Source organism: Lycium ferocissimum, chromosome 10 (assembly GCF_029784015.1).
Source record: "Lycium ferocissimum isolate CSIRO_LF1 chromosome 10, AGI_CSIRO_Lferr_CH_V1, whole genome shotgun sequence".
Taxonomy (NCBI): Eukaryota; Viridiplantae; Streptophyta; class Magnoliopsida; order Solanales; family Solanaceae; genus Lycium; species Lycium ferocissimum.
Genome location: NC_081351.1, coordinates 56,029,715 through 56,094,281, shown reverse-complemented (window position 1 = coordinate 56,094,281; position 64,567 = coordinate 56,029,715). Strand labels below are relative to the sequence as shown.

The window sequence follows — 64,567 nt, the reverse complement described above, 5'->3', positions numbered from 1 at the left end:
TGATAAATTTGGAATAATAATGGGGGTTTAAAGGGGTCTAAGCCCTGGGGGTGTTGGTCTTGTGTTCCGATAGGAAGTGATTACTTGTCATTGATAAAGAGGGCTAGCCCGTAGTTTAGCGTAATTATTCCCATGTATATTTAATTCCTGCATTAATTGTCAAGTAAATTTGCAATATTCATACGGCTGTTCATTCTTGTCAATAAAGAGGGTTTGGATTGGGTGAGTTGAAGCGAAGGCATAATAGTACTATGCCTATCAAGGGCATATTTCATGACATTGAATTCATTCATTAGCATCGTTGCATATATTTGCGCATGATTATGGGATAATGCATGAAACGGGAAGTCGGTAAAGTATCGGTTTTTGCTTTGGTTTTATGTTTGAGTTGGGTTAATCTGGCCTTATTTGACGGCCCGATCCTTGGTAGTGATGTGAAAATAGAACTATATACATATATGAGGCACATTTGACCGGGGGTGAGGATGTGGCCTAGTTGTGAGCTCGTGGTTTGAGGTTCATTCCGGAACGAGGGTACATAGACACCGTGGGTCCTCTGCAGGTCATGACTACTGGGCAATGACACCAGTTAGCATGTATATACAGTATGGGTTTAGTCATTGCACCGCATTGCATTGTATTGCATTTCATATCCTCATGTTTGCCTGTTGTCATGCTATCACATTTGCATTGTGCATCTCCTATAATTGTGTTATACTGTCTGAGGGGTTCTGATCATTCAAGGAGGTGTTGGCGTAAAAATGAATTATTAAGTTTCAGAGTTCTACACTTAGTCTGGTGGATTTTAAGGGTTCCAGTGTTTGGTGGAAGTATGATGAGTATGTTCCGTGGATGCATCATATCTTAGCGAGTGAACCGGATAAAAAGCTCTAAGGCTAATAATTAGAAAGTAGACGTTAGGGTAATTGACGAAATGAGACTTAATTAATTGGCCCTAAAGGAAATACGAAATAAGACCACTTTTGACTGGTCGGATAGCTGGTAATACTATGGAAATAAGAGAATCGAAACAATTAGGAGATAGATAGGTGAGTTCGTATCAATGTAACTATCTATATTGGGAGTCTTAAGGGCGTACGTTGACTTATCTGTTTATCTTATTAATTTTATATTGTGTTGCGTGAACTAATCTTGGTCAACTTATGATGCTTACCAGTACGTGTGGTGTACTGATACTACTCTTGCTGCATCCTTTTGGGGTGTAGATGTGTTGCAGGCTATTACTTGAAGTCTCTCTTAGTGGATTACCTGACATCTTCCTACAGCCTTGCTCATCTCATTCCAGGTAGAGGTTGTGTTGATGATTTTGTTTTATCCTTGTGTAATAGAAGCTCTTGTACCTGTCTAGACTAGATCCCGGGAATTTTTCAGTTTACTTATAACGATAACCGATTTCTTATGAAATTTAATTATTAATTATGTTTACTAATTGTATTACTGGTAAAAACAATGCGTTGGATATTGGGTTAGTTGGTAAGGATTCACCTACTAAGTAGTAATATGGTAGGTGCCCGCACGGCCCGTAGGTTAGGTCGTAACAGTTGGTATCAGAGCCTAGGTTACCGGTCGCACGAGTACAAGAGCAAATGTCCAAGTAGAGTCTTGTGGAATGGTACGCTGACGTCCGTACCCATCCGCAAGAGGCTATAGGACATCTAGAAGTTTCCCTTCGTTCATTCTATCATGTTACTCCTATGCATCATCTCCTAGTTGAATCCAATTAGTATCTGGGCGATTCCAATTGGCATCTTGACGGGCTAATTGGTATCTGTCAATTCTAATTGGTATTTTGTTATAATGACCCAAGGAAGACCTTCTATGAGTAGTATGGGTGTTAAGTATGTGAACAAATGGAAATCTATTGCCAGTATCAAGTGTTTTAATTTGTGTATTTTTTTTGGGAAGGTTAGTAAGTTGAAAGTGCGTTCGTACTCATTGGAGCAAACGAACGAGCCCCTGCATGACTTGAGTTGGCAGGCACCAAAAATTCGTAATCGGCACTATAGCTTTCTTTGCAACGGTGTGGGGAACCGGCTGCCCGAAGTGCAGGCTCCCAAGCGGGTCATCGTCCGCTACAGCGGACCTAACATTTTCCCTAGTATCGCTATAGCGGGACCGGCCCAAAATTTCCGCCATACCGGCTGCCGACGTAAATGTCAAGTGACCGCAATGGGCTCCACGACACGAGTTGCCTTTCTCGCTCCATGTTTTTCTCAACCTGTTCATCTATGAACGAAATTCAAGGAAAAGCTAATTTTCAGCAAAACACCCGTACAAACATCCTGTTTGAGCCCCGACTAGGGGCATTGTCTTACGAGTGCCTGTCCCGGGGCACCCGCACCAAAAACAACAAAGAAATTATCCGAACATCCCAAACAAACGAAAATAGTAAATTGTCTTAACAACAAGCCCTACAAAGGCATAAGATAACCAAGCTAATATAAAATGGAGGTGGGGGGTGGGGGTGGGAGAATCTCTAAGACACTCCTTTGTTAGTCGCCTCATCACCTCCGATACCAACCCGATTCTTCTTCTTCTTCTCCTGGTCCAAGTTCTCCCAAAGGTCCACGTGGGACTGGGCCAAAGATTCAAAGGCATCCTGCAAGGCATCCACAGCATCCCCCATTTTGGACTGAGCGTCCAGATAGCCCTTCATCTCATCAGGGGTGAAATAACCCACACTAACAGCAACACTAGACAACCCGGCCTCCATGGAAGGCTATGCAAACCCCATCATGGCCGCCTTCACCGCCTCTATATCCACCTCTATGCTCTGTAAGGTACACGGGCCGCGAATGACCCCCTAGTGCCTCCCTCGCCTCGGCCCGGCGCCATCACTATCCGAGCAGGTCCTCCTTCTTGCCCTCGCTGCGCGGACCCCTTCACCTTCAAAGGGTTGAAAGGCACATCACACTCAATATATCGGTCGCCAGGCTCCACAAGCACACCCGCCCTCTGGCATAAGTAGGTATTCAGGGAGGGAAACATCAAGCTCAGGCCAGCCTTGGCCATGAAACTCTGCCATTGTTCAATCACCTGCATCTCCACATTTACTGGCACGCTATTCAAAATGCAAGCAACCACAAAGGCCCCGAGGTAGGTGACATTAGTAGTGTTACTCAAAAGGGGAACCCTTCGAGCAATGAGATTTAGCCACCTCCAAGCCTCTAGGGTAAGTGACACCTCTTGATAGCGGATCGGGTAACACCCCAAGTTGTCTTCCTCCTCTTGGACTCTTGTACCAGCGTCCTCACTGCCAAGGCCCACTACCCTCGTGGTATTTGGCCCTCAACTCAGCCTGCGAAGTGTTGGGCGAACCGTGAACAACATTGATCTCCTCCGCACCTACCTTTATATTGACTTCTCTAATGGTGATCTCAGTGTCTGGAACAGTCCAATCAATAGTAGAGAGCATGGGATAGAACTGCGAGCGATTCTGAGTTAACCTCCCCAAGAACTTCGGCCGACAGTGGACCCTAACCCATGTGATGTAGGAGTAGATAAATATCTGGGGCCAGCTCCTCCACACGATCCATGACAAAGGTCCTCTTGCATGAATGCGAAGGAAACCTACATAAGCGGGGACAGCGGGTGCTTCTTGTTGTTGTTATTGTTGTTGTTGTTGTGGTTGTTGTTGTGGATTTACCACAGCAAAATGAGATAGTTAGCCTTTAAAGGGAATATTGAGTTAGAATAATGTGACACCAGGATTAGACAGTGGCAAAACATGCATGATTAAGTTTTGGGGACTCTACCTCAGGCAACTTCGCTACGGAGGTAGAATGACCGCTGCGGCGAAGCCGCTATAGCTGTAGAAGGACCGCCACAGCGGATAAGGTTCCGCCATGGCGTTGCTTTCATTGCTGTAGCGGGCTCGCTATAGCGAGCAGGTGTTCGCTAGAGCGGACATTTTCCAAAGTCGGTTGTCCGCGCCAAGCGACACTCCTAGCATTGTAGCGGCACCGCTATAGCGAAAGGGGATCCGCTCTAGCGATCACCCTCAGACCCAACATTTCATCATAGTTTCCACATTTTTGGAAAAGATCGAGTATTATGTTAGCATGCATGATTTTTATAACCTATAACATCCTGTTTCAACTACAATGAGCACCAAAATTTTGAGCAATATCATCAAAAAATTACACCTCTACCAAACACCCCCACCCCAACATGAACAACCCCTTTCCAAAACAGATATTTAGTAGTAAGTGATGCTAGGACAGTATGAACGACGAAATAACCTTCCAACACCCAAGAAGTTCCTACCCCAAGAAATCAAAAACCCTTGCTTTGAAGGACAAAATTTTTGCTCAATCTAGCAACTTAGGCATAGAACTTCGAAATAAAGGCCATAATCAAGTTGTAGGACAATGAGAGGGAGTACATATCTTGAAATAGTTAGAGATCTGCAAGCTTTTGCTACAAAAATGAACTTTGGGGCTACATAGAAATTCTTCCTTTTCCTTAGTATTTGGATATTATAATGAGTAATGGAGAGGGTAGGGTGTTTAAAAGGGAAGTGGGGAGGGAGATGAGAGGTTTAAGGAGATGAATGGGGAGAGAAATTTTCGTGGGGAGTGGGAGAGTTTCGGTTATAGAGAGTATGGGAAGTGAGGGGTGAACTGAATCACCCCACTTTTAAGTCAGCCCGTGTAATGCTACAGCAATAGTGTGACCGCTGCGGCGGTACCGCTATAGCAGTCCACTGACCGCAGTAGCGAGTCGCGTACTTTCCACCGGCGTTGTAATTTTCCCTTTTCGTGACGATGACCCGGAATCCTACCTCCTAGGTGTAGGGGCTAGGAGCGTGACCTTTACCCTATCCCACGTCGTTTAGGGACGAATGGTGGTTTAATTGGTATTGGGTGCAATGACCCGCCAGGACATTATTTAATACTTCGCGAACTCGTGCCCAATCTAGGCCTACGATCTTAAACGGTAAGCCTCATGGGGTGTTTAAATGATTAATAGTGGAAAAATAAATTTCGGAGAGAGTAAAAAAAATGTGGGCCCGGGCAGAAGTTGGTCCGCTATAGCGGCCAGGGTACCGCCGCAGCGGTCCCGCTGTAGCGAGCCTGACGTCTGCCGCAGAGGGAGTCATGGACCAGAATGCACGTTTTTCCATACTTAGTTTTATATTTCACCCTCCTTTTTAATAAAAGACCCTCCAAGGCTGCTATTAGGTTTTACATGAAGAAAAACCCTCGACACCAAGAAAAAAGGCTTCTCCAACATTCTTCACATCTTTCCCTTCAATTATCATCTCTCGTGGTTTCCAGATAAAGGCTAGGAGGGTGGATACTTCATCGAAGTTCGAAGAGCTGCTCGTCATTGTGGTAGGTTACGATTTACTTGAGTTAGACTTGATTAGTGAGTCGTATATACGTATAGAATTGACGGGAGAAAGCATGATTAGGTTTTCGGACACAAAGTTCGGATGGATATATTCATAACATAACGGAAGTTTATGCATGGATAGTGATTGGAATAATAATGAGGGTTTAAATAGGTACTAAATCCTAAGAGATGTTGATGTATGTGTGTTACCGATAGGAAGTGATTACTTGTCATTGATAAAAAGGGCTAGCCCGTAGTTTGGCGTAATTATTCCCATGTATATGTAATTCTCGCATTTATTGTCAAGTAAATTTGCAATATTCATACAGCTGTTCATTCTTGAAAATAAAGAGGGTTGCATTGGGTGAGTTGAAGCGAAGGCATAACAGTGCTACGCCCTTCAAGGGCATATTTCATGACATTGGATTCATTCATTAGCATCGTTGCATATATTTGCATGTGGTTATAGGATAATGCATGAAGCGGAAAGTCTGAGTAAGTATCAATTGTGCTACCCGATTTTATGGCCGAGTTGGGTTGAATATGAGGTACTATTTGACAGCCGATCCTTGTCAGTGATGTGAAAATAGAAATATACACATATATGAACAGGCACATTTGACCGGGGGTGAGGATGTGGCCTAGTTGTGAGCTCGTAGTCAGAGGTTCGTTCCGGAACGAGGGTACATGGACACCATGAGTCCCCTACAGATCATGACTATTGGGCAATGACACCAGTTAGCATATATGTACAGTGTGGGTTTGGTCATTGCATTGCATTGCATATCCTTATGTTTTCCTGTTGCCATGCTATCACATTTGAATTGTTCATCTCCTATAATTGTGTTATACTGTCTGAGGGGTTCTAACCATTCAGGGAGGTGTTGGTGTAAGAATGAATTATTAAGTTTTAGAGTTCTACACTTAGTCTGGTGGATTTTGAAGGTTCCAATGTTTGGTGGAAGTATGATGAGTATGTTCCGTGGATGCATCATATCTTAGCGAGTGAACCGGTTAGAAAGCTCTAAGGCTAATAATTACGAAGTAGACGTTAGGGTAATTGAGGCGACGAGACTTAATTAATTGGCCATAAAGGAAATACGAAATAAGACCACTCTTGACTGGTTGGATAGCTTGTAATACTGTGGAAATAAGAGAACTGAAACTATTAGGAGATAGAGTGGTGAGTTCGTATCAGTTGTAACTATCTATATTGGAGTCTTGAGGGCGTACTTTGACTTATCTATTTATCTTATTGATTTTATATTGTGTTGCGTGAACTAATCTTGGTCGACCTATGATGCTTACCAGTACGTATGGTGTACTGATACTTCTCTTGCTACATCCTTTTGGGGTGTAGATGTATTGTAGGTTATTACTTGAAGTTTCTCTAAGTGGATTACCGGACATCTTCCTATAGCCTTGCTCATCTTATTCCAGGCAGAGGATGTGTCGATTATTTTATTTTATCTTTGTGTAATAGAAGTTCTTGTACCTGTCTAGACTAGATCTCGGGGATTTTTCAGTTTACTTGTAAAGATAACCGATTTCTTACGAAGTTTTATTGTTAATTATGTTCACTAATTTTACAGGTAAAAACAATGCGTTGGATATTGGGTTGGTTGGTAAGGGTTCGCCTACTAAGTAGTAATATGGTAGGCGCCCGCACGGCCCGTAGGTTGGGTCATGACACTCCTTCTTCAACTGAGCAAAGAAATTAAGCAAAGTCGAATATTGCACCTACAAAGCCGATTGGCGTAACTATTTAATTAGTTCCAAATGAATAGAGGAGTGAACCAAATGATCCAGCAAATGCTATTGGTATATAAATGAGGGAATGAGAAGTAGAGCATCAAGCAAAAATCACGAAAATATTGCTCTCATCTCTCTGCTAGAGCCTAAAAAGGTTGATGAAGCACTCAAGGATGAACATTGGGTCAAGGCTATGCAAGAAGAACTGGATCAATTTGACAAAAACAAATTATGGAAATTGGTTCTCAAACCTGAAAATGTCTCAGTCATTGGGACCAAGTGTGTGTTTAGAAACAAACTGAATGAATCAGGTGAAGTGGTAAGAAACAAAGCTCGACTAATTTCTCAAGGCTATTCTCAACAAGAAAGAGTCGACTATGATGAAACCTTCGCACCTGTTGCTCGGTTAGAATCGATTCGAATTTTACTTGCCTATGCTGCTTGAAAACCCTAAGCACTCTTATCATGTGTTCAAATTATCTAAGGCCTTATATGGCCTTAAACAAGCTCCTAGAGCCTGGTAGGACCGCTTAAGATCTTTTTTAATTGAACATGAACTTATTAGAGGAAAAATTGATACTACTCTCCTTATTAAAAGAAAATCCTTTGGTAATCCGATTATTCAAGTCTATGTAGATGATATTATTTTTGGAAGTTCTAACCCATCTTTGTGCAAGGAATTTTCTGATCTTATGCAAAGCGAATTTGAAATGAGTATGATGGGCGAATTAACATTCTTCTTGGGACTACAAATACATCAATCCGACAAAGGAATTTTTATTTGTCAAAGCAAGTATTGACACCTATTTTTTGACCTCCTGTAATTTATTTTAATCACTCAGAGTCCTTGGACAATAAATAACATGAGCTATGCACCTTAAAGGGTTTAAATGATTTTTATATATAAATTGTTCAAGTCAATATTTTACTCCTTTAAATTGGTAAAAAGGTTTTTATGAAATCACAAATTATTTAGAAATTAATTGGTACCTTTTATGACATTTATGAGATACTTGTTAGATTTCATCAAAGAAAAGGCATTTTTTGTTTATATATATATATATGTATGTATATCAAAATTAGCAAATACTTTATTCCCTTCAATTCAAGGAGTTTGAGTAATTAAAATAATTAACCATTTAACACCTTAATCTTCAATTTTTGTATACTTATATAATTTGTCCAAAGTATTTATAATTGTCCATAAATGTTTTAATCAGGCTAATTAACCGATTAGATGGTCATTGTTGCAAATTGACTTTTAAATATTTAATTAATTTTTGTTATGGCCACAATTAAATTAACCGATTCATGATTTAAGGAAATTGGGGTCATTTTTGTAAAATTAGTCTCTTAATGGCATAGATTGAAATAACCAAATTCATTGGCTCAAATTAATTAAGGTCATTAGTGCGATTTAATTTTAAATTTGGCTAATTAGGGCAAATATGGCCATAATTGAGATAATCGATCGATTAAAATCAATTAAGGCCATATTTGCATTAAGCCCATTTACACAGTTGACCACTTTTAAATTATTTAAATGGGTTAATTATGACCTAATTTGTTTATAATTGAAATATTATGACCAATAATCAATATTTTAGTTTTTGTCCTTTTATTAAATTACCTACTTTACTCTATATATACGTGTATACATTAGGTATACATTATATACATAAAAGGGCCAGCCTTATTTTTATTTTTACGACTTGGACCGAGTCCAGCCCAAACCGGGGCCAAGACCCAGCCTAGTCCCGCGTACAGATAAAGGAGTAATATCTCCTTTTCATTTTCATTTACACCAAACGACCCCTATACCCCCCTCTTCTCTTTTTTTTCCCTTTCTTCGCAAACCCTAGGAGCCGCCGCCTGTCTCTCTTTCTCTCTCGTCCCAAATATGGTAAGGTCACAGAGTTAATGTAAGGTACGTAGCTTTTTGCAGAATCATTTACAAGAAATAATTAATTTCAAGGTTTGTTTTCACCCAAACGCGGTAGTAGACTTTTTCTTTTGCTTTTCTTTTGAAATCATTCAGTTAAAAGTTGATTATTGCTATCTTATTTGTTGTACTGTGTTCATTTTTACTCTATTTTCATTGGTTGGGGACGAATGGGTTGGATCGAGTCCAGCGAGGCTCAGATCTGACCATTCATTTGTTATTGCAATCGTTTTAAGCCATAGATGTTGTTTTACAAGGTTAATTTTTAGAAGAAACTAGTTGTCCCACATCGGTATTTTAAGGGTTTTGAACAATTTTGGGGTTCTATAAATAGAATCCCACCCTCACCACGAAAAGAGGTCGGAAAAAGTTGGAAAAAAATTAAAGAGGCTAGAAACTTCGAGTTCAAGCTTCTCGGTATAAATTTTTTAAACTTTGACTTAAGTTGGCATTTTCTTAGTTCTAAAAATTTGTTTTCTTGCTTGTTTTGTTTCTGGTGTGGCTGAGTATGGGATTTGGAAGCACAAAAAGGCCTTTAAATTCAATCTTGTCCACGACTGCGCCTCAAAAAGGTAACATTTTAATCTTGCTATTTATTTTTGCTACTTTTCAGTATCTTTGTTATGTGATAATGCTTTGTTTCTTTGTTAGATTGTCTTGGGTTTAACTAGTGGTAATGTCTTTGCCCTAAGTGATGCTTAAGATTTATTAGGAGCTTTCAATAGAGATCACTTTCTTGTCTTCATAAATGACATGCTTAGCCTTAATAGTGGTTCTTAATATGAACTAAATGCGCGTGCCTAGATAATTTTATTGATGTTTCTCCATTGATAGAGATGTACAGACTATTGTATGCTTTATTAGATGATAAAGTTCCTGCTTGGCTGTTCATCCTTTAAGCATGATAAACTATGGTTATATGATTAATAATAGTAACTTTAGTAACCTTCTAGACTAATATTACTCCTGTTTGAATGTGTGAGACTGTTAAAGAACTATGATGATCCATCTTGAGTAATTTAAGGTAGTTGCTAGTTTCTTGATGAGATTGTATTATCTTGGAATCTCCAATTTGCTTTACTGAGTCCCTATACGATTTTTTATGTCATAATTAGTATTACAAGCCACGATTAGGATAAGTGAAGGATTATGATTGGACTAAAACAAGGCTTAAAGTGTCTAGGCATACTTATGTGAGTGTTATAATGTGGTCAAGGCACTAGAACAAGATTGAATGAGGTCTAATTGCATTTGAATAGGCCTAAGCATACCTAAGTCTGTTTAAATATGCCTAAGCATACCTAAGTCTGTTTAAATATGCCTAAGTATACCTAAGTCTGTTTAAATATGTCTGGATTGGCCTAAAATGACCTTGAATAGTTGTATCTTATATACTGAAGATAGGTATAAAACAAACAGCCCTCTAGAACATGATATAGAAGTCCTAAAAGAAAGATTGAGACTAAGGTCTATTTATTTGGTACAATATGCTCCCAATTGGTTCACTAGAGGCTGATATATGCTTATGAAACTGTAAAATCATCTAAGATGAGTCAGGACACTTAGATACCCCTAGGATAATTATGTGACATGATTGTTTGAATAGAACCTAGTCTTGATTTTTATGTCACCAGATCCTCCCCCTTCTATATCTGGTTTATGCTTGAGTCTTCAAAGGGCTCTAATAACACTAAAAAGGGTGACTGGATCCTAATATGCTCTTTGATTGTTAAAAATGGTTAAACAATAAATGAAAGAGAACTACTTGAGTCTAAGGATTGGTGTTCAGTCTAAACTTAAGTTTATAATGATCACGATGTCAAGTTTATTTTCCAAAAAAGTAATGTCAAAAAGGAATTCAAAACATCTTTTCATAGTTAAGACCCGAGGCTGAGTTAATTGAAACTGCCAACTTGTGTGGTCAACTGGGTGTTTAGCTGGTGTTTGGCTTGAAGGCATTGTTAAACTAAGTCTTAACCACAAGGTCTTGGTGGTTTTCACTAGGCATGAGGATGAGGTAAGGAGTTGAGTTGCCTTAAGAGAGTAAAAGGTTAGCTTAGGTATGAACTGGAGGTAATGACCAGTGGGGCCTTTGTTCCCTTTTCTTTTTCTTTTTTACTTAAGTGGCAACTCACATGAATCTTGCTAATATTCATGCTCCTATTATTGTTAGTGACTAAAATAGAGGCTCATCTCTATGTGTTCTCTGGAAATTTAAATCTGCTCATGTTTCAGTTCATTAATGTTGTCTCAATTCGTTACTTCTTAGTGTCCCAACCCCTCTTTGTGCTCATAAGTTGCAATGTGTTTGATTCTTTTTTACCTGCATCTCTCTCTCTTGTGCTTTGTTATTGCATTAATTAGTTCTCACACTTGTTGCTATGAGGACTGCTGATATGTGAAGCTAGTGTGAATCATCTACCTGACCTGTATGAGAATTAAGTTGAACTTCAACTACCTTTAGTCTTAAATTTGAGCATTGGTCTAAGAAATAGGGACTAACCAGATAAATAAGATGATCATGAGTCTAAGGTTTAAACACAAAGAGTGTAAATATACATAGAATATGCACAGGTTAGTGAAAAGGCAGAGGTATATATATATATAGTATACACTTGATATCATAGTATACTATGTGTACATGTGTTAAAAAGTGAGCAATTCGAGCTTAAATCATAAAGGGAGTATATAAATGAGTAAAGGGAATAGAGGCCTCACTTAAGCCTTAAATTTTCAATTGAATCTCCCTTTAGAAGACAGTTTGAGCTTGGCCTAATCCAGACTTAATTAAAAATGGGCTAGATTTGATTAAGCCCCAAAGATAAAAGAAAAAGAGGATGATTTTGTTTGTATCATTTATTGATTAAATGTCTTGAAGTTGCTATGTTATTTTCAAATCATCACATTGCAATATCTATTTTAGTCCTCCCTTATCATGACTTTGAGTTTGTTTTCAATATTGTGTGCAATCAAAGTATCTCAATATGTAGTGATACTTGTGCATGATTATGGGACTCTGATTTTATTCTATGGCAATCGTCTTTTTGGTTTGGGGAGTTGAAGTAATTTGGGGGGGACAGGTCTTAGCCATTTCCCGATGTCCGTCCCCATGCCTAGGGTTCATGAAACCCCTTGAAACTTGTGCGGTGTCGGAAATACGAGGGGTGACAACCTTTTCCCTTACATGGTATAAGTCCCAATCAGTGAGGCTAATAGTATACAATCGAGTGTCTTAATTGTGTAACTTGTAAAAATTATATATATATATACACACACACACACACACACACACACATGATAGGTTCAGTAAATATAAACTAAACGGGTCCCTTTTTCTTTTCCTCCTCTCACTGCATGGTCATTTGGACCGAGGTCCAGCCACCCAAAGGCCCAATAGGAAAATTCTTTCAAAGATTTATTGGGTTCAAGAGAAAAGAAAGTGAAAAGCGGAAGGTATATATATATATATATATATATATATAGTATAGACTTGATATCATAGTATATATATATAATATATATGAAGGCATATATAAATACGTGAAAATAGAATAAAGGGCTAACCATGGGTGAGAATGGTTAACTAGGGATTTCATACACCCCTAGTCTATCCCTCCTCCATTATTTATGTTAAGCCAGCATTGTTAAAATGTTGTATTGTATTTGTACTTGTAAAAAACTCACATTATTATTTGAATCGGTTATGGCTTGAACTAGACATGTTAGGCAAACGGTACCTATGCCGTTTAGTTCGACTTTGGGTCCCTACACGATTTTCAAAACTCAGGCTTAGTATAAACAAATTTTTTGAAAAAGATAAAGATGGCTAAGTAGGTAAATCAGCAAAAAGGACAAAAAGATTTATATCGTTATGGGATACCATTACCATCTTTCTAATGAAGAAAACCCCAATTGATGTTTTCTAAACCAAAAGAACTTTACTTTTCCTTAAAACTCAGTTTTTTCCTAAAAGATTTCTCTTAAGCCTAGTCGGAAAAAACGAGTTCAATTCATGTATATACACAGTGTATTCATACGCCAAATATAAGTCTTCTTCTAGATTAGGCCCAGTCGGAAAAAATGGAATTTTTTAAGGGTTAAGGCCCAATTTAAAACCGCATTTTAAGCCCCACTTAACAAAAAAATTCAGAAAAAGGTGGAAAGAATGTTTGGGCTAAGCCCAGTAACAAATGAAAATGAGATTTTGGGCTAAGGCCCAACAAATTTAGACACTGAATTGATTTTTTCAGAAAGAGCATAAAATTTAGGCCAAAGCCCACGTAAAAATGTTATCTTTTATTTACAAATATTGGGCCTTAAATTTTCTCCTCTTTTGGTCATACGCAGATATGCCATGATTGAGCACTGAAATAGTGGCCCACATATTACCCATCAAGGAGGGGTTTGCCCCAGTCAAGCAAAAGACGAGAAAATTTAAGCTAGACATGAGTATCAGGATAAAGGACGAAGTAGAGAAACAGATCAAGTCTGGAATAGCGGAGGTGACGTCGTACCCCAATTGGGTGGTCAACATAGTGCCAGTACCCAAAAAGGACGGAAAGATTCGTATCTGTGCGGACTACCGAGATCTCAACCGGGCCAGTCAGAAAGATAACTTTCCTCTCCCAGACATCCACATTCTAATAGATAACTGCGCCAAGCACGAGCTGCAGTCATTCGTGGATTGTTTTGCCGGGTACCATCAAATACTCATGAGCGAAGAAGATGCAGAAAAAACAGCCTTCATCACCCCTTGAGGGGTCTACCATTACAGAGTGATGTTGTTCGGCCTCAAAAACGCCAGCGCTACATATATGAGAGCTATGACTAACCTGTTCCACGATATGATGCATCGAGAAATTAAAGTCTATGTAGATGATGTCATCATAAAATCAAGGGAAAGCTCAGAACGTACTGCGCACTTGTGCAAGTTCTTCGACAGACTTCGCAAGTTCAATCTAAGACTAAACCCTGCGAAGTGCGTATTTGGAGTGCCTGCAGGTAAATTGCTAGGATTCATAGTCAACCGCAGTGGTATTGAACTGGATCCTACCAAAATCAAAGCAATCCAGGAGTTGCCGCCTCCCAAAATCAAGAAAGAAGTCATGAGCTTCTTGGGAAGGTTAAACTACATTGGACGGTTCATCGTCCAATCGACTGTGATTATGGAGTCAATCCTTAAATTGCTCAAGAAAAATGCTCCCACAACTTGGACGGAAGAATGCCAAGAGGCATTTGAAAAAATCAAGAGATATCTTTCCAATCCTCCCGTCTTGGTGCCACCCAGGCAAGAGAACCATCTGTTACGGTACCTGTCGGTATTAGAAAATGCTTTCGGGTGCATGCTCGCCCAGCATGATAAAGAGGGAAAAAAGGAACATGCCATCTACTATTTGAGCAAGAAGTTCACATCCTGCGAGGCGCGGTATACGCTCATATAAAAACCTGTTGTGCTTTGACCTAGATTGCTCAAAAGCTGAGGCACTACCAATTGGTGTTCACCACTCACCTCATATCTAGAATGGATCCATTAAGATACATTTTCCTGCAACTGATGCCCGTAGGAAAATTGGCTAAATGGAAGATGCTACTGAGCGAATTCGACATCATATACGTAGCACAGAAGGTAATCAAAGGACAAGCCCTAGCTGACCTGCTGGCAGAAAGTCCCGTTGATGACGAACTTGAATCATTACGGACTTTCTTCCCAGATGAAGAAGTGATGGCGATGGAAGAACAGGTGGCAAAATCATACTCAGGCTGGAGATTGTTCTTCAATGGAGCAGTCAATTACAAAGGATCAGGCATCGGAGCGGTGTTAATATCAAAAACAGGACAGAACTATCTGATGGCCGCAAAACTCAGCTTCAGATGCACCAACAACATGGCAGAATATAAAGCGTGTTTCCTCGGCCTCAGGATAGCATTGGACATGAACATACAAGAGTTATTGGTAATCGGGGACTCTGATTTGCTCATAAATCAAATGAAAGGAAATTGGACAACCAGAAATGATAAGATACTCCCATGTGTGAATCTGGTACAAAGGTTGTGCGGAAGATTCAAGAGTATTGATTCCAGGCATACTCCGAGGGCTCAAAATGAGTTTGCTGACGCATTGGCTACGATAGCCTCCATGATCCAGCACCCCGAGAGTACTCACATTGATCCACTAGAGATCACACTGAGAGAAGAACAGGCTCACTGCGCCCATGTCGAGGCCAGCCGGATGACCAACCATGGTATGCCGACATCAAGGCCTACGGAAAAAAAAAAGAGTATCCCCAGAGAGTTCGTTAAATCAAAAGAAGACCATTAGAAGGTTGGCTAATGGGTTCTTCTTGAACAAAGAAGTATTGTACAAAAGAATCCCTGACTCGGGTTGCTCAGGTGCGTAGACGCTGAAGGGCCTACAAAATTGCTAAAAGAGGTGCATACAGGGGCATGCGGACCCCACATGAATGGATTTATCCTTGCTAAGAAAATCATGAGGATAGGATATTACTGGATGACCATAGAGCACGACTCCTGTAAATTTGTGCAAAAGTGCCATCAGTGTCAGATACACGGAGATCTGATCAAGGTTCCCCCACATAGAATTACATGCGATGAGCTCGCCTTGGCCATTCGTGGCATGGGGAATGGACGTCATAGGACCCATCAAGCCGCCAGCCACCAATGGACATTGTTCCATCTTATCACCATCGACTACTTCACTAAATGGGTGGAAGCAACTTCACACAAATCAGTGACCAAGAAAGTCGTGACTGACTTCAAAAAAAACAATCTGATATGTCATTTCGGTTTACCGGAATCCATCATCACAGGAAATGGTGCCAATCTGAACAGCCATTTGATGAAGGACATTTGTGAACAATTCAAGATTACCCACAGAAACTCTATCGCTTACCGGCCACAGATGAACGAAGTCATAGAGGCTGCCAACAAGAACATCAAAACAATATTGATAAAGATGATCGACAATTACAAGAATTGGCATAAGCAGTTGTCTTATGCTTTGTTGGGATACAGAACGACAACTCGAACTTCCACCGGAGCAACCCCATATTCCCTTGTCTATAGTACCGAAGTGGTCATACCCGTAGAAGTGAAAATCCCTTCACTCAGGATCATCCAAGAGGCAGAGCTAAATGATACAGAATGGGTCAGAAACCTCTACGAACAATTGGCCATGATAGAAGAAAAGAGAATGGTGGCGGTATGCCATGGACAGCTGTACAGACAAAGGATGTCTCGTGCTTTCAACAAGCAAGTCAGAGCCCGACTCTTCCAAATTAGGCAACTAGTGCTCAAGCGAGTCTTTCCCCACCAAGAAGAATACAAAGGAAAATTCGCGCCAAACTTGTAAGGGCTATACATGGTCAGGAAAGTACTCTCGGAAGGAATCGTAGTCCTAGCCAAGATGGACGGACAAGAGTGGCCCAAAGCTATCAATACAGACGCACTCGAGAGATACTATGTTTAGGATTCTATTTGCTTGTAATTTCATCATCATTTCCTTGAAATCGTACCTTTTGCGTGTAATCGTACTTTTGTAATAGAATAGGGAAAAAACAATCATCCATGTAATGAACTACGCAATGACCTGACTTCCCCACAGTGGGATACGTAGGCAGTCCATATCGGACCCGGTCACATTATTAGTAGAAACCAAAACTCAGTTATTTTATTTCGAACTACATTCGACCTGAATTCCTGCTGCGACAAGATACGTAGGCGCTTTCGAGCTCGGTCGTCATAAAAGAAAAACCCGAAAAACCCTTAGGAGACCTTAGAGACAAAAGACAACGAGATCAGAACACAAGGATCGGCACGAGAGATGGCTAAACGTCAACCCTACACAGGGGCCGAATTTTTGAGGGAATCTCAAAAATTCCTATCGAAAACAGTCAACGAGGAAAGCGACAAAGTAAAGCAATACATCGCGGGGCAGATTTTTTGAAGGAACCTCAAAAATTCTTGCATAACAAGACAAAGCAAGGGTCGCTCAGAGCGAATCCTAAAACTGGGGCAGAATTTTTGAGAAAGGTCTCAAAAGTTCTATTAGTGCAGAAGTCAGCAATCACACCTCCCGGGAGAGCCAGAAGACCTTATTCGAAGAAAACACATGTCATGACACATAAAAACGAAACAAACATTTCTTTCAAGGAAAAACAACGTGTGTTTGGGTGTAGCTGTTTTCCCTTTGAAAGGGAGTAAAACCGAATTAGAAAAATTGAAACCGAACAGAACCGAACCGAATTAATTCGGTGCGGTGTTCGGTATTCACTTTTAAAAAATCAAAACCAAATAATCGAACCGAAGTTTGAAAAAATCGAACCAAACGCCCACGCCTAGATGACAGGAACCTTCGACTCCATGAAAGCTGTCATGATTAACAACATAGCATACTTTCTTCGTCCTTTTGCCCAACAGCAGTAGGAGAAGTAGCAGAAGCAGCAGCAGGAGGAGCAGGCGCAGGAAGAAGATCGAGACTCTTAAGCTGTCTTAAAATGTTTTACATGTATTTGATTGTGCACCATCTGTTTTGGGTGCATCTTTTGGACAATGCGTTTTGTGGGCTCTAGTCCACTTGGTTTGTTTGTTTTGTGGCTGGCTAACCAGTATGAATTTGTTTGAAACTATTTATGTTTTATGTTTATGTTTTTACTTGTTCAGTTATATTTTTGCCTAATGCCAAAAGGGGGAGAACAGTTTATAGTCAACGGGAGAAAACTGCTCAGGGGGGAGTCAACTATACAGAAGAATCTACTATGCAGGGAAGTTGACTAAATGTTTTGAGTATTGTTTGTCATCACCAAAAAAAAGGAGATTGTTAGTGCTAAGATTTTAACGATGACATGGTTGCAATGTAGGTACAATACTCAAAGAAGTGGACAGGCCCAATATAGCAGTTTACAACTGTGGTGAAGCCCAATCAGCTACACAAGAGAAGATACACTACCCAAATGCAGACAGGCCCAATGCAATAAAGCCCAGTTTGCCGCACAAGTGAAGGTCAAATAAGTGAGATAGGCGCGAATGCTTATTTATGGAAGCAAAGCAATAATGGAAGATCCAGGTCAAAAGAAATCTGCATCAAGTACCACACGAGATACTCATGTGTATCAAAAGAAAGATGATAAATCAGCGAAGGGAGATTTCAATCAAGAGATATTCAGGATCAATCAAGTCTGCATCAACAAGGAAAGCAAGTACCAAGACAAGTCATCACGAGGAAACTAAGAAAGAAAATTATGCTGGCAAATTAGCTCTGCGCTTATTCTTTGAAAATAGGATCTCATACTCCTCTTTCCAAGGGGTCAACACTCTTGGGTTGCCATATCTGTCAAGTGCCTACACTGACTTCAATAAGTATGTAAGAGGCTCCATTGTAGACGAAGAAAAATATACTTTCGTCTCATCCTCTCAAGTTCTCTGCTTTACTTTTCATAAACATTGTATTTCTGAGTGAACTATAGTGTAAACAAAAAAGAAAGGAGAGATATAGTATAGTTGGTGGGCATTGTATCAAAATATTACGAGTATTTGAGTGTAGACGTAGGAGCTCCATTCAAACAACCATTGTAACAAACCTTTCATTTCAAGAGCTGTAGAGATCACCCTTACAACCCAGGGGATTGGACGTAGAATTCACATTAAATTCGAATCAGTATAAATATCGTGTGTCAATTACTTTCTGCTATTTAGTTTCTGCACTTATTCTGTCTAATAGTAGACTACTGATCCTAGGAAGTAAATTGTAAAATGGTGTCATTCTTTTTTAAACTGACTAAAAAGAATAGTGATGGGAGTAAATTTTTACTCTCTCCGTCTCATATTAGTTATCCACATTACTATAAATATCTCTCTCAAAATATTTTTTCATTTACGAAATCAAGATAGAATTAGTTGATTTTTTTCTGCTTTACCCTTAACATTAATTGATTTTTTAAGTAATCAATATTGATTAAAGTGCAATTAATTAGGGAGATATAAGAGTAATGTAATAAAAATACATTTTTATTTATGAATTCTTAAAAGGCGTGTAAAAGAGAAAGTGGACAAATAATATGAAATGGAGGAAGTATAATAAAATGATACATTTAACATATCAATACAAATTAATCTTATTTAATTTTCGGAAAATCAGAAGAGATAATTCAAGCAGTATTCGGTTGCTTGTTTTCCTCCTAACATTCTTGCGCGTAAACCGCTACAGTGACTTTACACAAACACGCTCTATAAAACAATTAACGAGTACTTCATTCAATACGCCAAGTGCTCATCAGATACATCAAAATCTTGAACCACTCAAAATGGATAAAATACATTCATTGAATATATTATCTTAAAACGTTGCTTGATTTATGTTATCAAAATTCATAATCCTACAATTTTCACATGAGTTAATAACTAAAAGAAAAAATAACGCTTAAATTAAATAAAAATTAAAAGAACTTAGAAATCAAATCCACCAACATCACCAAATCCACCATCATAACCACCACCATCTGATATTGCATCTCCGATGAGCATTCCACCAAGTGCTCCACCAAGCAATCCCGCCCCCAACCCTAACCCAAAATTATTATTCTTCTTTGGCGGCCTTTGTACCGGAGGATACCCATATCCATATCCTCCACCTTGCTGTGGAGGATATGTATATTGGGGTGGTGGAGGATATCCGCCTTGCTGTGGCGTATATCCATATCCTCCAGCTGCCATAGGTTGTGGATATCCCGCAACGTGTGCTGGTGGAGTAGGTCCAACTCCATAAGCACATGCTGGAGGCGGTGGGTATGTCCCACTTGGACCTTGCGGCGGTGGGTACACAGAACTGGATCCACTTGTATTTACAGCCGGGTAAGCAGTAACCGGATGGTCAATATTAGCATCGACAGTATTATTACCACCTTGTGGTGGCGGGTACACAGAACTGGATCCACTTGTATATACAGCCGGATAAGCAGTAACTGGGTGGTCTATCTTAGCATCGACAGCGTTGTGGTTACCGGTGATCTTATCACTAAACTGGTAAGCAAAAGTGAGTTGACCTTTAGGTTTACCGGAAGGTTTTCTGATTTGATAACTTACAAATTGTTTACTTCCAGTACTGTTTGGAGATTCAAGAAGCTCTTTGATTGGAACATCAACTTCCCCAATATCTTTATCTCCAAGAGCACGTTGACACTTGATCTTGAAAACAAGATGCAAACGGTTTTGAACAGCAGCGTTATTATCTATGGTGAATTTGATAGGGAAATTCCACGTGGGGTTGTTGTCACCATCGTGATCTACGTGTGTTTTGATTTTCTGGCTGGATCTGTCGTCGAGGCCGGAGATTGAAACGACAACATATACGTCCATTTTTGTGATGAGATTGACCTTGTTGAGATCTTTACCGGACATAACATTTATTTCTAACGTGCGATATTCCATGGTTGTGAATTTGAGAGAGATTGAAGTGTAATTTGAGATGGAGAAGAAATAAAGATGGAAGGAAATTAAAGAATGGGTTATGAAATGGGAGATAAATAGGGAGCTGTGGTCAACTTGTTTGCGAGTTGGTAGCGTTACTTGGCTGGCGACTTCTTCAAGGAAGATGATCACAAGTAACCATGGTTCTAAGTGCTTTCATAATATTAACCATGGTTAAAGAGTCACTGTCACCCCACGTGGGATATGACTGCATTTTCATTTTTTATTTTTTTCTACCTAAATTAGGCCAAAAGATAATTTATTCGTTAAAATTGTAATAAATCGTGTTTTCTTAAAATAAGAAGGGGGTAAAAAAATAAAAATAAAAATAAAAAGGGGAGTTCCATCCTTTGTTCATTAAATTCCAGTTGAAACAAAGTTTTCTAAAGTGAAATAAGTAGAGTTAATTTTAGACTTTTTCTGTTTGAACTTGGAGTATATAGTTTCACAAGTTTCCAAATAGATTAACTAATAATCAAATATAAGAGTTAGATGTGATGTTTTTGCTCACCGTTTAACCATAATTCCAGTAATACCTTCTACTATTATCCTTATTACGACTCATAACTAGGACTAGGAAAAATCAGTGTTTTAAAAGGCGTTTCGGGGCGAGCCCCGGGGCGGGGCGTACCAAAAATGCCCCGGGGCAATGGGTCGGGGCGAAAGTCCCCAAAGGCGTACGTCCAGCAATTCGGGGCGAGTTTTTTTTGTTGGGGCGTGTTGGGGCGTAAGCCCAGAAAACTTCTTCAAACTAAAACGAAATTTGTTAAATAAGTCCTTAATATAATGCCCAAATTCTCAAAAGTCAACATGTAATTACTCAAATGTTTTAAAAAGGAACTGAAGCATTAAATTTAAAAGTCAAGACCTTTTTTATTGTTTAGAATGCATAATATATATTCTTTTCCAATAATTTATCTTGTCTTCTACTATCTCAAAAAAGTAACGAGCAATCACTTGTACTTGTAAGTAGCGTATAATAGATTGTTCTAATTAGTTTTTTTGTGAGGGTGGAGCATATATATATATATATATATATATATATATATATATATATATATATATATATATCTCCATTTTATATATATATATATATATATATATATATATATATATATATATATATATATATATATATAGTTTTCTTCAATTTTTTAGGCTATTTCACCTATTTAAAAGTATTTATTATAATTATATCATTTTATAAAATCTAAAAATTAAAACCCCATGGGGCTTACGCCCCGTGTCTCGGAACATGCCTCGGCTTTCCTGAAAGTGACGTAAAATCGCCTCTTACGCCCCTCGCCTTTTAAAACATTGGGAAAAATATCCAATGGTCAAATTAATTAAACTTTTAATTCATACTTAGTTAAATAGAGTCGTATAAAACTAAAACGAATGGAATGTAATTTAATGCATCTTATTCGCACGCACAAGTACACAAATGTTTTTTTGTTGTAGATTGAAAAGATATTTAAGAATAACCACAGTCCTCAAGTCACTTAAAAAAAAAAAATGAAAATAGAAATTAGAAGCATAACAGCAAGTTTTAGTCAACAAAAATCACGGAACACCTAATAAAAAAAATCTAGGCAAGAGCCCACTTGCAGAAGACCAGTGTCTATGGACAATTTTGGCATATGACACTAGGAATCTTCTATGATCCCAACAGTTCATGTTTCATGTTTGAATACTTCTTCTTGCTTATTAAGAAACAAAAAACAAAAAAGAATACTGCTTTTAGGGGTCGTTTGGTACACAGTATTAGCTGAGATATTTCTGCATTAACTATGGAACTAATTTTATATCATATTTAGTAGAAGGTATAAATTTATTTTGGGATAAATTATATTTTGTATCAAACAAAGTATAAAGTGCATCCCAAACTTAAAGATGGGATATCCCATCTTATCCCATTAATCCTGGGATTATTTTATCCTATCTCCTAGAGGGGATAAATTAGTCCCAAGAGATGGATAAATTAGTCCCAGAATTATAATCGTGGGATAATTTTGTCTACACGTAGACAAAATCTATCTACGGATTATACTTTATTTGATATAAATTTATCCAAAGATTAATTATGGGATTAATTTTATACTTTATTTGATATAAGGTATAAATTTATTCCAGAATAAATTTATACCTTTTACAAAATATGGTATAAAATTAATCCCGCAATTAATGCTAAAATATCTCAGTTAATACCGTGTTTCAAACGAGCCCTTACAGTATGGGCGTCTGAAACTAATTGGCGACTAAGAAAAGTCTAGATGATACTTGTAGTGCACTTTGACCAAGCCAACGAAAAAAAAAAAACGTAGAAGGAGAGTGGTATATTCTAGAAAAGTTGATAAGGATACCTAACCTAATGCAAGGAACTTCCATTTTCTTCAATTTACCTACGATGACTAGGGTATTTAGCACGGGTTCAATAGTTGAATTGAAAAAACAATATTAAAAATTGTATATTTGATCTTCTCCCCTTAAAATTAATATAAATATATAAACACTGCTACTCCCTTTGTCTCAATTTATCTAATATAATTTCTTCTTTAGTTTGTCTAAAAAAAAAGATACATTTTCTTATTTAGGAATAATTTAACTTTAAATTTTATATTTTACGCTTATCGAGATGATCTATAATCACATAAATATCTTTAGCTTGTTTTAAATTACAAAATTTAAAAGTCTTTTTTTTTAAAAAAAAAATCGTATCTAGTTAAATTATATCACATAAATTGAGATAGAAGAATATTAATTTATTCTGTAACTTTTAATCCTACAACAATTAAAATACTCATAGAAGCTTCCAAATTATATTCTTTCAAAAAATACGTCAATGTCATCATCAAAGCTGTGTTGAAACATTCAATAAATACATTCTTCCAAAAAATACGTCAATGCCAGCTTCTGTATTTGCTTCGTGTTCTATCTTCTTTCCCTGTGCAAAAATAAAATCACCGATTTGAGTTCCTAATACAGAATGCATATGAATTTTCACCTGGATTCCTCTAGATGCTCCATCTATATTACATTTAAACAAATCGGTATGAGGCAACTCCTACAGAACTCTAGTTACCTTCAAAGTAAGAGTATAGTTTACCAGTAACTTGAGTATATCAAGCCATCTATGAGGGGTAAATATCTCAAAAGGTCATTGAACTTTGAGAAATTATATAATAAAGTTATTAAATTTTACTACATATTAATAAAATTACTCAATTTTGGCCTATTATCTCATAAAATCACTCAACTACATATGTCATCAAAAAAATCTGACATGACAATATTAATTAATTATTTTATGCCATGTAGATATGAACTCCACAATAAAATAAAATAAATTCATATCTTTAAACCCACACCGACTCACCCCACCCACAAGGGTTTTATCTAAAAACCCTTTTCCCTATTCTCTCTCCACTTTTCTTCTCTTTGTTTCTTTCCCCAAATGTTCTCACCAAAAAGGAGTTAAAAAGTGAGAAAGAGATTGAGTACGCACTATTGAAGAGATTAAATCTTTTTGTTTTGTAAGAATTGTACAAGTATTTAATAATTGAGATGATTATAATTTCCTTAATCAGTATTATTAGAAAAATGTTATTAATTTTGATACTTTAACATTGCAACATTTATTTTCTCTTTCTGGAGTTGAAAACTTTTTAACTTCTTTAATTGTACAACTAGTGAACATTTATTCTAAGTAATTATTTTGATCCAACCTACTTTTAAGGAAACAGTGAGAAGAAGGTATAGATAAGGGAAAAATGAGTTTTGGATGAAGGGTTGGTGAGTGAGTGAGTATAAAAATATGAATTTATTTTATTGTGGGGCCCCTGTCTACATGACATAAAATAATTAATTAATATTGTCATGTCAGATTTTTTTGATGACATGTGTAGTTGAGTGATTTTATGAGATAATAGGCTAAAGTTAAGTGATTTTATTGATATATAACAAAGTTAAATGATTTTATTACATAATTTCTCAAAGTTCAATGACTTTTTGAGATATTTACCCATCTATGAGGCACTCTGTTGATCCCTGAATTCTTGATTTTCACCAACATTTGATGGGGCTTGATACTTGATATATAGTCCTGCTTGTGCTCACTGTATCTCCATGTACGTTGGAATTTCTCTTCTTTCAAAGTTTCCAGATAATAATGGTTAGGATTGCCCAGAAAATAGCTTGTAGACTGGGTACTACTCGTGCTTTCCACCACTTTCATATGACCTGATGAAGTAATCCTCCAATGGATAACCCTGCAAAAGAAGAAAAGTAGGACCAAGTCTAGCAGTAGGTGTTTACAGGAATACATGAGCTATGGTTTTCTCCTTCGGATCATTGTCACAACAGTCAGGGTCGGATCTACGTATAGCCCAGAGTGTTCATCCGAACCTCCTCAGTCAGAAAATTACACTATTTATATAACGTCAAATTTTTATTTTATGTGTATATAGTTAATACTGAACCTCCTCAACACAAATGAAAGGCGTAGCTCAGGGCTGCAGGGGGTTCAGATTCGCACAAGGAGCGCCGCACACGGGTTCGAACCCTGCTTACAACATTTGCTCAACATTTTATTTCAGACGTTTCATTAAACAAAACGACGTAGTTTAGTAACGTTTCATTTACTTACAATAAATGAACAAAACGGCGTAGTTTAGTAAGGGGACATAGATAATTGGATTCAAATCCGTAATCTCAAAGTCAAATACTAAAAAAAGCCCCACTGTGTTTTCTTTCTCTCTTCCGCCACTGTCCTCGCCTTTTTTTTTTTTTTTTTGCTTAGTTCTGTCCATTGATTTAGCCAATCCATTGCCGGCCGTCGACCTCTACTTATCGCCGGTCGTCTCTCTGGTCTCGGTTCATGGCTTCCTTGGTAAGTTCTTAGTTCCCTTCTTTTTCTATATTTTTTCTTTTCTAAAATTCTATATATTTGCTTACACTCCCAGTCGATGATTGGAGCTTAATGCAGTTTCTTGAAGAAGCAGATTCTAAGTTGGAATATTCCGTGCTTTGTACGTTGGAATATTCTAAGTTGGTTGCGACGAGTTATGGACAAGGCAATTTTTCCGACTTTGTTTTAAGACATAAGTTGCTTATGAATTTTGTTGGATGGAAATATTAAGGAATTTGGGGTTAAAAGTGAATTATGGAAGGTTAGACATTTCATGAAAATTTGGGGCCAAAAGTGAAGTTTTGGAAACTTGAAATTCAAAAAAAAAAAAAAAAAAAAAAAAAGAGAGGGAGGTGGCCGGCCACATGGAGGTGTGGGCCATGGCCACATGTGCTAAATATATAAGCATGTATAAGATGATAATTAAATCATCTTCATCATTTGCACACCTAGAAAGTTCAAGAAAAATGGAGAAAAAAAATTAGGAAGGCCATTCGGCCACCCCCAAACCGAAGAGAAACAAGGAGATATTGAACAAGGAAAATTATGTTCTCCTAGATTTCTTACTAATTGAAAGGCCCTCGTTAACGTGGAGTAGTTGTTGGGACAAGAAAACCGCTCGTTGTTGCCATGTAGAACTCTAGCCGAGAAAGAAGTGGGATGGAAGAGGTAAGACTTAATCCTTATTTTTATATGCTATGCATGGTTTGTGCATGTTGTGGAATGTGGAAGTGAATGAAACTCATGAAATTGTGTATGTGGAAGTTGAGCCGTGAAGTGTGGTCTTGGCCGAGTGTGTGTGCTTGATGTAGGAATGAAGAACTAAATTTATTTAGTATGTTTGGATTGTTGTGTTGTGGATTCTATGGTGCTAATGGAAGTTTAATGATTCAAAGCGAAGTTATAGTTGTTTGCGGCTTGTTATGGAATTTTATATAGTTTATTGAATTTATGGAAGTAATGGATTATTAATGTAGTTTATGAATTTGGAAGGAAGAAAATGTATTTTTGTTGTTCTTATGGAAATTTGAGGTTTCGGGTGGAGTAGAGCATTAATTGGATTGTTTGAAATATTGTGCGGATTGTTGGAAATGTTCTTGAATTGTGTTTGAATGGTTTTGGATTGGTATTTGAATATGCGATCGTTGATATTAGTTTAAATGTATGAAGTTGAATTGAATATGCATGAATGTCGTCGAATTATGTAGAAAGGAGTTATTAATGTTAGAATGCGTTTGGAATTGCTTATTGATATTGTTGATGTGGTTGTTGGTATTGTTGTTGGCTATTTGGCCAAGTTGAATTCTCGGGGTCGTTGAATTTACGGGGGAAGATCGCCCAAATTTCTGTGGAATTAAGTGTTAGTGTGGAATTGGATTCCTAAGTGTTTACGGCTAATGGTTAATGCTTAATGACGTTGTTGTAGATTGTTGGAAGCCCGAGACCTAAGCTTGACTAGCGTAGGAAGCAAACGAGGTATGTAAAGCTACTCTTTCTCTCTTTGGCATGTCCTAGAGTAAATAAGCTATGACACGATTCTCGAGGTAATTCTACTCTGGTGATCCGAGCATGTCCATGATTCTTATTTTTCTCTTGATATTCGCATTCTTAATGTGATCGAGTTATGGTCCCTATGTCTTTTGTATGACTAAATTTTAAAAGTGGCATAAAAGTTTTGTTTTCAAAAGAGTTTTGGTCCCTAAACGATTCCGAAACTACGAACGTCCGTAACTTTCACAAACGGGCTCGGATCGCTCCGAAACGCTCATAGGAGGTTTCATAATGTATAACATCCCCGACTTTCATAGGCGGGCTCGGATTTGGTTTGATACCTATCCGTGGCCCCCGAGACTTTTCCATGCTTAGACCTAACGATTTTCCGAAAAAGACTTAGTGTGATTATTGTTCTAACCCCGAGTATGGTTACTTACTTTTCAACGAGTACGAAATGAGAATTTTATGTATATGATTCCGATACGAAGTTATGACCTTTAAGGTTCGGTTTGATACTTCCGAGTGGCATTCGGAAGAAACGTGATTGGGCTATTGTCCTAATTTGTAAATAATGATTTGTTTTGATTAATTTATTAAGTCTTTGTAGATGTTTGCATTGCATATGGTTTTACATTGCATATGGTTATAAATATTTTGAATTGCATATAGATCCCACGATTCTGCTCGTGCACACTGTTATTACTTCCTTCGCCGAGTCCCGGGCCGGTTGTTATCGTGCGCACAATTCGAAGTATGATGAGCTTCCGAAGTATGATGAGCGTCTGATATGATATGATATGTTTTCGAAGTATGATGTGTCCGGTACGTCGAGCCCCTCTTGGCCGGGTACCGTGTATATATGATATAATGTTATGATGTGTGACGGAAATACGGAGATATGAAACTTCCGAAGTATGATGAGTTGTGGCGCCTGAGGCAGGAGGGGCGACCACGTTCTGTCCGCCGGGTCCTATTACGGGCCGCATAGGGTATGTGATATGACAATATGATGATATGATGACATGATAATTTGGTAATGTGATAATCTGATGACATGATAATCTGATGATATGATAATTTGATGATATGATAATCTGATGATATGATAATCTGATAAGATGATAATATGATGACATGGTATGATATGATGATTCTGTTCACCGCGTCCCTCGTCAGAGGGCCGGGGCACGTTACATGAACATGTATATGATGATTTTATCTACCGAGTCCTCACTGAGGGGCGGGACACGCTATATGTATATATGATGATTATATGATTTTGATATGCATGATAAATCTTTTCGAAGGCAAGTCTTATGATTTTTCTCGTACTCTTTACTTGGTATGATCCCGCTTATTGTATTTCATGCTTTACATACTCGGTACATATTCCGTACAGACCCCACTTTCTTCGGGGTCGCGTTTCATGCCGCGCGGGTACACCCGGATGAGCGGAAGATATTAGTAGAAGATGTTCCGGCGGGATTGGCGAGCTCCATTTTCTCACGGAGTCTTTGCCGAGTCGGGGCATCATGTTATGGTATACGGAGTTACGTTAGAGATTTTGCGAGAGAACGTTTGTGTCGTGGGTATAAGACGTCAGTTATGTAATCGGCTATGTAAGCCGATATATTACTATGCATTGTATTATAAGTTTCATATGTTACAGATTTTATTTGATTCGAGAAAGGTAAAAAGCACATTATTCTTTGAAAAAATTTCGTTATGTATTTGTGTCACGATTTGAAAGCCAGCGTGATTATGAGAATTATGTGAGTCAGCGGGTTCGCTCGGCCCTAAATGAGGGTCGGGTGCCCATCACCCCCTAACAGAAATTAGGGTGTGACAAATGCGTCGTTTTAATTCTGAATGGTTTGATGATGTATATCATGATTGGTTGGAGTATAGTGTGAGCAAAGATGCAGTCTATGGTTTATATTGTTATCTATTTAAAGGCCATAACACTAATCAAGGTGGAGGTGAAGTATTTTCAACTATTGGGTTTAATAGTTGGCAGAAAAAGAAGAATGTTGGAAAACATATTGGTCTACAGAACAGCCCACATAACCAGTCAAAAAAGAAATGTCAAGGTTTATTGCGGGTAGAACATTCTATTCATTTTGCACTTGAGATGCAATTTAATCAATTTAAGCATGCGTATTGGGTCCGCTTAAGTGCTTCAGTTGACATAGTAAGACTTCTTATAACTCAAGGATTGGCATTTTGAGGTCATGATAAATCTAAATCATCACTTAGTAGGGGTAATTTTCTTCAAATTCTCTCATGGTATGCGAAAAAGTGTGATCAAATTCGTGATCATGTACTGGAACATGCTCCTCAAGATGATCAAATAACTTCTCCAATGATTCAGAAAGATATTGTGAGTGCTTGTAAGATAGAAACAATTAAAGTTATTCTTGAGGAATTAAATGGTGACTACTTTTCCTTTCTAGTTGATGATTCTTTTGATGTGTCATGCAAGGAGCAAATGGTTATTGTCTTACGATATATTAATAGAAATGGATTTGAGATGGAGCGACTTCTTGATACTGTTCATGTTCAAGATACTATGTTTTATCTCTAAAGAAGGCAATTGTTAATTTACTTGCTCAACGTTCCTTAAGTCTATCATATGTGCGTGGACAATATTAAGATGGGGCAAGCAATATGCAAGGTGAAATCAATGGCCTTAAAATGTTGATTAAGCAAGAAAGTAGATCGGCTAATTCCATTCGTTGTTTTGCTCATCAACTTCAACTAACTCTTGTTGCGGTCTCAAAAAAATGTATTGAAGTAGGAACACTTGTAGTATTAGTTTCAAATATTTTGAATGTATTGGGATCTTCTTTTAAGCATATGGATGAATTTCGAGATTCTCAAAAAGAAAGAATTCAAGAGGCATTAGATTTGGGTGAGCTTACAACCGGTAGGGGCTTAAATCAAGAACTTGGTCTTTCAAGAGCTTGTGATACTCGTTGGGGATCTCATTTTAAATCTTTCAACGATTTTATTCTTATGTTTGGCTTATTCTTAATGTTCTTGAATCACTTGTTCTTGATGCAAGATTATTGGATGACAGAGCCAAGGCAATGGGATATCTCGAAGCTTGTCGAACATATGAGGTTGCGTTCATGTTGCATTTGATGAGTGATTTTTAGCAATCACAAATGAGCTTAATAAATGCTTACAAAAAAAGGAGCAAGACTTGGCAAATGCCATGCTACTTGTTGAAGTAGCAAAAATAAGGTTGCAAAAGTATAGGGATGAAGAATGGGATTCTCTTATTGCTAAGGTATCTTTGTTTTGTATCAGGCATGAGATTTTGGTACCTAACTTTGAGGAGCCATATGTTAGCTCTTTAAGATCACGAAGGAGACTTGGTGACAATAAAGTCTCACATCATTATCGTGTTGAAGTATTTTGCAATATTATTGATTGGCAACTTCAAGAACTTAAAGATCGTTTTGGCGAAGTGACGACTGATTTGCTTCATGAAATTGCTTGTTTGAATCCAATTGACTTATTTTCAAGTTTTAACATCAGAAAAATAATGAAAATGGCTAAATTATATCCTGATGACTTTAATGAATTCAATATGGGTTCTCTTGAGAATCAACTTGCAAGTTACATTATTGATGTCTGTGATGTTGATGAAAGGTTCTCCAATCTTAAAGGGCTTTGTGATCTCTCGAAAAGATTAGTTTAGAAAAAGAAGCATTCAAATTATGCTCTTGTGTTTCGCTTAGTGAAACTTGCTTTGCTTCTGCCAGTTGCCACTGCATCCGTTGACAAAGCTTTTTCGGCAATGATGTTTATCAAGAATGACTTGCGGAGTCAAATGAGTGATGATTTTTTCAGCGGTTGTTTGGTGCCTTATCTAGAAAAAGATGTATTTGATAATATTTCTAATGATGCTATTATTAAGACATACCAAGATATGAAACCTCATAGAATACAATTGTAAAGCTCCATGGTTCTTGCATCGTCTAACTTAGTTTCCACTCCAAAAGCTTACTAGCTTTTGTTTTTGCTTCAAAAGCTCTCAAGCTTTTACTTTTGTAATATAGCATCTTCCAGTTGCCTTTGTTAATGGAAACTTCTTGCTTCATTAAAAAAAAGTAATTTGTTATTTTATTTTACTCAATGTTTTTGTTATGGATAAGTTATTTAATTTTGATCCCAGCTAAATCTTTACAGGATATCACTGATATATATTTTTCTTTTATCAGCATCGGTATGATGGAATCATTCTATTTGTGTACCTTATTGACTTCCTACTGTCTGTCTGCAGCATTCATGGCCAATGTGCTATCATCATGTTTGATGTAACAGTGAGATTAACATATGCTCCCATTTGTGCTTTGGGTCTGATGGATATTTACTGCATCTGTTAAATCAGTGTCTGTGAGAATATTCACATTGTTCTTTGTGGAAATAAGGTTGATGTGAAGAACTGTCAAGTTAAGGCAAAGCAGGTTACTTTCCACCGGAAGAAGAATCTTCAATACTATGACATATCAGCGAAGAGTAACTACAACTTTGGGAAGCCTTTCATCTACCTTGCTAGGAAACTTGTTGGGTAATCCTTTGTTGCCTTGTCCAATTCTCAGTTGATGCTTAATGTAGATTGATGGAGATTTTCGTCTATTTAGGGCTAACCCAAACAAAGAATTTCACAACAGATAGTAGATTGTGCTAGCATAGCTATTTTCAGATAACACAACCCGTGTTATCTTGTCATGTCGAGTTCAGATGATCAATAATCAAATCTTCAGTTTAATTAGGCATTTTATGTGTCACATTTGATAGTGATATAAACAATGGCCACAATGGGGCAATACAACAAATTCAGTGATTTGTTTTTGTCAGCTTCATACCTTCTTGACTTCGTAGGACTATCGGTTGCTTTTATATTTTAAGTTTTCAAGTAGAGTTTTTATTGTTTCTTCCCTTACTCTCAAGATTTTATTATGTAGCAGGACATGGGTGTCACACCCTACCCTTATTAGGGTGTGATGGGCACCCGACCCCACATCCGGAGCCGAGCGAACCCACAGACTCTTATTACGCACGTAAATTAAATTTTTTTTTTTTTTTCAAATAAGGATAAAATGCAAAATATAACTTTCAGAGATAATAATTTTCGTTGCTTTCAAATTACATAAAACCGGTAGTCAAACGAACCAATACATATAACGTATGGGTGATGGAGCCGCACGGACGACAACCAACACCCGCGTTGTCGTTCGCAAAGCCTCTAACATCCATCAGAAAACATATCATACAAACTCGACTCGGCAACACTCCGGGGAGCAAGTGGGCCAACCCTTGGTGGAACATCTTGTAATGGCCGCTAATCATCACGGGAGTACTGCGCGGCATGAAACGCGGCCGAAGACGGGGGTCGACGGAATATGTCCGAGTATGTAAAAGCGGAAATAGTGTAACAAAATCATAAACCAATCCAAATGTACGGGAATGCAACTAACGATTCATAATCGAAGTATATCGGACAGAGCCTTATTATGATCAGAGGTGCGGGAGGTTGGTATACAGAATCGTGGTCGGAGTCAGAAGTACAGAAAATACGTACCTTATCCAGAGTATCCAAACACTTACTTTCAGATCGTAAATAGTGCAAATCAAAAGCATCCATAGGGCACACAAAAAGTACGTCGATTTAATCATAATCAGACTCAGAAGTGTAGGTCTATAACCAACAGAACCCTAATCGTAATCGTAAGTACAGTGGTTTAACGAACAGAATCGTAAACAGAATCGGAGGTGCAGAACGAACAGAATACCAGCACAGATCATATTACACATGCCAATCTCATATATTTCATCAAAATACCGGGGGCGGACAGATACCACGGCACCCCGGGTCACTTACCCACGATACTCGGAGGCGGACATATACCACGGCACTCCCGATACCTCGGGCGGACATATACCACGGCTCCCGGGTCACATATCGTGGCATAATCGCGGTACCTCGGAGGCGGACGGATACCCGGCACTCCGGGTCGCACATCGCGGTGCCTCGGGGGCGGATTATATACCACGGCACCCCGGGTCGCGTGTCATAGCACGGGGGCGGATTATATACCACGGCACCCGGCCGCGCATCATCACATAACCACGGTACCCGGAGGCGGACATATACCACAGCACTCCGAGCCCGGTCAGACATACACATAAATCATAATATCACACACGTACAAATCATTTCTTATTACTCTGGGAACTCAACAAACAAATTCGTATTCCAGTAACAAGCAATCATTCACAAAATAATCATCATATCATATACCTTTTCGAATGTTTATATCGAGTTATTTATGTGAGAATACTTACATCAAAGTACCGATATCAAAATACTTATAGTAAAGTACTTTTGCCAAATATTTACATTAAATTACTTATAGCGATTTCTTATTTCGAACCGCATATCCATATCAGAATATTCACATCAGAGAGGGCCTACGAGTCATATCCAAATAACCTTCCTAGGATCGTCTTATACTTTAAACTATGTCATAAGAATCCAGGGATAATCAAGACACTTATCGTGATTTTTTTGAGAGAAAGTATCTAAAAGTTTCCTTTAATTATTGCTCAAACAAATTAGTAGCACAATAGGAGCAGATTCGGAATTAGCGGGCCCACCTCGGGTCAAGTCGAGGTGGCATACGTAATTTTACGAACTTTAGATTCTATGAAACATATATGAAAGTTTCAAAGTAATCCGAGTTCGTTTGGGAACATTATGGAAGTTTGAACATTTTTCCAACAAAAGGGAGAAAGGTAGTTCAATTGTACTTTTGAATGAATAGTAACCAACATTAAACTCGTATTTCCGAGAACAGAATGATCCCCGAGCCCCGAGATCCAAACCTAGTACATCTAGGACATGCCAAAGGAAGGAAGGGTGAGCCTTACATACCTTTCGGACGTCTTATGCTCGTTCAATCTCGAATCCCGTTTCGCCTTAATTTGCAAATGGTCATGTTTACCAATTGTCAATAGTAGACTTTGCTTTCGACTCTTCCATTCTTCACTTGTCTACAAAAATTTGGGCGGCATCTCTCGTAATTACCCGTCCCGAGAATATGGCTCGGCTGAGAATATCAACAACACACAACAACAATACCAACAATACCAAGAATCACGACAAAATATGTTTTAACATAAATGCTCTTCCTTTCTACATTATGCAATAACTCCTATTCCAATTTCACACTTCCAACTTCATGTCAACGTTCCCATATTTATTTGCCAATCCAAAACCATTCAAATAAAATTCGGAAACATTTCAAATCATTTCTACAAAATATTCACAAAATATACAAGTTATACAAACTTTCCACCAAAGCCATATTGCATCCAAAACTTCTAATCTTTAGCATACTTATTCGTAACACGTTTCCGTCTTCCAAGTTCATCAACCATGATCATAATTTGCACCTTGAAAACTTCATTTCCATAATATCATAAAATCACCCTAAAATGACAAAATTTTTCTACATTCCATTCCAATGCCAACTTAAACCATTTTACTTTCATTCACCTTATAAGGGTCACAACAACACAATTAACACATTAAACAAAATTAATTCCATCATTATTCCATCACAACATAACCCACGGCCAACATGCCATTCTCCAACTTCATCCAATTTTCATTCAACTTTCATTTCTAATATAATTTCCGCAATACCCACAACTAGAACACAACATAAAATTCAACTCATCTCAACCATACAACATACCACACACACGGCCACATGCATGTATTCACACCCACTTTGCAACCTTCCATATTTCCATAAATTCTACTCATTCCATATACTACAACACAAACAAACCTTCATAACATAGTAAAAAGGATTAAATTCTTACCTCTTCCAACAAGTTCTCCTTGCCAACACAAATACTTCCTTGCCAAACTAATTATACCACTTTGTAGAGAATTTCGAGCTTAGTAAGAATTCAAGAAGAAAGAGATTTTTGGATCAAGATTGAAGGACTTGGAAATTTTTTCTTTTTTTTTCCTCTTTCTCTCAAGGCCGTGAGCCTCTTTCTCTTCTTTTCTCTCTTTTTTTTTTTGTTCATCCTTTTTTTGTCTTAAATTAGAAGACCATGTATATATATATATATATATATATATGATTTCCCCCATCATGTGAGAGGCACATGCCTCTCTAGAATTTTCTTTAAATTTCCTAGCAAAAGATGACTTATTTTTTTTGTCATCTTATCCCTTTATTTAATTTTTCCTTTTTTCCTTTTTTTGTCACATGGCCAAATATGGCCTCTTTGGAATTTTCATGAAACTTGGGTGAAATTCCCGTTTTGCCCTCGGCTTTCCTCGATATTACCATTTTGTCCCTAACCTTCCGCATTATCTCCATGGCCCATTTTGCGAATCTCTCTTCTTGCCCTTAACCTTTCACAATATTTCCATACTAATAATAGTCATAAATAATATTTATAACAACTCGTTCATTAAGATAATTTCTGAAAATGGTCTCACCCTTAACTTTCCACGACGACTTTGGAATTTCCAAACGTACAATATACGGGCTATAACATCCTCCCCCCCTTTAGAACATTCGTCCTCGAATGTTCAATTGACCTCACGGGGTCTTGTAGCACTTCGGGAGGGGTTCCTTCATAAACCAACGCTCTTCCTTTCGACTCGCGCACAACATAGCAAAATTTCTTACCATAAGTTTTCTCTTCACTTTCGTCGATGCCTTCACATATGGGATATCATACATGTTCGTACACATAGACATATATAATTAGTATCAACTAACCCACAGAATACTTCCAGACACTATTCAAGCCTATCCAAATTTCAAAACCATGACATACTTTTCATTTCTTCTTTAATCGGGCCGCATCTTTGCGTAGCCTTTTGTGGTCTCCAATCATCTCATATAGTCCGACTTCACTTAGGCCACTCGGTTTCTCATTTGTCCTTTGCAACTAAATCTTTGGAATTTCTTACTTCCTTCCTGTGGGGTCACCCATCCCGAAATTGCTCCCGCCGAGCACGCTTAACCTCGGATCTTTGGTGGAATTCGGTGTTTAATATCGATATAATCGCATACGCTTTTTCATATGGCCTTTATTACATAACTGAGTCGAGTCTAAAGTTTCACGTATTTCGAAGCATTTTCGTAACACGTCCTTTCTTGTATAATTACCGTTTTGCCCTTTTCGCCTCTCATATTACTTTCACAAATTCTTATTATCCGAAGTCCGTACACGCGAATGCCATCAATACCTTACTGGGAGTATATAGCTTCATATCACATTCTTTCCATCGAATCGCCGGTCTCGAGTAGCCGGTCAAATGTATCCACACTTACTTCCTTCCGTCGTATGTAAGGCTTACGACGTAATTTCTTATTTCATTCTCCTATGGTATTGGGTCTCTATCGCACGATTTATGACAAAGAAGGTCAACAATTCCTAGATGCCGTAGCCTCTCGTTTATAAGTGTGGCGCGCTTCACACCATAAACAGGACTCTACCGGACACGACTTTGCAGACAACCCCACGGACAGACCTCGCTCTGATACCACTTTGTCACACCCTACCCTTATTAGGGTGTGATGGGCACCCGACCCCACGTCCGGGCCGAGCGAACCATACGTACTCTATTACGCACGTAAATTAAATTTTTTTTTTTTTTTCAAATAAGGATAAAATGCAAAAAATATAACTTTCGTAGATAATAATTTTCGTTGCTTTCAAATTACATAAACCGGTAGTCAAACGAACAATATATATAACGTATCGGTAATTTGATGGAGCCGCTTACTGACCGACAACCAACACCCACGACGCTGTCCGCAAAGCCTCTAACATCCATCCGTAAAACATATCATACAAACTCGACTCGGAACACTCCGTGAGCAAGTGGAGTCGCCAACCCGGCGGAACATCTTCGTAATGGCCGCTAATCATCCGGGAGTACACGCGGCATGAAACGCAGCCCCGAAGACGGGGGTCGGTGACGGAATATGTGCGAGTATGTAAAGCCGGAAATAGTGTAACAAAATCATAAACCAATCCAAATGTACGGGAATGCAACTAACGATTCATAATCGAAGTATATCGGACAGCCTTATTATGATCGTAAAAGGAGGTTGGTATACGGTAATCGTGGTCGGAGTCGAAGTACGTAAAATACGTACCTTATCCGTAGTATCCAAACACTTACTTTCGTATCGTAAATAGTGCAAATCAAAAGCATCCATAGGGCACAAAAGTACGTCGGTACGTAATCATAATCGGACTCAAGTGTAGGTCTATAACCGACGGAGTAACCCTAATCGTAATCGTAAGTACGGTGGTTTAACGAACAGAATCGTAAACGTAATCGGAGGGTGCGAACGAACGAGAATACCGGCACAAATCATATTACACATACCAATCTCATATATTTCATCAAAATACGGGGGCGGACGGATACCACAAAGACACCAAGGGTCACTTACCCACGATGCTCGGAGTAAGGACATATACCACAAGCCTCCGATACCTCGAGCGGACATATACCCCCCGGTCACATATCGTGGCATAATCGCGCATACCTCGGAGGCGGACGAGATACCACAGCACTCGGTCGCACATCGTCGTGCTGGGGCGGACATATACCACAAGGCACCCCGGTCGCGTGTCATAGCACGGGGGCGGACATATACCACGGCACCGGCCGCACATCATCACATAACCCCGGTGCCGGAGGCGGACATATACCACAAAGACACCGAGCCGGTCGACATACACATAAATCATAATATCACACACGTACAAATCATTTCTTATTACTGCGGGAACTCAACAAACAAATTCGTATTCCAAAGAAAACAATCATTCACAAAATAATCATCATATCATATACCTTTCGGAATGTTTATATCGTGTTATTTATGTCGAATACTTACATCAAAGTCTTGATATCAAAATACTTATAGTAAAGTACTTTTGCCAAATATTTACATTAAATTACTTATAATCGATTTCTTATTTCGAACCGCATATCCATATCGTAATATTCACATCCGGGAGGGCCTACGAGCCATATCCAAATAACCTTCCTAGGATCGTCTTATACTTTAAACTATGTCATAAGAATCCAGGGATAATCAAGACACTTATCGTGATTTATTGAGAAAAGTATCTAAAAGTTTCCTTTAATTATTGCTCAAACAAACTAGCAACACAATAGGAGCAGATTCAGAATTAGCGGGCCCACCTCGGGTCAAGTCGAGGTGGCGTACAGAATTTTACGAACTTTAGATTCTATGAAAGCATATATGAAAGTTTCAAAGTAATCCGAGTTCGTTTGGGAACATTATGGAAGTTTGAACATTTTTCCAACAAAAGGGAGAAAGGTAGTTCAATTGTACTGAATGAATAGTAACCAACATTAAACTCGCATTTCCGAGAATGCAATGATCCCCGAGATCGAGATCCAAACCTAGTACATCTAGGACATGCCAAAGGAAGGAAAGGGTGAGCCTTACATACCTTTCGGACGTCTTATGCTCGTTCAATCTCGAATCCCGTTTCACTTTAATTTGCAAATGGTCATGTTTACCAATTGTCAATAGTAGACTTTTGCTTTCGACTCTTCCATTCTTCACTTGTCTACAAAATTTGGGCAGCATCTCCTTGTAATTACTCCGTCCCGAGAATATGGCTCGACCCTTAATATCAACAACAACACCAACAACAATACCAACAATACCAAGAATCACGACAAAATATGTTTTAACATAAATGCTCTTCCTTTCTACATTATGCAATAACTCCTATTCCAATTTCACACTTCCAACTTCATGTCAACGTTCCCATATTTATTTGCCAATCCAAAACCATTCAAATAAAATTCGGAAACATTTCAAATCATTTCTACAAAATATTCACAAAATATACAAGTTATACAAACTTTCCACCAAAGCCATATTGCATCCAAAACTTCTAATCTTTAGCATACTTATTCGTAACACGTTTCCGTCTTCCAAGTTCATCAACCATGATCATAATTTGCACCTTGAAAACTTCATTTCCATAATATCATAAAATCACCCTAAAATGACAAAATTTTTCTACATTCCATTCCAATGCCAACTTAAACCATTTTACTTTCATTCACCTTATAAGGGTCACAACAACACAATTAACACATTAAACAAAATTAATTCCATCATTATTCCATCACAACATAACCCACGGCCAACATGCCATTCTCCAACTTCATCCAATTTTCATTCAACTTTCATTTCTAATATAATTTCCGCAATACCCACAACTAGAACACAACATAAAATTCAACTCATCTCAACCATACAACATACCACACACACACGGCCACATGCATGTATTCACACCCACTTTGCAACCTTCCATATTTCCATAAATTCTACTCATTCCTATATACTACAACACAAACAAACCTTCATAACATAGTAAAAAGGATTAAATTCTTACCTCTTCCAACAAGTTCTCCTTGCCAACACAAATACTTCCTTGCCAAACTAATTATACCACTTTGTAGAGAATTTCGAGCTTAGTAAGAATTCAAGAAGAAAGAGATTTTTGGATCAAGATTGAAGGACTTGGAAATTTTTTTCTTTTTTTTTTCCTCTTTCTCTCCAAGGCCGTGAGCCTCTTTCTCTTCTTTCTCTCTTCTTTTTTTTTTGTTCATCCTCTTTTTTGTCTTAAATTAGAAGACCATGTATATATATATATATATATATATGATTTCCCCCATCATGTGAGAGGCACATGCCTCTCTAGAATTTTCTTTAAATTTCCTAGCAAAAGATGACTTATTTTTTTTGTCATCTTATCCCTTTATTTAATTTTTCCTTTTTTCCTTTTTTTGTCACATGGCCAAATATGGCCTCTTTGGAATTTTCATGAAACTTGGGTGAAATTCCCGTTTTGCCCCTCGGCTTTCCTCAATATTACCATTTTGTCCCTAACCTTCCGCATTATCTCCATGGCCCATTTTGCGAATCTCTTCTTGCCCTTAACCTTTCACAATATTTCCATACTAATAATAGTCATAAATAATATTTATAACAACTCGTTCATTAAGATAATTTCGAAATGGTCTCACCCTTAACTTTCCACGACGACTTTGGAATTTCCAAACGTACAATATACGGGCTATAACAATGGGGCTACAGAAGAATTATGATGATCTCAAAGAGAATTACCAAGCAGTGGACATCATAATTCTTCTGAGGAAAAGAATAATGTAGGGAGCTTGTTTGATCCGACCGACCCGCTCATATTTGATCGGACCCGTTCATTTGCCAGCACTATTAGTGTGCTTGCTTTTTTTTTAACCCCCTTGATGCAAATTCTGCCTCTGCCAGTAACAACAGTTTGCACTAAGAATCTAGACAATAGTCAATATTCTTCACATCATCTAGTGGCACTGTTGGGCAGTTTGCCATGTTTAGTTAATTTTTGATATTTACATCATTAATATCAGTTAGACTATTTATTTAGGATTGATTCGATTTAAATGATTCCTAAGGGCTTATTAAATAAATTTGGGACTTTTGTTCTGATCTTATAAGGTGCTTCTGATGTGGTTCATCAACATCGGATGTTTTTTGCGTCAGGGTCGAATTTGAGGCGTGACACCATAGTTCTTAAATGACTAACACTGCTTTTACATCCATGAACCATCTCAAATGGTGTTCTCCCTTTCAAGGCCACAAAGGGTATTATGTTCATCATGTATACTTCTTAAGGCGCAATGTCCTTAGAATTTTAAAGGAATAGAATATTGAAATTTGATCGCTTACTACTAGAAAAGTAGGAATTACACGGGGATTTTCCTGAGGATTATACTAAAAAATTCGCAGGTAATGTAGTTTACTGCGGATTTTCTTACCAAAAAAAAAATCCTAAGTAAAAACCTTCGTGGGTAATTACCTGCGGAATTTTAAATTACCTGGGGATTTTAAATCTACAGGTAAGTTACTTGCGAAAATACTAATTGTTTGCAAAAAAAATCGTGACTGAAGGAATTTTCTTGCGGATTTTTCCGCAAGTAAGTCCACATGAAAAAAATACCAATAATCCGCAGGAAATTTCTTGATAAAAATTTTCGTGGAAAAGAAGATTAATTATTTAATTCTTAATTAAGTTTCTCCATATTTAACTTTTTGTTTGATGAGCAACATTTTCTGGATAATCCAACTATTTTAGTTGTTTCTATATTTAAGTTACTGTACTATCTTCCTTTCAGGAGATGTTTATATTGACTACAATATCTGAATCCGCAACTTAAATGACCCAAAAAGTGGTGTTTGAAACCAAAATAACCCATTAAAAAAAGTAGCCAGACTACCCTTTGCACACTAAATTAGTGGGCAATAGAGGTTATCTTTTTTTTTTTTTGTGCAATCTTAAAGTTCTCAAATTCACGATTTTTTTCATACTTTGACCAAAGATTAGTCATGTTTCAAAGCTCCGAAATATCAATATTTTATATAAAACTTGATATCTTTTTTTTGCGAACATTAATGTCGACTCATTACATCAAGTGTACCTAAACGTTTGGATCGTCGTTTTAGGGGTTGTAAAGTGCCCCGAAGTAAGTTTTGTTTGTTTGAATCTTGTTATCTTTAGGTTTAAGTTTTTTATTTTATAAGGTGTTGATTTAAGTGTTTTATTATTTAGTCAAGGCATTACTTTATTTCGAATGTACAAAAATAAGTATTATATTTAAAAATAATTCATCCAATACGAGAGGTTCAAAATAATTCATTGCAACAACCAAATAATACATCATTCTTTACAATAACAAAATATTTAAAACAATACTTCAAGTACGAGACGCTCTTCCACTACGAGAGGTACTTGCACCTCCACGGCCTCATAGGCTATACAAACGCTCATCATGGCCAAACTCCTTACACGTAGAGCACTTGCGAGAGTATGTCCTATCATTGACATCCATTTGATTGTGAATCCGAGTTCGTGCGTTAACACGAATTTTACGGATATACTCCTTATTAGCAACCATTGGAAAATGGTTCGTTTGGCCAATAAGCTTGATCACCAAGTGGGTAGAAGTGGCCGGCATACGCTTTAAGGTGTCTTTTAACGCTGTATTTCGATGCCACATAACTTGATACCGTTTTTTCCATTGACTCGAAACACTTGACGGTATGAGAACACGGCATGTGGTATGTTTGCCACTTACCACAACTACACGTTCTCGTGCCCTCATAAACTGTATGTAAGTTTCCTCCCCGACTTTTGTAATAACTTGTCCCGACTTCATACACACGTTCAGCCAGGTTATACTCGGTCATCTAGTGCAGCTCATATTTTTTCCTGTTATGCTCCACCATTTTTTTAGGTTTTGGCATCAATCTTGATAGAAACTACGCGTCCACCAAAACAGATAAGGAACCAGGTAGCTTATCTGTTCCCTCAAGCAAAAACAGAAACTAAACAAGACACAATATTTACGTGAAAAACTCCTTGCTCAAGGGATTAAAAACTAAGACCTATACTGGTAGGATTTCCAACTTCACTAACTGAGCAATGTTTTTCAGATTACAAGCCTTTTGCAACCAAGGAATTAGCCCACTAATCCCTTCCTTTACAATAACTCCATTTCAAGCACTCACTTGACTAACTCTAGCCAAGAACCAAACTAATTCAACTACCTCTAGCTGAACTTCAACTCACCATAACTAACTATAGTTAGGCATCTACACAAAAAGCTTAATAAACCAAACACCTACAAAAGCCCTTCTTAAAAGAAGTGTAGGTTTACAATATTTAGACCAAAAGACAACGACTAAAACAACCTAGGACTTAAGACATCTTCAGTCTTGGGATCTGGTCCTTGGAGTTATTTAGTCTTGATCTTGAAAGCTCAGAGAAAACAGTGGCGGCTGCTCTTTTCAACAATGAGAATAATATGTTTTAAGTGCTAGGTCAAACAAATGCCAACATGTTGTTTATATAGGGGACCAATGAGAGCATGTGAGGATCATGTGAGTGGCATGTGATATAGATAGAGACGTTACAATGACCCGTCTATCCTACTGTGGCTCTGCAAGTCGGAACAGTGCCATAACTTTTGCCACGTTCGTACAAAGGCCTGCAAGGGGACCGATAAAGGACCTGGCCCCTGATGCATATGTCGATCATCAAAACTCATAACTCATCACATCTCCCACCCTCTGCTAATATGGCTTTGGCATGCTTTGTTCTTGTCACTCACCGCTCCACAACTTGCATGAAAGTCATTCTCACCATTACAGTAACGGGTAGTCCCCGAGCAGATTTTAGCAAACTATTGAATGACTCCGAGCTATTTGTTCTAAGCATCCCCCATCTCCTGCCTTCATCAGCATGTAATGTCCATTTTTTAACTTTGATTTTCTTCAACTAAGTATATGCTTCTGGACTCACTGCCTTAATCATCTCCATCCTTACAATCCATTTTTTTTTGTTGATGCTCCATCGCAGCCGCCCACATCAATTTGTTGAGTGTGCTGTTTCCAAACTTTGTTTGAAAATTTGCCTTAAACAATAGCGATGGTAAGCAAAGAGAGGCAGTCACCCGTCCAAAGTAGACATATTGTGCAATATGCCTTGATGTCGATCAGCTAGCACCCATATGCCCATACGATCCTTAATAATATACCGCCTCAAATGTGTCAAAAATACCCCCCATGTCTCGTTGCTCTCGTTAGCGGTAATTGCGAAAGCAAGACGGAATATCGACCCATTGGCATCCATTCCTACTGCAATCAATATCTTGATGTCGTATACACCATATACATGCGTGCCATCTATAGATATGACTGGCCGGCAGTGAGTAAAACCACCAATACATGGTTTGAATGTCCAAAACACAAAGTTGAAAATATCACCGGGCAGAAGCCTCTACTCTACAATAGTACCAGCATTGAATTTTTGTAGAGCTGCCATATACCTCGGCAACGTCTGGAAAGAGCCCTCCCAATTTTCATAAATCATCTCAAACATGCGCCTAAGCCCAAGATATCCCTTTTTCTTGCTTATCGTTTTATGATATACTGACTTAACGTTTCTAATGTAATCTTTGATGGGGATCCTGCACAAGTTTAAACAAATAACATTTAGCAATGATAATTTAATTGATGTAAGAATTATAATGAACTAGGTCTAATAGGTTACCTTGGGGTTTCAGCAACGTCTTTAAGTAGCCCTTGAGCAATCATATTTATATCTAAATTAAAATGATCTGCTCGATTCACTCTCATATCACGAGTGTGATGTTGGTTGAATTTTGTGATAACCCACATACCATCGGGCTTAACAATTCCCCGAAGCATCCATTGACAGCCTTGATACTGTCGTCTAAAAACTAGTCTCCATATTTTTCTGGTTGAATCATCAACCCTATACTCCCTCATTCCCTTGTAACTATAAATTTTGACTGCCCTTTGCAATGCCTTTTTTTATTCGAATATCATGCCTTTTTCAAGGTAGCAATCATCTTTTATAAGATCGGCTGGTTCTTTTCACATTTTTTTATGACTTTGATCGTCTTCTCTAGTGAAGACAAAGGCATCAGCACGACTTTGAAGATTGTCAAGAGATGGAATATTGTCAGAATGCCACTGCATTGGGCTTTCGGGATTTGTGTTTTCCGGCATCAGACTTTGCATCATTTCTATTAAATTTGCTTGCTGCATACGAGATTGAACATCGACCTCTTCGTCATCATCATCATCATCATCATCGATTACTTCTGCATTATTCGGTTCGCTATCACTTGATGATGTCTCACAATATTTTGGACAATCATCACCATCTAAGAAAAGCCTCTTCCTACACGAAAAGTAACATATTTTAAATACCAACATCAAATATATATATATATATATATATATATATATATATAGAATTATTTAATATCAAGGTGATGAACCTACCGATATTGATCTATATTGTCATGGTTTGGAGAAAGATCAACTCCACCGAACCGAGAGGATTGCCCAAAATGAACATTTGGTACCACCAAGTAGTTTTGTGAATAATTTTCACCGTAAGTTTGATTAAATTGTTGGTTTGGAGAAAGATCAAATCCACCGAATTGAGAGTTTTGCCCAATATTACTCATATCAGGTGTGTAACCCCTACAAAGATATCAAAAATGGATATTTACCAATAAATAAAATAAACACATGCTACTACACAAAATAATAATTTAAAAATGGATATTTACCAATTTTCAATGTAAATTTGATTAAATTGCTGGCTCAGAGTTTCCAGCGGCACTTGACCACTCAAAATGTCTCCATAAGAACTAAAGTCCCTATAAGTGTTATCATGAGTAAGCTGGACTTGGGGGACTTCTTGAGGTATCTTTTCAATATACATTTCAAGAACATTCAAGAACATAAATGACGACTAAATCCCTTTATTCCTCAGGCGCCCTCAAATACTTCCTCAAAGAGTCATCATCATTGATATTCCACACACCATAAAGCACTAAACCTTGTGAAACAGTATGTGGATATCTGCCTATTACAGATAATCTATACCGATAGTTTTCATTTTTTTGTGTAAGTAACTGACTAATGTTTCATAATTCAAGGTTGTTGGAAACTTTACATGGGCTTGTGGTTTGATACTATAACGAACGGTATTATTGTCATCAAGTATATCTCCATCCCAAAATAGAGAAATCTTAACAATTTAAGGAGGAGAAGACATTTTTTCTCTGAAATTTGGTTTTTTTCAAGAACTTAAAAGAATTAAACTTATGAAGTGGATGAGTTTTTACCTCATCCAACTTTCATATTAAATAGAAAAAACTTGAGCGCAAAAGTGAACATTTAAAAAACGTGGGATTAACCCCTATTGCCATGAAAACACTGCGCAATACTTTTGCACATGAAAACACTGCGCAATAGGATAAGATTCCTGAAATAATGCAGTATTGTGTTATCAAATCAAGCATAGTGTGTCATAAAAAGCGGTCAAATAATGCAGCATGGTGTTGTCAAATCAAGCATTTCATCTATGGCTCATATATTGCGCATTTAAATATTGCGCAATATAAGTTAGTGTCATAAAAAACGGTCAAATAATGCAGCATTGTGTTGTCAAATCAAGCATAGTGTGTCATAAAAAGCGATCAAATAATGCAGCATTGTGTTGTCAAATCAAGCATAGTGTGTCATAAAAAGCGATAAAATAATGCATCATTGTGTTGTCAAATCAAGCATAGTGTGTCATAAAAAGCGATCAAATAATGGAGCATGGTGTTGTCAAAACAAGCATGTCATCTATGGCTTATATATTGCGCATTTAAATATTGCGCAATATAAGTTAGTGTCATAAAAAGCGGTCAAATAATGAAGCATGGTGTTGTCAAATCAAACAAGCCATCTATGGCTCATATATTGGGCATTTAAATATTGCGGAATATAAGTTAGTGTCATAAAAAGCGGACAAATAATGAAGCATGGTGTTGTCAAATCAAATAGGTCATCTATGGCTCATATATTGCGCGTTTAAATGTTGCGCAATATAAGTTAGTGTCATAAAAAGTGGTCAAATAATGGAGTATGGTATTGTCAAATCAAGCAGGTCATTCTAAAAATCATATTTTGCGCATTTAAATGTTGCGCAATATAAGTTAGTGTTGTCAAATCAAGGATTAGTATATAACATGATTAACGAACAACTAGCATTCACATTAAAACGAGTTATCATGTCATTCTATACCCAATTTGCTGATATTGGTTCTATTACATGTTTTATCCCAACAGACATATTCGAAACAGTGGGTAGGACATGGGAACTAGATGATGATTTTAAATACTCAAATAACCTGAACAACAGATTCAATCGACAATACAATAATACAATGAGAGAAGAGTGGGATTGGCGTGTCAGGGAGGCTGCAGCATAGGAACAAAACTTGAGGTCATTAGGGCTTAAATACCCAAAAAAACATGCTATGTCAATGCCTCGTGACACTTCACAAGAGTTGAATTTTGCTCTTAACCGTTTTCATGAAGAGAACAATCGGATGAAAATACGTTGCCTAAGGGGAGAATATGGTCAACATGGTTACGTAAGATTCAGATCCAAGTGGGATTCGGACTGTGAGATGTCCGATGAAGATTAATATTTTCTTATAATAAAGTAAGTAGGTAGGGTCATAATGACCACCTCACGAGGGTACTTGGGGGTTTGCAACTATATAAGTAGCTTTTCATTTGTTATTAGACTACAACATATTCAATGTCGAGTAGTAGAAACGTAGACTAGTCTTTATCCTTCCAAATGATTTGAATAGCAGTGGTGATGATAGTTCAAAGCATAGCAGCTATTCCAGTGAAACAAGTTTTCTTGCTAACAATGATTTCTAACTAGACGATTTGAAACCCTACCTTTTTATAGAGCGTAATGATGATTTTTGCAGCGTGAAATATTCAGATTCACGAGAATATTATTGCGGGTTACGCCGAGAATGGGCATATCGGCATGCCGAATACATCTTGTTCGTGACTTGAAAAATCTCAATGCTCAAATCCCAACAAGGTACTCAATAACCATGCCTCGAGTAGGTCCAGAAACTTGCGAGCTTGTCGTACAAAGGATTAGAAAAGAAAAAAACAGAATGCTAGCAAGACGTTGTAGATTTTATATGCTAAAGTTGGCCGAAGAACAAGCATTATCAACAAGTAGAGAATTAACATCTACAGAAAAAAGATATGTCTTAAGAAACCCAAAATATTGTTCTGAGGACGATATTGAAGACTTCTATTCTGATGATGATTAGGGGTTATTTTGGTTCACTCTCTTAGATTTTGGGTCATTTAAGTTTCGGATTCATGCGGTTAATTTGTATTTTTAGTTTATGATGAAGTCATCAATTTGAATATTTTTAGTATGTTTTTAATTTGCTTTGATTCTTATAGTCTATTATTAATTTATATAATCTTCTTAGAGTTAATAATACATAAAAAGTTCAACAATTCACAATTAAAAAAAACACATTTAAATTACATAAAGGGTGCGGATTACATAATAAATGAAAACGTGCAACTAGTAAAAACAAGGTACATAAAAATAACAAACTAAATAGAAAATACATACAAAAACAAAATACATAGAAATGTTAAACTTAATAAACAAAATACATATAAATAATAAACAACAACAACAATATAGCAGAAATAATCTTCCAAAATTTCAATTTTTCTTTCAAAGCATTTTTCTCTTGTTGAGTGTTTTTAAGGTTAGCCTTGAAAAAACTTTGTTTTTCTTTGGATTCTTTTAGCAAAACCTCCAAAAGGTCAATTTTTTCTTGAGCTTCCATAAGCTTAAACTACAAGTCAAACTTCATGGTATCTCTAGTGATACGTGAGGTCGGAGTATCTCTATCAACAGGAGGCTTTTTAAACTTCGCCACCACCATTTTATTCACAGGAATGCTATCTTCCCAACGAAAATGTTTGCAACCGCTCATATCCTATAAACATTACAAGAAAATCAATTTTTAAAGTAAAATATGTAGATAATGTTAAAAAAAATTTAAACCCTAAAAAATTGTAAAAACACTTACTTCGAATACTTTACAATGCCAAAAATGACGCCCCAAATTATCTTGGATCCTTGATGTTCTTAGCTTACAATAGTGACCACATTCACAAATATCGGGTTCTATAGCAAAAATAATTTGGTTACTTTTTTACAGTTTAGTTACTTTTTGCAATATTTACACCTTGGTGGTTGGCATCATGGTTTGACTTCTGGAAGATCTAACGGTCAGTGGTCTTCCAACTCATCCTTATTCCTTATATTATATAAATATAAAAGCCAAATGTTTCTTGTTTCTGTCCAATGTGTTACCAAGAGAAACCGTATGACTTACAATAACGCTCTTCCACCTACTAAATCAAATATATAAATAAGCATTTCTCTCTAATTCTTTAAGGATTAATTGCATTAAACACTCCTATATTATGATTTAGTTTCAAATACAACTTATGTATTTCAAACACTTACACATCATATACTATGAAAATCTTATGCTTACACCCTGAGTTATATCCGTAATTAAGTAAATCAAAACAGATAGACTAAAATTATAGTATTTATTTTTTTATGAAATTTAGAAAAAAAAAGTATTTTAGTTGAAATCCTTATTTATTGATTAAATTTTTTTAAGAATATGTATCTTTTGAATCTCTAAAATAAGAAATAAGCACAATTTTTAAAATAAAATGACTAGACTTTTTACATATTTGGAAAATATTTTATAGTTTGAAACTCTTATATATAATGATGTTCTTCCTATTTTTCTAGAAATATTTAAACCTCTTATATAATAGAAATCCTACATGAATGATACTTCATCTAACTAAGTAAATGTAAGATAACCTTACAACGGAGAATAAATATATAAACTAAAAACAAAATTATATTATAAAATACTATAATGGGATAAAAATTATGAATAACGTACATGTTTAAAGTGCAAGAAAGTCATTGCTAATTGATGGTATATCTCTTAATGAGTAATTTGTGGTACTTACATTTAATATAGTTAGCAACGAGTATACCTTATAGGAGGATTTAAGTGTATGATTCAAATTAGTATAGGAGGTGCAAGCATTTGATTTTTAAAAACTTATGTCTCACTTGAAATGTTTACAAATAAATAGACTTATGTAATTTCCTATAATTAAATTAAATTATTTTCAATGCATGTAAATATAAAATAATACTATACAATTAGGATATATAGTGAATTTTTTAAGTTTTTCCACTTAATACAAATCTATCTATTGAAGGATCCACTTAAAAGTTACATTCATATAAATGTAATTAAATATTTTCTTTACGTAAAATTTATACATAAATTATTCAATATACACAATCTAGTACATTTCTAATGATCCTAGCTCAAGAATAATTAGATTTATGAAAACTATCTTGTTATTGAATTACTAACTGGAAATATCATTCTGTATGATTTGCGCTATTCAATCCAAAATAATATCACATTCTTAACTTTTATCTGAGATAAAATTTTAACTACATTTAAATTTAAATAAATTGACAAATCTTCAAAATATTGGCATCAATAATTAAATTAATTAAATATGATGATCTTATTAATATTTTCTTAAAATTATTGCTTTCAATCACAATAACACAATTTCCAGGTAAATCCACAGACATGGAATTCACAAAACAAATATTTCCAAACTATTAGTTTTGTCACTCGTTTTTTAAAATTAAATAAGGTAAAATAATGCAAATAATATATAAATCTTAATATAAATTAGTATGCAAAAAAACTCAAGTTACAAAATCCGCATATAAATCTCTAGGTAAACAAATTGCTAGGTGAATATCCAACAAAATTCCCAGATACGTCTCCATGTAATAGAGATTCCGTGAAAATTCTCATGTAATAAATCCCTAGGTAAATTCACAAGAATAAAATTCCTGATATAATTATCCAGATAATAAAAGCCCCAAGTAAATTTTCAGAAAAAATTCCTAGCTACAAACTCACAACATAAATCCCCAGGTAAATTTTCAGGGAATAAATCCCCGGCTAAATCCGCATCTATAATATCCCCAAATAGTTCCCTAGGTACGAAAATCCCCCTATAAATCCCCAAGAATAAATCCCCAACTAAAATCGCAACAGAAATATTCCCATGTAATTCCCCAAGTAAAAAAATCCCCTTGTAAAACCCCATGAAATTATCCCTAGCAAAATCCGCGAGAACACTACCTGGGGATTTTCTTGTAGTTTAAAAACAAATTAATAATTTCTTTTTATTTGTTTGCTAACCTGCAACTTTACTTGCGGAAATAGTACTTGCGGATTTATCCCCAACTAAATCCCCAAGTAATCTTGCCGCGCTAGATGGCGCCAATTTTACTTGCGGATTTTCCTGGGAAATTATGTTCCGCAAGAAAAATATTCTTGAATTTACGAATTTTAGATTTTCGCATGTAAATCCGCAGGTAATTACTGCGAAAAATATGCGCAGCTAAAATCCCCAAGTAGTTAGCAGTTTTCTAGTATTCGCGTTTTAGCTTTATCTCTAAAATGTATCTATTTTTTTTTTCACATCATTTTGTTGTGGTGTTTACACACGGTGTTTGTTATCTCGAAGAGACAAAAGTACTCATATGAATGGTGCTAATTCCCATGTTCTTTCTAGTCTCATTTGCTTTGATGAAAAATCTCATAAACTTCAACAAACGATCATATTCTTAATTAACAAATTCAGTCTCATTTTTTGATCTTACTACTTTGATTATTTGGTCACATTGTGTTCTCACTAGTTGTATGAAATTTCTCATAAACAACATCACTTTTCTGTTTTAACAAAAAAATTCAAGTCATACAAGAGTAATCATTTAAAATTGTAAAAAATAATCTATTTCCATCATATGTTTAAATATTAAAAGGATCTCAGATATCCACATGTAGCAAATGAAAAACGACAGTTGCTCTACTTTCAATGATAGTGAAAGGCAGTCTAATTTGTCTAGTAAGTGAATAGATCTTACAATTATCTAGTACATGTTTACATTCACTATGATATCAAGTCTGAACAATTGTTTCATTGCTCCTACAAATGTATACCTCATCCTTCTGTGCCACATCAACACGTTCAGTTTTTCTCTTGTTGCAATCAATCCCTTATTATATGAAGTTTCTGGTATGCATTCCTTATTGATCAATTTTATCTGATAGTATTGATTTAAAGTGACATGAGGAAGTCCATTCAATCCGTCAAAATATACAGACTAATCCTTTGCTTCCTCTTATAGCTTTGCATTATCTATTATTACATTGTAAGCAGGATTTCCTCCAAACTTCTTCTTGAATTTGAAATATGTTGGATATTTAACATGTAGCATTACTCCCTTGTATGTCCTTTCATCTTGCAATAATCACACTGAACATTGTAATTCTTCTGTAATTTGTTAGTGTTAGTCCCTCTTGTGGTCATTAGGGCTATCATCTATGTATTATCTTTAGATTCAAAAAAGTTAGACATGATTCTTTAACTCTCCTCTCTCTATCATCATAGGATATGCCTTGTTCACAGATAGAATAGGAATCATCATCAAGATCTATTACGTTCCCAAGTAATAGCTTGTTCCTTTGCATAAATTCTACAAAATCTTTAGACTTCTCACAATCACATCCAGGAAAAGGAGCTAAATAATCAAATTCATCCCAAAGTAAGCACAATGTTGAAAAATAATCTGTGATATTGTCGTTCCTTGAGTTGTGGTCCAATTTTGAAAAATTCTAGATCCATCAACTTTGTCAAACCTCTCCTTCAAATCCTTTCATACTAAACTCACACTTTAGGAATATACGATTCCACTCAATAATTCCGTTAGAATGCAATTCATAATCCATGAAAGAACTATTGCATTAGACATTTCCCATATATCAGTTAGGTTAGGACCAAAACCTTCCTTCTTGCATGTGTCATCGAGTAACCCTAGTTTGTTTCTCCCATGGACTGCTATTCTCATCGCACGACGTCACATAAAATATATAATTTTCAGATCTGTCAACTACATGAAATTTTGCATCTCTTTAGATGTATCTGTCAAATGCAAGTACAATGGATGATCATGACTAAGCTTCTCTAGCACTTCATTGTCAACCGCCTTCATTGATCCTTTTCTATTTCTTCAATATATGTTTTAATCAATTTACTGAGAGCACTTCATTGTCAACCGCCTTCACTGATCCTTTTCTATTTCTTCAATATATGATACCATATAAAAAAACTAGAAGAAGAGATGAAGATCAAGTGTAGAGAAAGAAAACTCCATTGCTCTGAAGAGTGAATATTTCAATACAGTCTAAAAATTATCTAACCAGCTCTACATATATTAGCTATTCTTAACTGCAAGATGTCTAACTCCATTAACTACTCTTAACAACCAATTATTCAAAATTAGTTATAACAGTCAAACTAGTTAACTTAGCTAATCATTGTTTCACAATTTTTCTTTCACTAATGATCATTCTAATGTTTGATCCAAGATTCCATGATAAACTTCCTGATTGCAGAGCCAGAGTAGAAGCAATTAATTTAATTTATTTTAGGTCAAATCGATTGGTTTATTTGTTTTAGGTTTGCAATTAAAAATCTAAATCGAGGAATTATATGTTAAGATACTCAACTTTTTGTCGTTACAGTTGAAACATAATAGAATAATGAATAGGGGTGTGATAACATTCTTTTTAAAAATGGAAATTATTTATTTTCCGAAAAATAGGGTGTTTGATGAGGAACTTCAAGTATAAATTTTAAGTTTTGAGAATTTTACTATTATTTATTTCTTAGGAGTTACTTCCGAAAAAGTATTTAAAAACTTTTTAATATGGAAATTGATAAACTGCAATTAATTTAGGTATATGTTCTCTCATGTCCAAGCTCGACAGTATTACTCTGGGGGAAAATAGGAGAGATAAATGAACTTCTACCTCCAAGAGTAGTCTTAGGAAGAAATTGCATGGTTTGCCTTTCAAGTGGGTTGGTCTTTAATTTTTTCCCTTGGCAATCGAACATATGTCTAGCGGGGCATAAATTCTTTAAGGGCGCAAGCATAACTTAAAGGTTATTATGATACAAAAATATAAATTTATGCCCTGCAAAAAGTTGTTTGTTATGAGGGGGAAAAATTAAAGACCAATACAAAATAGGGGTGTAAGTTGTAGCCTTGTACGAATTCAACATATACACACCAAGTCGTCGTAGCCGAATAATAAAGAGGAACGTACCTTCATGTCACGACCCAAAACCCCATTGTGCCGTGAGGGCACCTACCAAAACCCGTAGGCGACCCCCAAATGAAAAACAAGTCTCAAACTATAAATTTAAGTGCAGAAATTAAAGGAAAACAACCCAACGTACTAAATATGTCTTACTAAATTGAATTTGAAGAAGTCTAAGTCAAATACCTTTCCACAGCCTAGAAGTCATAAGTACAAGAGCTACTAATCCAGAAAACATGTCTTAAATTACTAACACCGTCTAAAATGGAGAAAGACAGAAAATAAATATAGGAGAGAAGTTTGGTGTTGTGGGACCATCATCAGCTCACCCTAGACTCCAAAGTATGCCTCAGCGATTAACAGAATCTCGATCGCTACACATATCTGGATCTGAACCTGCACAAAAAATGTGCAGCAAGTCCAGAGTGAGTATGGGAAGAACGTGTACCCAGCAGCATCATTGATCGACCCTAAACTATAGTGATGATGAGGGTTGGTACTCCCGATACCTCTCTTCTTGCTTTGTTAGTTTCAACAGTCACAGTTTATAAGCATTCAATAAGTAAAGAAGATTTCCACAATTCATTCAGATTATAAGGTCCATTCCTTTTTAAGTATAATCGTGAACATTTAACCTTTTTCATTATTTAAGACAAGTATGATATAAAGCTTCAATCTTTACATTAATTAGGACAAGTATAGGCATACATATCTAGTCTTTCCGTTATTTAAGACAAGTAGAAGTGTAAAGATCGTATCTTTCTATCAATTATGACAAGTTTAAGCATAAAGATCCCATCTTTATATCAATTATGACACGTTTAAATATAAAGATCCGATCTTTATATCAACTAGGGCACATAAGGCATGAAATCAAGTCACACAAGCATAAATAGCATAAAAAGCAAGTGAATAGTATGCAATGCAATGGTCATATGCACCGGTATACACACGCTCATGCAGTAGGTTTCATGTGACCCATAAGGGACTCATGAGGTCCATACATCCACCCCGAACACCAGATTTTCCAGATCACATCGGGTCTCAGCCGTTGGCTATGATATCATCATCACTCTGTCCATATACCACATCCAATATCCAGCCTCCCAGGTCTCTTTCTCGTATCTCATCAATCAAATGTCAATAATATCATAAAAATATGAATGAATATGCATACACCATGCAAATGCATAATATCAAGTCAATATCAAGTATATATGCCCTTTTCACAGTCTAGACAAGATGTGGAGTGATGAATGAAAATCAAGTCAATAATCACATGTATTCAATCAACTATGACCTTCATAGCCCAAATAACTAGCAATCATACCAACCTAATGGATTTATCCACCATCTTCATGGCCCGAAGGCTAAACGCATAATATTCGTCACTTCGCATGTTTATTTCATGTTTTAGTTACCATACAAGTACACTGGTACCCGCACAAGTGCTCGTCACCTCACGAGTACGGGACCCCTAATTTCCCGTTACGCCCGTTTACTAAATTAACCAACATAAAACACTAAATAAAGGGTCTAGTAACTCTCAACTTGCCTTAGATTTGAATTCCAATAGCTCATGAATGGATTGCCCTTCGTCAATGCCTCCAAACGATCCCAATCTCAATTCGAGAGAAGATTAAACCTTCTGAAATCTCTACCGCGTTTAAATTTTCTGAATGAGTTCAATCTAATCAAAATAGTATTCTACGAGGTTAGACATGTCCAACTATATCCATATTGCTATACTTTATTTTGGAACCCAAAAAGACAACCCCGAGCCCGCAAGGACAAAACTGGAATTTTATTGTAAAATAGATTTATCCATAACCCATAGGTTCTAGATCCAGATAATTAATTAATTTCATCCATGAATTGACCCTCAAATCAATGATTTATCATTTCCCAAATTTAGGGCTCAAAAGTCCCAATTTCTACAACCCAAATACGGATAAAATTGATAACCAACGGAAATAGTCATGGGGAAACACCAAAGTAAAGGTTAGATACTTATTGCCTTTTGAAGACGAGAATTTAGCCATCAAAATTGCCTCAAATGAAGCTCTAGAACTCAAAATATGCCCAAAACACCCTAAATTCCGACCTGGTTTTTAAAACACTGTCCAAGCATTTTTTTTCTTCATTTCGATCCCAACTGCCACATTGCTATCATGAAGACAATTTTTTTAATCTTAAAATTTTTCTTCATCGCAATCACGACCCCCAAATACACCAGAGAACCAGATTTTTCTCCAATTTCTTCTAATCTTCGATGCAGCACCCGAAACTCATTCGCAACCACCTAGACACAAACCATAGATGCATTTCAATCATAAAACATGCTACGAACCTGCTCCCGCACTCAGAATTCCCAAAAGAGGTCATCTTCACCCGGTGTTGACCAAGTTCAACTCCAGTTCTTCAAAATACTAGGTTTTCAACCAACGATCCAAATCACACCTGAATGCCTCGGGACCCGAACCAACAGTTCAATTAAGTCAAAATCATATTCCGGACCTAATGGAACCGACGAAACTTCAAAAATGACGCATTTACCCCCGATGTTGACTTTGGTCAAACTTCTGCATTTCCTTTAATTGAAGAACTTCTAATTTTGCTAAATTCAATCCGAACCTCACCTGATTTCCTTGGGAACCATGTCACCCATCCCGCAAGTCATAAATACCAAGGTACAACTACAAGAAGGGTAATTTGGGTAAATAAGACTAAAAGGTTAAAATGACCAAGCAGGTCGTTAAACTTCAGCCGCAATTGTTCAAGTGTAGTGGAATTGCCTTCTTTTAGGACCGACATGTAACCTTGAGAAGAATGATAGCAACCTTAGAGTCTTCTAACCTATGCCTATCACAAAAGGTATGCTGGATTGACGGAGGCACATGCGTATTTATAGGTAGACTAGGGACTCTTAGGCAAAAACTTTAACCCTAGGACTTCTCCATAAAATATGATTGCCCTAGGGATTCCGAATAAAATGTTTCCTTCCATTAAAGAAATTTTTCGAATATATTTGCCTGACCATGCATGTAATATTATCTTATTCTTTACTTTATTGAGAAGCAAGGTAAATAACTAATTAACTAATATGTGGATCACATTAAACGTCTCTAAGTAAAGAGACGTAAATTCTAACACATGTGCCAATGACCCCACTCTTAGATACACGAATAGAAAACGAAGTTATGGGTTAAAACTTAGACATTTTCCAATAATAAAATCTCTAAGATTATGAAAGGATTAAGCAACATCTATTTTCTAAGCATTCTATAATTATACAGTTAACAGTTATACAAATTGCAACTTGTTATTTTGTACTATTTTCTCCTAAAATAGAAAATGTGTGTCTTCCCTAAATGTCATTAGTTAGTATTAACTTCTAATTTTCCAAAAGACAGAGAAAAACGAATGAACAAAATAACAACTAAAGGTGTAATTTACGGTTTTACCTTTAGAAGGAAATCTCAAGATAAATATAAGAGGACTTTCTTTCAAAATACTGTACCTATGTTTGCTCCACTCTTAATTCTCAAATTTGTGTAACCCCAATGAAATTTTGCTCGTAATTATCGTGCTTCCTAATAATTCTGTTTTAAAGTCTCAAAACTCAAAATCCAAAGTACGAACAAACTGACTAAGTCAAAATTTAGCTTAAAACATCCAATCCGAGCTTATTTGAATTGAATTTGAATTGTAATTTCTTCAATCCGACAACCGAAAAATCAAACTGAAATTTCATATCCAATCTGAACGGCCCGAAGGTCCATCCCTAATTATACAAATTATAACTGGTTATTTTGTACTATTTTCTATAAATGTGTGTCTTTTCTAAACGTCATTAGTTAGTTTTAATATCAAATTTTCCAAAACACAAAGAAAAACAAATGAAGTGTGACCGAAAATAACAATTAAAATTATGTGGTATGGTGTTATAAACCCGTTGTAATTCCGTGGTTATATAACAATGAAAAAATTCAATTTTTGTAACCACGAATTTGGTGGTTTTTGTGTGGTTACGTATTTCATTTCTCCATTATACCCCCACCCTCTACCACACCGCCCCTACCCCCACCCTATCACCCACCCCCAACCCACTCTACCACCCACCCCCACCCCTACCCTACCACCCAACTCCACCCCATCCTACCACTCGCCCCCACCCCACCCCTCTGCCACCCACCCCACCCCCCACCCCCACCCACCCGCCACCCACGCCCCACCCCCACATCCGCCCACGCGTGGCGCGCAGGAATTTGGCTAAGGGTGTTCAAATTTTTATAGTAAATTTTTTTTTTTCAATAACTAGGTGCATAAATTTTTTTAAATCAATATAAATAATATTTAGCTTTGCCATTTCCTTCGCAATTTGTTCTCAGAACATTATCCAAGCACTAAAGTTTGAAATGAATTTTTGAATTTTCACTAAAAGTTTTAGTTGAGCAAAGACAATCACTCAAGGAGTCTAGCATAGAAAATTACCGGGTATCAGTAAAAACAAAAGGCTGAAAGGTTAAAAAAAAAAAAAAAAAGTAGAGAGAGAGAGAGAGAGAATAAAAAAAACCTGAAAAGACCGAACCAGGCATCCGACAAAGTTTTAAACAAACTTATTGAGTAATTAAAAATCAAGTCAAACGTACTTTATTTTTAAATGACTAGTAAACTTATTTGGCTTTACGCGATGTGAAAACATCAATAAACCTAAAATAATATATTCGTAAATTCAATCAAGCACTTTTAGGTATAGCAAAGAAAAAATATTTTTACTAGATTTAAAGTTTATATTAAATTGTAATTTTCATTATCAAATTTTCTCATAAGGAAAAAATTAAACATGTATGAGTGAAATCTTTCTAATTTAAAATTTTAATTAAGACAAACATTTAAAAAGATTACTTAAAACAATGGAAAGAAAGAGAGAGATTGGGCCTATGGAAACCTAAATTTGCCTTTGAGTTAACAAAAGACGAAACTACTCCAAGGAAATGAGCGCTTGTCAAACAAGCTCTGTATTCAATTAAAAAAAACAACTAAATATATGCGGGAATCGAATCCGGAGCGCGAGACTCATAATAAAACCCTTAACCACTGAGCTGTAGCACACCAGTGTTCCTGAGCAAATATGAAAACACAAAATTTCACCACCGGGTAAAAAGTGTTTCTAGGGTGTTCGGGATCGGTAAAAGGAAGAGAAATATAACCGTATGAATATATAATCCAAAAACACAAATTTCACCTCTCGTGACCATTCGATCGTGGCCGTTGGTATAATTTCCCCCGCGCGCGTGGGAAACGGGTGTTACGGGTGATGAACATTGGTGCCTTGACATAAGAAGGGCGCCACATGTAGAAAAACATAAATAAAATGGATTCTCTCATTTTGAGGGTTGCTTTTCCTCTGAGCCCACCACTTTTGAATATATATATATAAATCTCTCTCTCCGAGACTTTGGTCCGGCTTCTTGCCAACAATTCATTGAATCACTTCATTCAAACATTGCTTGGAATATACACAAGATCTTAACTTAAACATATAATCCTTAATATCATTACATTTCATAAGCGAAATATACATATACATCTTTGTTCACCAAAAAATAGATTAAATATTATATTCATTTACAAATTCAACTTATTATCCGATTTCGGGGTAAATAATATAATATGAACTCCCACCACCCCAATCACCACCCACTACCCTTCACCACCACCTCACCCCACCCCACAACCGCTAACCCCCACTAAACCACAACAAACATATAGTCTATTTAAATATTGTGTTCATTAATACGATATAATATAATACAACACCATACTATACTGTATCATACCATAGCGTACGTTAATAACCAGGCGAAACAACCATCCAAACAGCGTATATAAGAAGACTTTTCTTTCACAATACCCAGTGTTCTCTCTACTCTCAAATTTATGTTACCTCGATGCAATATTCTATCTTGAGGAAATTCATCAACTTCAATGTTCTCTCAGTCTCAATTCTCAAATTTATGTAACATCGATGGAAAACAAAGGAGGAAATTCATCAATTTCAATGCAATATTCTATCTTGAAAATCCCTACCCTTTCCCTAGAACTGGTTACTGAAATCTTCTCGAGGCTTCCAGTGAAATCACTCTTGCAATTCAAGTGCGTTTCAAAATCTTGGTATGGTTTAATCTCTAGCCCTGAATTTATTAATACCCATATGAGCTTTTCTACTACTAACATGGACTACACCCGCCACACTCTTCTTATGTTGATTCTTGGTGGACGTAAAAGCATTCTTAAGGTCTGTTCCATTTAATGAGGCCGTCATAGAGAAACCTGACTTGGATTGTCCCTTGAATACCCATTTTGGGATTGTGGGTTCTGTCAATGGGTTGATTTGTCTTAACTACGGGCAGGATAATTTCCTCATACGGAATCCATCTATTAGGAAGTTCAAGAAAGTTACTGCGTTTATAGCTGCACCGAGGTTTGGTCACTTAAGTTTGGTTTTGGATATGATGAACTTCACGATGATTATAAGGTAGTGCGTATTTATTATACTTCCAATGATGGTTCTCGCGGTGATGCTAAAGTTGAAATATATAGTTTAAACAGTGATTCTTGTAGAGGATTTGATTTCCAGGGTAAGGTGTTCCAGTCTGGTTGGGGTAAGTTGGTGAATGGAAGCTTCATTGGGTTACTACTAAGTGTAATGTTGGGAACATTGTTTCTATCTATTTGGCTGATGAGAAATGGGGAAAGCTGGAGTAGCCCTGCTATGGAGAAGGAGATTTTTGTTTGAAGCTTGGAGTGTTGGGAAGTGATCTTTCCATGTTGTGTAATCACCAGAGAACTTGTTCTGATGTGTGGGTTATGAAGGAATATGGAGTCAAAGATCTATACCATCAAATTTCTTCATGATGTTTCTATGCGTAACCTGTCTCCAGTGTTTTGCAAATCAGATAAAAGTAAAAGTTTGCTTGAGTTTGGAACATACATGATATACAATCCAAAGGATGACTCGATCACTTACCCAAAGATTGGTAGCTTTACTTTCTATTTCTATTTTGCTGCGGATATCTACATTGAGAGCCTAGTTTGTCCTTTCCCAGACGAACCAAGGACATAACACAATTGTGTAGCTATTGACCTGTGAGAGTTCCAATTCTATATAGAATAAATATCGAATAAGACAATGCATGTGTAAAAAAGCCATCTTTTAACCATAATGCTTGTGATCCTGTTAGTCATTTTCCCTTTATTTGCAGTATTTTCATGAAACAATATGTTTTTGCAAGACCAGTTATTTTGGTTGTAGTACACGGTGTCTTCGAGTACAATCTAAATGGTTCTGGACCCTGTTTGTCTTCTTGAGCTATGTTTTAAGAAGGAAGTGCATTTAGACAGAGTAAAATTAACAACACGGGTTATGTTCTGACATAATAGCTAGTTTTGGTGTTCTTCCTTGTTGATAATAGATAACTGCTTAGTTTCTTGTGGACTAATTTTGGTGCTTTGACTGCTTGGATTGTTGCTTATAGCTAATTGTGTTTTTTCTTCGGGACTATGCTCTCATTCTTCTTCTTATTTGGTCAATCAAAGGTTGAAATCTTTCTCACTTTGGCAGTATAATTGACATGAGCAAGAGTGCATCTGCAGGAGAAAGCATTTTAGGAAGTAAATTTAGTTGCTATGATCATGAGAGTGCATAGGAATATGAAAGACCAGGGTAATATAGGGGAAAAAGATTTAGTTCTTGCTATTCTAAAATAGATAGAAGTGCAGGTTTTATCATCTTTGTTGTTTCGAACTAGCATTATTCCTACTAGAGTATATCCATGTCTTGTTTCTAAATGGAGTAGCCAATTATATCTATAATTTGACTTTTTTAAGAATACTTGTATGTTCTATTTTATCTTTCAAAATTTTTGAAGTAAAAATAATTAGGTGTCACGGTTATGAATCACCAAGTGAGATGAAAACCATTGTTTAATGCATTTCAAGTGTACCTCTATTTGCTAGGTCATCAACTGTCTATTGCTAATTTGGAAATTTGACATGTCAGGGTAGTCGAGCAATTCAAATAAGGCACAGCTAATCCCTGTAGGAAAACGATGTCAAGAGCTTGACACACTTGCATTAACTTATACTGTAGTTTTATATGTCGTTTAGCATCTTTATGAGCCATTAAGTCAAGGAAGCAATGGAGCTATGAGGCGTTGGCCAAGATACGTCATTGTACATTAGGGAAATAATATGATGTGAGAAAGAAAAGAAGCCAAGAGGTGTGCATTTGAAAACTGCTGCAAGTTAGATTTGTTGGATCAAGAGAGGGCATGTTTATATGTAAAGCTTCCAACTCTAAATCAACTTAATACCAATGTTATCGCAGCATAATATGTTACACATGGATCAGCATGACTGTTGCTTGTTATTCTGAACTACGTATACCCCTTTTAAAACTGCACCATCCTGCTGTGTTGACATTAGATAAATTAATTTTGTTCATGTTCATTGCTTAAATTTTGAACAGAAGCACCTCTTGATGTCTTAACTGTAGTGGGGATAGCCTGCCTGTGCTGGTTTCTAAATCCACACTCCTTTTTTTTTTTTTTTTTTTTTGAATAAGTAAATCGACACTGTTTTTACTTGTCCTTACGTATCATTTTAGATGCTTTGTTAACTGTTGTGTACTATTGAACTTTTAGGACGTGATAGCTAATGTTAGGAACAATTTATCCACCCCCTACTGATAGCACAGATTAAAATGATGAAGCATTGTGTTTCCATGTTCTCAGTGTTCATTATAATGCGCTAATGTGTTTTGCCATTCTAGAGAACAAGACATAGATTCATGATATGATAATCCTATTTCCTGTCGCTAATTGCTTATTGTATTTTGTGAGTAACTTGAGCCTTGAAGGTTTGTTGTGACAACATTTAACAAGCTTCTCCAGCTTCCCTTAAAGATTTGTCGATAGTATCGGATTGAGATTGATCTGCTACTTATATTTATCATAACGTTAGCCAGATCTTTCAAGTTATAATATACTCTTAGTCAAAGAAAAGGAGTAACAAAAAAGAAGGAAAAAAGTAAGGATTACACTAATACAACTTGGCCAACTTTCTTGTGCTTGAATATCTTGTTTGTCCTTTTTTGTTTTTGCATAATTCCATGAAACAACTTGACACAAGAACAATTATTTGGTTGTAGTTTTTAGTTTCTAACTAAATGGCATTGGACATTCTTTCCCCTTCTTGAGAGGTTTTGTGAGGGCTACGGTTTTTGCCTCTAGACAAAGTAAGCATAAAGAGCACTAGGGACATGGAAATCATGCCAGAGGAAATGTGCATAACCCTTGACAGGTTTATTGCTCAATCTAGGGCCTACTTTCACTAGTCTTCTTAGGTGAAACTTAATATGGGAAAAGAGGAAACATGGGAACTATGGAATAAGGAGTTAAAACGAAGGCATACTATCTAGTTTTGGTATTTCTCCTTGCTGCTTATAGTTTTACTCTTAATTTTCTTTGGGACTATTTTCTCATTCTGTTGCATATTTGGTCAATCAGTGGCTGAATCTTCTTTCAGTTTGGTAATAACATTGATTTGCACAAAACTGAGTTGGAAGGAGAAAGCAGTTGAGGAAACGGATTTAGCTGTTAGGATCACTAGAGTAGATTGGACGCAGTGGCGGACCTACGTTTGCAAGTATGGGTGCTGAAGCACCCATTGAGTTTGGCCAAATTGTTTTGTTTATGCATAAATAGTCCTTTCAAAACTCTATAAAGTGACTGTGAGCACCCAGTGTGATTTTTATGAGCATACTAACATCAATGGAGCACCCACGACCTATAAATTTTAGATCCGCCACTGATTTTGGACGTACCAATTAACGGGGGAATCTAGAGAAATGAGTTGGGGTTTAAAGCTTTGTTTAAGATGGTTCTGTCTCTAAGTTACTAGATTGCAAATTCTTTTCATCTTTGTTATTTTAAACAGGAACCCCGCTATAAATAATTCTTTATCTTGTTTCTGAACAGAGAGTAAAATGTATCTGTAGTTTGACCCTTTTCCAGGATTCGTAGGTGCTATGGTTATGCTTCATCAAGTGATAAATGAATAGCCTTGTTTGATACATTTCAAGCAGAACTCTACTTCGTTATGAAGTCAATTATTTATTGTGACTTTGTGAAATTTGAGCGGAGTCAATGTAGTGTATTGTGAAGCATATACAAACAAGGAGAAATAGCTAATCCTCCTCGGAAACCAACTTCAAGAATGATGCAATAATCAAAACGAAAAATGAAGAAAAAAGGACAAGAAAGTAAAGGATAGATAATTTGACACAACTAAAGACCCAAATTAGCAACCAAAGTTCTTAGATTAACTTGACCTCTAATTTAGGAACTAAAGAGCACCAAACTCTTAGGATGACCAATAGGGATTTGACACCCTAATAACCAATCCTCTCACAATATTCACAATCTCAAGCTTAGCGACTCTCAACACTCAAAAGAGTTTACAATCTCAAAATATCAATAATCTGACTCTTTGAAGAAGAAGAGAGAACTATTTATACTATGCTAGAAATAAAAGATAGCAAAATGAAATAAACACCCTTAATGAGACAAGGACCTTGTTTGGTCATTACTTCTTCAAAATCTTGAAATCTCCTTTGCAAGAATAGCCAACTCTTAAATCTTTAGCCATTGTGGAATCTTCATCAACAAATGGACTTGGGATCCACATCAAAAGTATACTCAAGAGCCTCCCGCTT

General features: G+C 36.7%; 1 protein-coding gene and 1 long non-coding RNA gene across 2 annotated transcripts; one reads left to right on the top strand and one right to left on the bottom strand.

Moving 5' to 3' along the window:
• Positions 1-19,372: 19,372 nt before the first annotated feature.
• On the bottom strand, positions 19,373-20,617 carry LOC132034359 (protein SRC2). The gene has a single exon (XM_059424685.1). It carries the CDS (start codon positions 20,492-20,494, stop codon positions 19,514-19,516), a length of 981 nt encoding a protein of 326 aa, XP_059280668.1. The 5' UTR covers positions 20,495-20,617; the 3' UTR covers positions 19,373-19,513.
• Positions 20,618-25,056: 4,439 nt separating this feature from the next.
• LOC132032410 (uncharacterized) lies at positions 25,057-31,833 on the top strand. The gene is made up of 2 exons (XR_009408440.1): positions 25,057-25,421; positions 31,373-31,833. It is a non-coding gene; the product is annotated as an uncharacterized LOC132032410 (long non-coding RNA).
• Positions 31,834-64,567: the final 32,734 nt, after the last annotated feature.

Bases quoted from the DNA above. Each gene is read 5' to 3' on its own strand.
- LOC132034359 (XM_059424685.1), bottom strand. From the start codon at position 20,494: ATGGAATATCGCACGTTAGAAATAAATGTTATGTCCGGTAAAGATCTC.